Below are 72,089 nucleotides of genomic sequence, written 5' to 3'. Positions count from 1 at the left end.
ACAATCAATGGGGCCATGGGACAATCAGGGTTCTAAAAGAGCACCCAAGGAAGACAAGGTTGTAGCAGAGAAGCTAAATTAATTATTTTAATCTGTCTTCACTGCAGAGGATGTGAGGGAGATTCCCACACTTGAGCCATTCTTTTTAGATGACTAATCTGAGGACCAGTCGCAGATTGAGGTGTCAATAGAGGAAGTTTTGGAATAATTTGATAAATTAAACAGTAATGTCACCAGCGCCAGATGATGTTCATCCGAGAGTTCTGAAGGAGCTGAACTATGAAATTGCAGACTTAACTTGTATGTAACCTATCTCTATCATCAGCCTCTATACCAGATGACTGGAGGCTAAAGACCCCAAAGGCAATCCTGGCAATTATAGGCCAGTCGGCCTAACTTCAGTACCAGGCAAATTGTCTGAAACTATAGTAAAGGACAAAATTATCAGACACACAGATGAACACTTTATGTTGGGCAAGAGTCAACATGGCATTTGCAAAGAGGAAATATGCATCACCAATCTATTATAATTCTTTAAGGGTGTCAACAGCATGTGGAAAAGCGTGATCCAGTTTTATACAGTGTACTTGGACTTTGACAAGCTCCCATACCAATGGTTCTTAAGAAAACTAAACAGTCATGGGGTAAGAGGGAAGGTTCTCTCACGGATCAAAAGCTGGTTAAAAGATAGGAAACAAAAGGGTCAGAATCAACGATCAGTTTTCACAATGTAGAAATTTAGATAATGGGGTCCTCAAGGATCTGTACTGGGATCAGTGCTGTTGAACATATTAATAAATAAGGCTACAATTTAGTCACAGAGATCGTGGACGTCACAGAATCCGTGACCTCCAGTTACCTCCGTGACTGCAGCCTGTGGCGGTCAGGAGCTGCAGGGTCCCCCGCCACCCAGTGGATCAGGGAGCTGCGGGGTACCCCCACCCACTCTGGCAGCCCCTGCAGCTCCAAGTCTCTGTGGGGGTATTCCGCAGCTTCCGGCTGCCACAGGCATTGAGGAAAACCCCGCAGCTTCCAGACACTGTAGGCATCAGAGGAACCCCCGCAGCTTCTGGCTGCTGTGGGTGTCGAGGGAACTCCAAGCTCCTGGCTGTGGTGGGCGGTGGGAGCCCCTGGAACTGCGGGCAGTGGGAGACCCCCCTCATCTCCCGGCTGCCATGGGCAGTGGGGGAACCCCCGAGCTCCCAGCTCCTGCAGGAGTGGGGGAACCCCCGAGTTGCAGGTGGACGGGGAACCCCTGCAAGTCCTGGGTTCTGTGAGTGGTGGGTGACCCCGGAGCTGCAGGCAGCAGGAGAACCCCCAGCTTCCAGCTGCTGTGGATGGTGGAGACCTCTGGAGTTGTGTACAGTGGGAGAAGCCCCGCAGTTCCCGGCCACCACAGGAGGGGGGACCCTACAGCTCCCAGCCACCATGGGAGGTGGGGGCACCCCACATCTCCCAGCCACCATGTGACCTTTGAGCTGCAGGCGGTAGGGGTACCCCACAGACCTCAGCTGCTGCAGACGGGGTGGGGGCCCCCTGCAGCTCCCAGCCATGGGTGGAGGGGGACCCTGGAGCTCCAACACCCAACCCACAGTGGGGGCCCCCAGAGCACTTAGCCACTGCGCAGCTGCCCCGCTGCAGGCAGTGTGTGGACCTGTAGATCCCCATTGTGTCAAAAGATATTTTTAGTAAAGGTCAGGGACAGGTCACAGCTTCCATGAATTTTCTTTATTCCCTGTGACTTGTCCATGACTTTTACTAAAATATCCATGACAAAATCTTTGCCATCTCACTGTTTATCCCCTTTTCCAGATCATTTATGTATAAGGTTAAGTCTGCAGGCGATACAAATTTACTCAGGATAGTTAAGTTCAAAACCGACTGTGAACAGTGACAAAGGGTTCTTACACAACTGAGTGACTGAGCAACAAAATGGCAGATGAAATTCAATGTTGATAAGTGCAAAGAAACACACATTAGAAAACATAATCCCAACCATACATGCAAAATAATGGGAACTAAAATTAGCGGTTACCACTCAAGAAAGAGATCTTGGGATCATTGCAGACAGTTCTCTGAAAAATCCACTCGATGTAAAGCGGCAGTCGAAAAAGCTAACAATGTTAGGAAGGTTTCAGAGTGGTAGCCGTGTTAGTCTGTATCAGCAAAAAGAACAAGGAGTCCTTGTGGCACCTTAGAGACTAACAAATTTATTTGGACATAAGCTTTCGTGGGCTAAAACCCACTTCATCAGATGCATGCAGTGGAAAATACAGTATGAAGATATATATATATACACACACAGAGAACATGAAAAAATGGGTGTTGCCATACCCACTATAAAGAGAGTGATCAGTTAAGGTGAGCTATTATCAGCAGGAGAACAAACAAACAAAACAAAACAAAAACCTTTTGTAGTGATCATCAGGATGGCCCATTTCCAACAAGTTGACAAGAAGGTGTGAGTAATAGTAGGGGGGAAAATAAGCATAGGGAAATAGTTTTACTTTCTGTAATGACTCATCCACTCCCAGCTGGATCCACAGGCCAGTAAAGAACACAGGGCTTCTGGACCCTCTCCACTATTTTTGGAGAAGCTAAAGCAGTATCGGACAGCAATTGCCTTGCTCAGTCCTTGCAGCCTCTTTTTCCTCCTGTTCACCAATGAAAGGATGGGCACAATCTTGTCCCTAGTTTATAAATCAGTTTATAATGTTTGTAGAGCACTTTGAGCTCTGTGAATAGCAGGAGGTAGGTCAGTAATCAACTTCATCATCATCAAAAGGAAACAATGACAAATGACAACGGAACCTCTTTTGATTAAAACTTCATACACTAAGCATTTATGATGTAAGAAAGCCTATTGTATTGGCCTCTTTTTGCTGTGATTCATTCCATTTCGTGCTTTCCCTGTATCTTTTTTCTCCTGGGGCCTGCTCCATCAGTCCTAATGCAGGCAAAACTCTGACCTGAGTGAAAGGGGTTTTTGCCTGCTTAAGAAATAAAGAAGAGAGTGTCCCTGAGTAAGAAACTCATCTCATGAGCATTGATCTACATGAAGTTTCAATGGCCTGATAAATGAACTTGTGTAGTTATGATTTCTACTAGGTCAAAAAGGTTTGCCTTAACTAGTTCATGCCTTTCTCCCCTCAGTTTCTGAACTGAATACTATGACTTCCTGCTCTGTGTTCTTTTCCCTTGGAAAAGATTTAATCAATCAGTTTTAGCAATAATCTTCATAATTTATAAAAGTCAGGTCACTGCAAAATATCATATTTTCCTTATGAGAATAAACTCATCCTCATCAGCCTTTTGCTCAGAACTTATATCACTGAGATTAGTGCTTCTACTCTTCTGAACCCCAAAGAGCAATTACAACTCCTCTTTTTGAAAGTATAACCAGTACCAAATACTAGATCTTTCCTGTGCCTTTATAGGAAATCCATCTCTCTGTATTTTAGGCATTTATAGAACATATATCTAGGCACTGAAAATAATACTTAGCAGTAGGAGGGAGTGTTGCCTAGTGGACAGAGTGCTTGAGTGAAAGCTGGAGGAGCTGGGTTTTATTCACTGGCCTGCTAGGTGACTTTGGAAAATCATGTCACCACCCTGTACTTCAGTTTCCCCATTCACAAAATGTTAAGTGCTTTGAAATTTACTAATGAAGGTGCTCTATCAGAGTTAGGTATTATTTGTAGTAGTATTTCAAAGCAAGTTGCAGACATTCAATCACACTCACATTCATAACTCCCCCATGAGGAAGGCCATTATTATTATCCCCGTTTTATGGTGGAATGAATGAGACACAGCAATTTACGCTGGGTTCTCCAAAAATCACATAACAAATTAGCAATGAGCCTAGATTGAAAATCTGGATTTCCTCACTCCGAACTCCCTGCTTATTCCTCCAGACCTTCCATTTTCTAACAAAACCATCACCTTTGACTTATATTTCATTAGAATAGAACCAGAACTTTGGCTTTCTGCATCTATCTGTACATGATTTTGAACTTTGAAGGCTTTGAAACTTGACACCAGTAACAAATAAATCTTTCTTGCTACAGTACTTTGCACTTGAGCATGTATTTACTTAATTTTTGTTCTCCAGGAGGCAAGATATAACATTTATCTTCATTGACTTGTATTCATCACCCACGAGCACAGATATGGGAACCAAATATCTTGTATTAGACTTCATTGTTCCTCATGAGTTGCTCTTCTTCACAGTAAGGTATCATCCAAGTAATCAGTGAAAAATATCCAGAAGCTGTTAGGAAGTATTAAACAAAATATTGGGTTCCAGTACAAAGTCTTGTACACTGACGAGTAGCCTCATTCAAGCTCAGAAAGAATTCATCTACTATTTCTTGTCCATTAGCCGCTTTCCAGAACTTCAGCTCAACCTGCAAACTTTCCTCTCCTTATAAATTCTTTGAAATCCAGACATTGCTCTCTAAGTGACATATCAGATACTCCTTCAAAACCAAAGCTTAACTATAGCCATTGCAGCCTTCTCTTCTGCCATGGGATAACTACACAAGATTTATATTTACAATAATTATTCATTTTCATTGTGAAACACCCATTCCCTGCAAAAAAAGTCTGTTTCAATTGTAAATCAAAGTAAAAACAAAACAATTAAAAATACTAGCTAAACCCTCTATATGTTTAAAGAAAAACAGGTAAATGAATTCAAATAAAAGGTCAAACAAAGGAACTAAATAAATTTAGTCAAATAAATATAGTAGTCAACATAAACAAAATTGTTTTGAAAGGAAAAGTTTTAATAATATTTGTTTAAATTTGTGAGAGCTGAAATGTAGCCTCAGATGGCCCAAGTTTCCCGCCCCCCGGAACTTGCCAGAGGATAGTCACGATCACTTACTGATTTAAGGCTATCCATATTCTTCTACAGGGTGAAATCCAAATCTACTGAAGTCAATGGCCAGAGTCCCAACCCTTTCAACCCCGGAGTAGTACCTTGATGCCAATGAAATAAGTGCATAGTTAAGAGGAAACAATGGCAGTTGGGCCCTTAAGACATGGTGCTAGCATCCTTAACCAGTGAGTGGTATCTGGGTGCATTTACTCATCAGCCTAGCTCAGAAGAAGCAGGTTGAAGCTTAGATGATAATTGTACAGCCTATCTGCGCAAAGAGGTAGTTTCTTTAGGTGGCAGACCTCTGTATACTGTAATTAAGGAAAGCTGGCACCCTTCCTCTCATTACGTGAGGCATTGCTAATGTCTGTAGCACAACAGCCAAACCACTTACCGTGCTTCCTTTATGCACTATTTGTATTCTAATAAATTGTATCACCGATATGCGGTCTTAAATGTAATGAGAAAATATGAAGCAGGAAGAATGGGATTGTTACCCAGGTTAATTACAACACACCTAATGCCCAAACGCTTTCCATTCTTACTCTGAGCAAACTTGCTTGCATCTAGTCCTAGTTATTATTAGAGAAATGGATTTTGTATGTGGTATCTTGAAGCCACTTTCACTACAAGCAAAAGTTTGAGTTTGAGGCCAATTCAGGGCTAAGATTTGCTTTTGGATTTGGCAATGTAAGGGGTTTGAAGTGAAATCCATCCAAGACTTAAGGGACAGTCTCAAAGGTGGGAGGCTGTCTGTGAATGCTGAATCCCCCCTAGGGCTAGGAGGTATGCTGGGAAACTGTTGAAAGGCAACAGTAACTTCTGTTAGAAAAAGAGAATGCATGTAATACAGAAGTGTTAAGCCTAAGGTTTCGTCTTTACTTGTGTAACTTGTATGTGTATTTTCTGTGTAACTTGTACGTGTTTGCTTTCCCTTTGTATTTCATCTTTGAATCTGTGGGTTTTTTCTGTTAAATAAACCTTCCGTTTGTTTTTACCCCAAGCAGGTCTCTGTTGTGCAAACTATGTGAAGTATGGGTGGTAAAGTAAACTTATAACTGGCAGGCTGGTTTCTTGCTTTCAGGGGTGACAAATCAGAAGGGAATGGTCGAGTGTCTGATACTTAAGAAATCAAGGACTACAAATCTGGGCAGAATTAAGGGCATGATTCTGCTTTCACTTACACCAGTTTTATCAAGTAACTCGTTTGACTTCAGTGTAGTTACTCATGATTTACACTAATGTGAGGGATAGGAGATTAAGGCTATGAATTTCTAAGCCCATTTAACTCCCTATAGGCAGCAGACATTCTAAAAAAAATACATTTACAGACCCAAATCTACCATCCTTAATCATGCGGTACTAGGTATCCGTAGGTCCCATTGATTCTTGTTGAGTTAGGTTCCTATCTGAATAAAGGTGAAATAATACGACCCTCAAGTTTTTGGAAAGTCTTAATAAATATTAGTTTTCTTAACTTCACTCCTCCATCTTTTTATACAGATACTGTGGTTTCTGCTGTTGCATTACCATACACTTAAGTTTTGCAATCTGTTCTCGCAAATCAATTTGATACAGCTTGAGAAGGTGGACAAGTTTGTATTTGTGCTATAAAGATGTTTCAGTGGGAAAAAAAGAATGAGAACAGAATTGTAGCTGCAAACAAATCAATCGGACTGTATTAAAACTAAACACATGATGTCAAAGATGAATGTAGAGACAGAAACAGGGACAGAGATTACCAAGGGGTCTAGACACATACAATGATTAATCATCACACACATCCTGAATAGAAAAGCACAAAGAAAAACAGTTTTTCCTTCTTGGGTTGGACAGTCTAGAGAAAAAGAAAATCATATTATGCTCTCCATGGATGAAGAAAAAGGGGAAATAGAAATTAACTGTCCCTCTTTTGTGTGGTACTAAAAATCTGTCATTCAGCTACCCTGTGTTCTTATATATAGTGACAAAGCTCTGTCCTTGCCTCCGTGGGTCCCGCGTTTCCTGGTGGATTTCGCTAGCCTCAGAGGCTCACTGTGACCCTCCACGTAACCCTTCTCTCTCTAGAGACAAGGGTCACAGTCTCCTGAGCCGTTTTCATCCTAAGACAGCGAGGGAGGTGAGGAGAAGTTATCCTTCCTTGCACAATTTCTGTTGTCTTCCAGTCTCAGTGATTAATCAGGGGGCAAAGGGGGGCGGGGAGGGAGCCCGGGCCCACTCTCTATTCCTGGCTCCAGCCCTGGGACCCTAATAGTAACAGCTATGGTAGCTGACCTTTTAGAAACATGACACGTACAATTCCCTGGGCTACTTCCCCCACAGCAGCCCTCACTTCCTCAAGCTCCACTTCACCCTTACCTCACGGCCTCCTTCCTTGTGCCTGATATGGTGTGTACTACTCAGCCTCTCCAACAGCACAACTTCCTCCCACAGCTCTTGACATGCACACCCACCTGACTAAATGGGAGGCTTTTAACAAGTTTCAGCCAGCCCCTGATTGGCTTCAGGTGTCCCAATCAACCTAGCATTCTCCCTGTCTTCTGGAAAGTTCTTAATTGGCCCCAGGTGTCTTAATTGCCCTGGAGTAGCTGCCATTTCACTTATCCTGGAGCTAATATAGCTATCTCCCACTACTTTTCCATAGCCATCTGGCCTTGCCCCATCACAAAATATTTTATATTATATATATATATATAAAAAAGTATTACCATAGCATATATCTTAAGTTTGGACATAAGAAGAGTTTGTTTATTTTTATTACAGAAGAGTGGCTATACGGAATTCAATGAAAGTTCTACCATAAAAAATCTGTTTCATTAGTTTTAGCAAATAAGAAGACAGCCTAGTACTGCAACATTGTATAATGTATGAAAAAGAAACAATTACAGTATATCAATATTGAGACCTAAGGATTCTGTAGTAGGGTTCTAATTACTTTGTGCATCACTCTCTGGCTCCCCAGCATATGTTAAAATGGCAAAAGGCTATTTATATGCATTACTCTAACATATAGAACTGAAACAGCACTATGCTACTCAAACTGATGAATTTCTAGATTCAGAGATAAATTCCACCATCAGACTGAGGCTGCTAAAACAAATTTGCTTGTAATATAATATGATAAAAGAGGCTATTAGTATAAAAAATTCATTCTGCAGAAATAGCTGTGAGGACTAGGTCACAGGAGCATTAGCATGCCTGCTGGGGGCAATATATTATTTTATTTAAGATTATTTGTTAGTTACTAGGTTCATGGGATAAGAAAATAGATATCTATTTATTTTTTAAATTTTTTTGGCATCCAGTGACTCATTGTATGAACTCTCTCAACCTCATTTTAAGCTGGTATTGTAAGGGACAACATATTTTGTTTAAGACATCAGATGCTCCTTTTCCTTTCTGAAGAGCACATGGAATCTTTTGCAGTCAGAATAAAATGCAGAGCAATTTATTCATCTTCTTGCCAATGGGGTACAACAATTGCAGTAATAGAGATCTATTATTGAAGTCTGCACGAGCTGTGAATACTCAGTACCTTTCAGAAAGTGCTCAGCACCTCAGAGATTGTGTCCTTAATTCACTGCCCTTGTGCCCTTAATTCACTACAAATCTTCCAGCAACCAGCTCTAGCTTCAGAGAAGGATTAGCTGTTGCATAGGATACAAATACTGATGCAGGTTCTGTTCTCCCCCTGATATTTATATATACCAACTAGAAGACAGGAGCTCTTTTATTTAAGATTGTGTTTTAATTTTTTTTTTTTACTTTTTTTCTTGCTTTTTCCCCCACCCTCCCCAGGTAGCTAATATCCTATTAAAGAAGAATATAATTTAAGGCTTATCTTAAAATGTCTCCAGAATGACATGGATATTGAAAAAAGTGGCCATATAGGCCAGGTGGAAAAAATAGATGGTAGAATGAAATACCTCAGAGGACAGTTTTGTTGTACAACATTTGGCCTTAAATAAATGTATGGGCCTGCTCCTGAAAATATATTACACCTGTCAGAGGAACAGTAATTAAACTGATCCCTCTAAGCCTTTTTGATAGGCCATTTTCAGAATGAATGGATGAAGCTGAGAAAGGGCACTTGGCATGTAAGAACCCTGCCTTCAGGGTATTATTCTCCTTGCTTTCTCCTGTTCATGTATTTTCTTTTCTTTTTTCCACCAATTTACAGCACTGTTAACATCTGCTATTTTAGGTAAAGATAACCTAAGACACAGATGTAAAATAAGAAAAAAATATTTGTAACATAAATGTAATTATTTTTGTCATTGAATAAAAATGATTAATAAGAAGGCTCCCATATAAATCCTGGGGAAGGATGACAGATTTCATGGGTTGATCATGATGGAAATGGCAAATTTTGCAGTTTTTCATTGATTAATGAAAATGGATATAAACCAAAGTCACTTGTACTAAGTTGTTAAAAATAATTATTACCTGCTTAAAATGGTTTTTATGGTGAACAGATATAAAAATGAATGTCAGTCTCTGACCAGGACTTATAATCTGTTCCTTAGAATGAAACAAACATGTAATGCTATTGATTCAAGCTCTTAATCTTCAAGGCAACTGGCAGCTCCCTGAGTCTTGGTGCTAAAAAATTGATTTGACACCATTGTAGAAAAATGAATTATTTTTCACAACTGACTAAACATCTTTTGTGTGTGTGTGTGTGTGACTTGTGTTTACTTTGAACATGGGCAAGTTCTTATCTGTTACTAATTTGTGAGGTATTTGAAAAGTATTCAGTTGCAGAAATAAAATAATGCATTTGAGATGGAATCTATAGTATTTTTTTCTACATTTCCTTTTGATCCTAAAATTCCAAGAAAGCTCTATCCAAATGAATCAGCTAAAACCTTCTGTTATCTCTGGGAAGACTTCAAAATGTGGCAACATCAGTTGACAGAAAAGTCTTACCTCTTTATATTGTGTTACAGGACATATTTTATATGAATTCACACAGTCTCATTTCTATTGATATGGTTTTATACTTTTATACCATTTCTTTTTTGATCTATGTATAAAATAGTGGCAATTCATTTCCATGGACTATAAAATCGTGTATTTTCAGCCTAACAACTGATATTTATAGGTCTTATCTATTCACTGCTAGCAAAGTTTTTGGTTCTTTAACTTTTCTCAGTTTTCAGAATATGTACTGAGATCAGCAGTGATATAAGAATTTTTTCATATTGGAAAAGTTTTTTCTAAAATACTCCATATCATTTTATTAATCTCGGTTTTCTTAACATGTCATTCTCAAGGTATCCAGTTTTCTCCATTCCCCTTAGTGCTTACATGCCTCAACTGCAATGGTAATGGAATGTCACAATTCTTGCATAGATAGTGCTCTGTTTATAGCAGTATTAGAAACTTTTGAGGTTCTGTGTTTGTGTTGACAATTGTATGTTTTTGTGTATACCAGATTTGTTTTGCATTTGGATTATCTCTCATCAAACTGTGTGATCCCAAAAATAATAAAAGGCATAAGATAGGAACCGTAAACATTCCAAATCTACAATGTTCAGGAATATGCCATAGTAAAGAATCAACACAATCTTCATTTCCCAATTAAAACAAAGAATATCTGAAGCAAACATATAAGCACTTAGAGACATGATAGAAATAACCAAAATGGAAAGTCATGTATGAAAGTAATGGGAGGGATATCACTCAAGGAATCAAGAAAAAAGGTATGGAGGCTATTCAAAATCCTTTTAAAATTGAGCGCAATATAAGGTATTTAACACTTAATGGAGATCAGTATGACAGTGGAATTACAATACTATTGATGCTATTGAGCAATTGAAGTTTATGCCTTTTGATAGAATATGAACATTCTTCCAGTTGAAACACAAGCCTAATGATCTTCGATTTTTCTCCCTCTCTTCCCACCCCCGTACCCGCACCAACTACTTTTTTTTTTAAAAGCAATCTTAAGTACATTACTGCTTTGCTTTAAAGGGGTCAGTTTACATCTCCCACATATACCAGTTCAGCTCTGCAAGTAGGTGTATTAGAAGGATGTTCAAGCCATGGCTCTTGTGACTTCCAACCCCCTACCTATATGATTACTTGTGGGAGGAATTTATGGAACAAAGAGGTTATGTTTTGCACCTGATCCAAGGCTAAAATCCAGCTCCTAAAAAATTGTGCAGCGGGGGGATTAAAAGGAGGGGCCTTCCTCCCCCTTCTTTCTTTTTGCAGCTGCATAAACCAAGGGCACAATCTAGCCAAAAGCTAGAAATGTCTGTTCTCTACAACACAATAAAGTGCAACATGTCTCTTTGGTTATTTTACTGATCAGTAAATAAAAAAGCATTCTGGATTTTGCTGTATTAATCTTCTGACTGGATATATGCTGGTTGGCAAAAAGTCTCTTAATTTGAGGTATTATTAATTACATTAATTTTGTAGTGCTTATTGCTCTGTAAAACATGTGCCCACTGATATTCTCTGGTCTTATTCCTAATATTAAAAATAATAAAACAGCAAAATCTTACATAAATCCACTAAAAATAGAGGTGGTCTCTTCACAAAAGAATCTGACCACATTCACACCATTCACTTACACCCTAAATCAACAAAGTGCTTAAGCATATGTTTAACAGTAGACACCAGCTTAAGTCTCCCTGTGACTTCAATTTAATGATAAGCATAGAAATTCAGGCTTCATTAGACCTATAGGAGATGTGAATTCTAGAACCAAAGTGGACACATGAGCTAGAGTTTCCCAGCTAATCTCAACTAATGGATGGGCTCTAACACTGCCAAGATCCAAACTATATAGGAATTTGTTGAATAAAATATCAAGACCTTGAAATGTGTCAAAACCAAACTGGTAGTGCAGTCTGTGGATCGCACTGTCACATGTGGATCACTGAGAAACAAGGGTGATGAATTCACAGGGTCTGGCTGAGGAAAGAAATAGCCCTATTTGTGAGGAGTGGACTGGAGGACACATTTCATTTGCCCATAAAGAATTCTCAGGCTCCTTTCATAATAAAAAAATCATCAATGTTCAGGCTCAGGATAGATGTTTTCATCATCTCTCGTTCACTAATATTGTTAATCCTGAATATATTCAAATTTCCTTTGATATCCAATTATAATTTTTAATGTCTTCATTCTCAAAGAAAATATACTGTATGACATTTTCCCAGAGAATTCATATCAGGGGAATGTATGCTGCTTTTAATATTCATTTCACCATAGAAGGTACTCCTTTCTTTCAAAATTATACTGTTTTGTTGAACTGATTTTAGAGATTGAAGCAACTGGGTTTGATATTACTTAATAATTTTAAAAAGAAAATGTGATTAAATGGAGTTCTTTATGAAAGTGCGTGCCAGGAGGATATTGATTTATATTTGCTAATTATGTCCCATGAGACTACATGGCCTTGGCCTCTCATTCTCTGAACAAAAAACAAAACAGAAAAAAAAATTAAGCCACACTACAACCTATTGTTATGAATATTTTTAAATAATACCTGTATTTTTTCTAATCCAAATCAGACCTTGTTATTTCAGCACATAGGACAAATTTTATTTTTTTTAATAATCTTTAGAAAGTAATTTTAATGCACAATTCTTAATTTTCTGGAGTAATTTCAATTGTTATGGTATTAGCTTAATATTCAAGAGGTTATTTTGGGAGTATGTTTCATTACAACACACAGATTTTGAAATTGTAAAAAAGAAAAATAATTGATGGGAATTAAGAACTTAGTGTAAATTCACAAAAGCCAAGAAATTCACAGTTTAAGCTTTTCATAGTATCCTTCAGGGACAAAACCATGCCTATACTTTGCAGCATGTTATGTGAAGCATGTAGTAATGCCTATATTAAATTGCCTAAACATTTTCACTCAAAATGGTAATTGTCAGAAATTTTAAAACTTTGACAAATTCTTACCTTTGCAATGAAAATTTGGAATTTTTTTCAGTCCAAAAATGATTTTAGTAGGCAGTTTTGAGCAGCAACAGCTCTGTTGCTTTTGCAAATAAGAAGTTTTGCTGCTATATAAAAAATGCTTCAGAAGAAGAGGTTGAAAAAAATGAAGTTTGATAGGGGCATAGAACTGCCTTTTGGTGGACCAGTGAAAACTGGCAGTGGGCTAGCCGATTTATAAAGGCTAAAAGGCGACCTTCAAAAGAAAAGAAACTGATACTGTTGCCTTTTTTGTTGTTGTTGCTTTTTTGTGATGCTGAAGAAAGCCCTGAATATATTTTCCTTTTACTGTTTTTTTGTATCACAAATTCACATCATCTGTGTGCTCAAAGACTAAGATGGCTGGAGAACTAGTGAACTGGTGACATCACAAGAGTATAGTACATGACCCTTTAAGTAAGGAAAAGTTGGGGGGGAGGGGCGTTGGTCAGACTGTTTAAAACTTTGGATTTTTGTTTTTCAGACCTACTGAACTTCAATTATTAATTACAATTTTGGATGAAGGGAGACTTTGTTAAAGGTTCTACTTCCTCACCCTGAATACTAAACGTGGGGTCAGGAAGTATTCGGGTATATCTCATGTGATCATTTCCCTGCTATTGTGGGGGCCTAAAGCACTTGTGCACCTTGGTCCCTTCTATTCTCTGCCTGTGACACATTAAGCTTAGTTTCCTTAGGGTTGTAATACTTTGTTCTCATTTCAGTTGTTGGGTTTAGTGTTTGGTTGCTGGTTGGTGTTGGTGGCCTGTGATATACAGAAGGTCAGACTTAAAGATTCAGTGGTCCCTTATTGCCTTAAATTCAATGACTATGACCCTTCAATGAAAGTATTAAGAATTCACAACAAACATCCCTCATATATCCTACTTGCTCTTCAATGAAACCAGAAACAAAAAATCAGATTTTACATTCCTGACATTTCTAAGGTAAAAATAGCCAGACAAAATAAATCTGTCAGTCCTTCTTTATATAGCAAAGAGGCCAAACAAAATAAAAAAAACAACATCAAGACCATTTTTCTATGCCTCATTTGCAGGTCACCTTTAAATACTTTAGGTTGTGCATTCACATTGGATTTGGCTATACAATAAAACTAACTGACTGCTAATGTGCCATTGGTCCCAAATATTCATGCGTATATGCTATACAGTGGAAATTTCCATATCTCATTGTTCCAATGGGTTTGGGCACATGTTCACCAAAAAAAAAAAAAAAAACGTGGAATTTCAATTTTAATATGTAAACTCTCATGGAACAGGGTCTGTGAGGGTGCATTTCTAGTGAGGCAGGTCTTGTATTTGATATCTGAAGGTGCACAGGAAACAGGACCTGACTCTGACATAGCCCTGGCTCATTACACTGGAGGACTTGTCTCGTTGCGGATGTATATGTGTTTGATTGCTGTCTAGTAACTGTTGCACTAAGTTGTTTCTTTATTATGTCATTATTCTTTTAAGAAACCAAGAAAATTCTATTCAAACTCTATTTTAGAAGAATGCTTAAGATTGCAAAGTGAAATTTTCAAAGATCTGAAATCGCTAAAGCTTTGGTTGCCTGTGCAAACTTAACTCTGCACTACACTATTCTCTTTAATTCCATAACCAGATACTGCTTTTTCTCAGGACTCTTCCTGAGCACGAAAGAGACTGTATTCTATAGCCAATGAGGCTAGGGTCCAAAGGAGTGCTTCCTCATTCATTGTAGTGTTTGGATACTGTGTAGCAAATGAACCAGAGGTGCCAAGAAGTAGGATATAATTACTAGTCTTTGACCTCTGTAACTGAGGCTTTTAGAATTGTGTCTTTCTGTAGTTTGGTGTCTGCACAGAGAATCAAATTAATAACCTTTTTTTAAAATCTTTTTTCTCCTCTCTCTGGCTCAAATTCTGTTCTCAAATGAACTTGAATATCTGGTTATTTACACAGATGTAAATAACTGCAGAAGGTACAAGGCAGCAGAGAACCAGACCTAAATGCAGCTTTGCTCTGGCTTTAGACTGTTGATTTAGGGCGTACAGCTGCTGTTTGCACATTCTTGAAAAGGGAGTATCTGCTCTCAAGGGAGGAAGAGGAACCCATTGTATTAACTGACCTTCAAGCACCCAAACTGCAGTTAAAAAAAAAAAAAAAGAGAGAGAGAGAGTATGTATAATGGTGCCATAGCAAGTAGACTGAGGGGCTGGATTGACAAAAAATGACTGCCTCGTCCTTGGCATAATAATCCCCATAACATGGGAATATAGTTGTAACCAGGAGTGATGATTTGGGTAAATTTGTTTATTTACAACTTCTGAATTCTGTTTCATATCGGGGACTATTTATGTGTATCTGTGTCACACTGCAAACTTCATTTTGAAAGTGGGGCTTGACTGTCTTCTCTGTCCTTTTAATGTCATGTTGGACTGAAATTCGAATTGGTTGTGATGCAAAGTTAATGATGGGGGCTGTGCAGGGCGGGGAATATTAAACTTTGTTGGTCCTCTATTTAAATTGAAGCCCCCTTGAGTTATTAACTGGGCAAACCAGTTTTTCAAGTCTGAACTAAGCAAAGGCATGTTACCTGGTGGGAGATTTTGACCACCTGACAAGCTTGATCAGGGTCACATGAAAAAGAGGACTGGAGGTTATAAAAGAAAGGCCCTCTCACTAGACATAGAGAGAGACCAGAAGCAGAAAACTGGCTGCAGGAGTGAGAGGAGATTACTCGTTCTGGAGGAGAAGCCATGTGGCAGAAGAGAAGGGGTAGAGAAATGATCTGGACTCTTTAAAATACTCTGAGCTGAGCCCAAAGAATGCTCAAGAGTGGTGAGGAAACCAAGTCTGGGAAGGGAATATAGGTCATTTATTGTGTTGTTTGAATCATTATATATCTTGTGCTATCTAAGGTAAAGAGTAATGGTGGTAGAAACCTTTGCAAAGTCTGTGTGTTATGGAGAGGCAAATGGTAACTGAGAACACCTACAGAGGCAGAGCTCTGGGAAAGGGTGTGCTTAAGAAACTGGAGTGTCCTCTGGGGGCAGGGGGGCGGGGGTGTCAGCACTGGTCCTGGAGGCCTCGCCAGCTCAATTGCCAGGTCCCCCTTCGAAGAAGAGGTCACAGACAAAATCTGTTCCCAGGAAATGTACTAGAGAAGCCAAAAAAAGAGACAGTGATGGAGCCTAGTCAGACCAAGGGAAGCTTAAAAGTACCTGAATCCAGTGTGGGACCCCAACGCAGGAGCCTGGTCAGTGTCCAGCAGAGAAAGCATTACTAAGGTTGTATGACACTAGGCATAAAGTTATAATTAGAGAGCTAACTATTCTAGTTAAGAAAATACTCGTATGTTTTATTTTATATTATTGGCTGAAAAAAATCACTTAAAACAACATTGGAGGAACACTAACAAACTTTTGAAACCAAAATCTTCAGTAACTGAAATATAGTGAAAGCAATTTTCCCCCGAAATTTAAAAATAGAACTGCACCTTCAGGCTGAGAACTTTGATGGCAATTTGAACCTGGAGTGATATTTTTGATGCTTGAGTTATAAACTTTTAAAAAAGAGGATTCTAAAATAGAAAGGCTCAGAAAACCAGCCTTAGCTGCAGTGGTGTAAATAGTGCTGCTATAAAACGTATGCAATGATATAGCCCCAGATCTCTGCCATCTGGCTTTGCAGCATGAAGGGGCTGCCGAACTGCACAGTATTGCAGCGGCTGGGATAGAATTTGACTGTTATATTATCAACAATTTACAGATTAAATGCATGTACAACCCTTAATATCTAACTTGCTATCTTGTTAATTTAATCGTAATTTTTGTATTACATTTCTAATATTGTGATAGTGATTGTAAATAGAAAGTAGATAAAAAGTCAATCCTTTTAATAATTCATGAAGAAGTAAATAATCTCCTCTAAACCCAATTAGCTGAGTCTGGGGAGGAGTTCAAAGGGCTGGAGAGAGGAGGATATAAGGTATCCAAATACCAGCAAAACTGCTCCACGAGAAATACTGAAGACACAGGGTCAAGTCTGTATCCCATAAGTTCTCTTCTTACAAGAAGGGAGGAGTATGGCTAATGGCTCAAGATATTTGCCAACCCTGAACCTCATATAACCACCAACCACATTGCTGCTCCAACCTTCCCCTACTAATTCGGCACAGGAAGAGGAGACATGCACACCTTTAGCATGGTCTCCAGGAATTCTGCCCCTTCAATAGTGGGAAGATTGGTTCCATTCCAGACAAAGAGCCACAAAGCTGCACAAATGGATGTAATGTCCCCTGTATATTTTGAAAATTATGGAATGTTTTGCTGCATTACAGAAATAAGACTCAACTCTGTAAGTTATATTCAAAAAAGGGCAAAATTATGGCCCTACAGAAGTCTACGGATATTTTGCCATTAATTTCAGTGGAGTCTGGATAATATTTACATGGGAGAAAGCACAAAGCTGCTTATTTGAAAATTTAACAAGTGGGCAATGGACCAATTGGAGGTGGGAGTTCACATTTCAAAAGTGAATGGGAGATAATAGGTAGGGTGGGGATCGACTGTGAAGGACCTCGAAAGTAAAGACAAGCAGTATATGTGATATAGAAGGGGGAGCCAGTGGAGGAATTCAAAGATGGAATGACATGTTAAAGTGACCGTGTCCAAGTTACAGGCCTGAATAACAGGCAGAACCGTGGTATTGTCCACAGTGATTAAGAAAGAAAATAGTGGGGAGGGCTAGGCATAAGAGCTCTGTTTTAACTATTTGGCTTGAGGTGGCTAGATATCCATGAGGAGATGAATGAGACGCCAGCTGAGATTTTAGTTTGGACAGATGGAGATGGATCTGGAGGAGGGAGAGAGAGAGAGAGAGAGAGATCAGAGCAAAGTGATGGTAAATGAATTTGTATTTGCAGATTACCCAGAGATAAGGTTCTTTCTACAGAATTTTTAAATCAAACTGTAGATCTTTACAATTTAATAGATTTTCCTTCTTTTAACAGAACAATTTTTAAAACCAGATTTTGCTTTTTGCTTTAAAAAATAAAGAAAACCCTAGTTGGAACATGATGAGGGATTGAACAGATATCAATAGGTAGGAATTTTGGCTCTACTTCTGCTTTGGTTGTATTTCCACAATTCCCCTTGAAGTGCAAGGAATGTAGGATGTGATCAGTTGCTATTATGTAAATCATTGGGATATACCTTCCCTAAAATACTTTGGCCACCATACCAGGGCACTTCCGGTCACAACATTTCAGTCTGGAACAGCCCCAGACAGACAGACATCATTAGCTATTACTGCAGCAATGAAGATGACTAGCTTCATGGAAGTGAATCACCATGGACTGCCATGAACCAGGACCATGGTGTGCAGAGCAGGGGGCCAGGTAGGTGAATGAAGCAGCAAATAGACAAACAGCATTAAGACAAATGACACAAATAGGTGGAGAAAAAACTACAACAACTCAGCTGTCAGAATGAGGCACAACAAACAAAGTAGTAGCCATCCTGTGCCTTCTCAAGGGCTAGATAGGCAAATCTATCCAGCATATTGCATGAAGGGTTTCAATATAGAGGCTTCTGTAGATTTGTCCCAACTTTTATAGTGCAACTGATAGATGAACTTCTTAAATAAATCCATCCATTAGGAGGCTATGAAATAAAACAAACAAAAATTAATCTGCAAAATTAATAGTAGAAAGTATCTAGGGAGACCATCAATAAGTTGGTGCTGCTCATAAAATATATCTCCAATTTTTTTTAAAGTAACTATTTCACTGTAATTCTATGGCACCAGCTCTCCCTTCTTCTCTCATGGTATCCAGTGCAAAATAAACACAGAACCCTAATGTGTTTGTACCAAGAGTGTGAGCAGGTGTCTGTGGGGAAGTTGTATTAGAAGCCCTCTACACCAACATTCCACACAAAGTTGGACTACAAGCCGTCAGGAACAGTATCCCCGATAATGTCACGGCAAACCTGGTGGCTGAACTTTGTGACTTTGTCCTCACTCATAACTATTTCACATTTGGGGACAATGTATACCTTCAAATCAGCGGCACTGCTATGGATGCCCGCATGGCCCCACAGTATGCCAACATTTTTATGGCTGACTTAGAACAATGCTTCCTCAGCTCTCGTCCCCTAATGCCCCTACTCTACTTGCGCTATATTGATGACATCTTCATCATCTGGACCAATGGAAAAGAAGTCCTTGAGGAATTCCACCATGATTTCAACAACTTCCATCCCACCATCAACCTCAGCCTGGACCAGTCCACACAAGAGATCCACTTCCTGGACACTACGGTGCTAATAAGTGATGGTCACATAAACACCACCCTATACCGGAAACCTACTGACAGCTATTCCTACCTACATGCCTCCAGCTTTCACCCAGACCACATGATCCATTGTCTACAGCCAAGCTCTACGATACAACCGCATTTGCTCCAACCCCTCAGACAGAGACAAACGCCTACAAGATCTCTATCAAGCATTCTTACAACTACAATACCCACCTGCTGAAGTGAAGAAACAGATTGAGAGAGCCAGAAGAGTTCCCAGAAGTCACCTACTACAGGACAGGCCCAACAAAGAAAATAACAGAACGCCACTAGCTGTCACCTTCAGCCCCCAACTAAAACCTCTCCAACGCATCATCAAGGATCTACAACCTATCCTGAAGGACAACCCATCACTCTCACAGATCTTGGGAGACAGGCCAGTCCTTGCCTACAGACAGCCCCCCCAACCTGAAGCAAATACTCACTAGCAACCACACAACAGAACCACTAACCCAGGAACCTTTCCTTGCAACAAAGCCCATTGCCAACTGTGTCCACATATCTATTCAGGCGACACCATCATAGGGCCTAATCACATCAGCCACACTATCAGAGGCTCATTCACCTGCACATCTACCAATGTGATATATGCCATCATGTGCCAGCAATGTCCCTCTGCCATGTACATTGGTCAAACTGGACAGTCTCTACGTAAAAGAATAAATGGACACAAATCAGATGTCAAGAATTATAACATTCATAAACCAGTCGGAGAACACTTCAATCTCTCTGGTCACTTGATTTCTGACCTAAAAGTGGCTATTCTTCAACAAAAAAGACTTCAAAAACAGACTCCAAAGAGAGACTGCTGAATTGGAATTAATTTGAAAATTGGATACAATTAACTTAGGCTTGAATAGAGACTGGGAGTGGTTGAGTCATTACACAAAGTAAAACTATTTCCCCTTGTTTATTCCCCCCCTCCCCCCCACACACACACTGTTCCTCTGACTCTCTTGTTAACTGCTGGAAGTGGCCCACCTTGATTATCACTACAAAAGGTTTTCTCCCCCCTCCCCCCCACCGCCACTCTCCTGCTGGTAATAGCTCATCTTAAGTGATCACTCTCCTTACAGTGTGCATGATAAACACCGATTTTTTCATGTTCTGTGTGTATATAAATGTCCTCACTGTATTTTCCACTGAATGCATCTGATGAAGTGAGCTGTAGCTCATGAAAGCTTATGCTCAAATAAATTGGTTAGTCTCTAAGCCCTGGTCTACACTAGGACTTTAGGTCGAATTTAGCAGCTTTAAATCAATGTAAATCTGCACCTGTCCACATGATGAAGCCCTTTATTTCGACTTAAAGGGCTCTTAAAATCGATTTCCTTACTCCACCCCGACAAGTGGATTAGCGCTTAAATCGGCCTTGCCGGGTCGAATTTGGGGTACTGTGGACACAATTCGACAGTATTGGCCTCCGGGAGCTATCCCAGAGTGCTCCATTGTGACTGCTCTGGACAGCACTCTCAACTCAGATGCATGATTGTTTGCCATTGCTCTGACGCAGGGAGGGGCGACTGACGACACGGCTTACAGGGTTGGCTTACAGGGAGCTAAAATCAACAAAGGGGATGGCTTTACATCAAGGAATATTTCAGGCAGGACTTCACGGAGGGTTCCAATAAGAAATGGTGCACCTAAGTTATTGTTCTTATTGGAACAAGGAGGTTAGTCTGGCCTCTGATTGATACATGGCTAGATTTACCTCGCTGTACCTTCTCTGTGAGTGACTGCAGTGTGACCTAGAGGAATGAGTCCCCTAGACGGGGGGCAGAGTGGGGGGGGGTTTGCAAATGAGTACAAAACAAATCTGGTCTATTCTTGATTTGATACACTCCATCTATCTTTTACATCTTTGGCTGGCAGCAGATGGCGCAGAAGGACTGCATGCCATCTATCTTTTACATCTTTGGCTGGCAGCAGACAGTGCAGAAGGACTGCATGCCATCCACATCTCATGGCTGCCCGGCAGAAGATGGTACAATAGGACTGCTAGCCATCCTCATCTCTTGCCTGCCCGACAGAAGATGATGCAATAGGACTGCTAGCAATCCGTATCACCTGCCTGCTCACCATAAGATGGTTCAATAGGACTGACTGCAGGACTAAAGAAAATGACTTGATCAAGTCACTCCAAATTTAGTCCCTGCGCCCATGTCTGCCCAGGCGCTCCTGATCGACCTCACACAGGCGACCAGGAGCACCTCGGACATGACGATGATGGCTACCAGTCCTATTGCACCATCTGCTGCCACAAGGCAATGGGTTGCTGCTGCTGTGTAGCAATGCAGTACCGCATCTACCAGCACCCAGGAGACATACGGTGACAGTGAGCTAAGCAGGCTCCATGCTTGCCGTGGTATGGCATCTGCACAGGTAACTCAGGAAAAAAGGCGCGAAACGATTGTCTGCCCTTGCTTTCACGGAGGGAGGGAGGGAACGGGGGCCTGACGATATGTACCCAGAACCACCCGCGACAATGTTTTAGCCCCATCAGGCATTGGGATTTCAACCCAGAATTCCAGTGGGCAGCGGAGACTGCGGGAACTGTGGGATAGCTACCCACAGTGCAACGCTCCAGAAGTCAACTCTAGCCGCGGTACTGTGGAAGCACTCCGCCGAGTTAATGCACTTAGAGCATTTTCTGTGGGGACACACACACTCGAATATATAAAACCAATTTTTAAAAAAACGACTTCTATAAATTCAACCTAATTTCGTAGTGTAGACATACCCTAAGGTGCCACAAGTACTCCTTTTCTTTTTGTATTAGCATGGTGGCCACTAATTCTTTTTTTACTTTTTTTTTCAAAACTAGTTAACAGTAGATGGGGCTGATCTCCTCTTTGTGTATAACCATAGGGAAGCAGGAGCCAGTTTACAGGGGTAAGATGTATCAAGAGTGGAACCATGATACTAACACAGAGCTAACATCACAGACCCATAGAGATAAGAGATGCTTCCAAAAATATGCAACACAGAAAGGGTTTCATTTCCTGATTTACACTTGTGTGTAGTGGGAGAACTAGTCCACTGAACAGATAAGTAAAGGATGAGGAATGAAAGACATTGAGCTTGAATGTTTGATTATGTACTTTGTAGGCTAAATTTTACCCTTTGGAGTTGTGCACAGCTCAATGTGAAGTCAATAGGAGAACTTGGCTCTACATTTGGAATCTGGTGCAGGTGGCAGCTTTACTAAGCACTTTGATAGATACCCAATCTGGAGCAGTTTCAAAGCGCTGCTCAGGATTTCAGCCCTACAATTCCCATTAAAATCAATGGGAATCTGATGGATAAGCTCTCACATAAATGTTTTAAAATGTCCCCTTGGTTGATAAATCAGGAAAGAGCGTATTAATACAAATAAATGCTAATTAACAACAATTTACTTCTAACTTAAAATAAAATCACTGCTAACACTTTTGACTTTTAAGATTTAGTTGAAAGTATGTGTATATGAGGCTGAGAAAATGAAAGACAAAGAACAAAGTATAGTACGAATCAGAAAGATGATAGAGGAACAGTAAATAATGAAGGAGAATGTAGCTAGATAAAATAGACTGAGAACATTTAAAAGAGTAATAAATGACAAAGGAAGTTCAATGCAGATAAATGCAGAACAGTGGTGACTTTCATGAGTCTTAATTACACAACTGTGCATGCATTATAAAATAGGAGGAACAAAAATGTGCAAGAGTCAAAAGAAAAGTCTGTGTGTCACTGATGAAAAACAGAAATCCCACAGACCAGTCTTAACACACAGAAGAATTATGACTTTGAGTGAATCCTGATGACCAAAGTCTATTTTTTCATAAAGTAGGGGAATGAAAGAATAACAGCTAGAAAAGAAAAGAAAAAAAGAAAAGAAAAGAAATAAATTCTACATGTACCATAAAGTATAAAAGAAACAATATTTTGTCAAGAAGAGAAAGTGAGCCAGATGAATTGTTCACTCTATTTCTGGCAGTGATATGACCATGGCTGCTACACAAAAGTAACATTTACAGAAAGGATTGCCTTCTGTTTGATCCTTTTTCAAGTGTTGATTTTTCATGAGAAGGGAAAAATGCAGCTGAAGAGATAACTTTGAAAAAAAAAAGGAGGAAAATATATATGATTTAAAAAAATGAAGGAGGGGAAGAAAAAAGAGAAAGTGGGACACACAGAACAGAAAGTAAGAGGAGCAAAGAGAAGAGGTAAATAGCATGGATATAGCAGAGACACGATGAAGGCATACAGATTCTTCTTATTTGTACTAAGAAAGAAAAAAAGATTGGAAGAAGCAGAGGGTCCACACAGATAATCTAGTCTGTGTTGGATTGCACCATTTTGTCACAAACAGGGCCATATTAAGGTAAACCAGGATGCCTTATGTGTATTGCAATATGGGGCCTCTGTGGCTATGCCCCTGCACTGTGAACACACCTCTGATTGGCATGATTCATGCAAGGGCCATTCACATAGGTGTCCTCTGCTGGATTGGTGGAGGCCCATTAACACTCCTTGTTGAGAAGGCTTTTGCCTCCCCTGTCCTTGAACCACTGCTCCCTCTCTTTATGGGTCCTGGGATCTGTACTGGAGGAGTGAGGACTAAAGCAGTTCCTGTCTCAGAGAGCTATTATTTCAGGCTCTCTGCTGACTCAGGGAGACTTCACTGTCAGTTCACATCCAAGTTCACGTTGTCAAACTTTTTCTTGCAACCATAAAAGCAGAAAACATTTTAATGAAAGATGAGCTTCTGGCACCATTATGTGAGACAGATGTGAGGGTCATGGGCACCAACCTGTAATGCCTGTGCCTGAATCTAGCTCTGCTTGAGAAACAAAGCAAATTACTTTCATAAACTTTCCAGAAAGCAGCCTAAAATATTGGTCCATTTAACTCTGTTCTGTGTGTTCAGACTGGCTCAGTGGTGTTAAAAATTTTGGTGCCCTCTGTGTGTATTTTTCTAGGTTCTAAAAAATTTACTAGGAGCTCTGTGTGTTTAACTTGCTCTGGGGTATTGCTGGTATATGTTAGTGCCAATTTTTTAATGGTACCACTATTTGTGCCAGTAATTTTTATACCAGCTGCACTGGACTAATTATCTGGTGCTCTCACATGTCTATTTTTGAAATAATTATGGCCTTTGAGCATATAATAGACAGTATGCTTAGGATAGACAGGAGTATGGAACCTTCTGTTTGAGTAGCTGGGATAAAAAAGTTGGCATCTCTTTGTTATATCCTCATTTTGGATGCATCAGCCGCTATATCACCTCAAGGTATCTGTATGGTAGAGAACCATTGTCACATACTTATGTCCCCGTTCTCTTAGTAATGTTTCTGGATAGCCTCCTGATTTATTTGTCACTAATTCCATTGTAAAAGCTTCTTAGTGACAAAGAAACCCAATTCTAACTTTTAAAATAGTGGTTAGTACTTTAAAATGATGTTTCAATGGCTTCCCCTCTTTCTCCTACCTTATGTATAATTAATGAAAGGCTGTAACTTTTGGCCATGTCTAACTATACTTGAGGTAATGTCCTATGCTCAAGAAGAGGGCTCTCTATTGTTCTAATAAAGTGTGTTAGGATAATCTGCTTAGTTGGTGGTTTCAGCTCTTTCAGGAAAGTGAAATGAAACTGAGAAAAATATATTATGGTATTTAGCAAGATTTGTTCTAAGACATTTATTGGGGTAAGTTTTCAAAGATGTAAGCTGGTCTGAGCTCTTTGAAGTTAATGGCAAAGTCACAGCTAGAATGGTACGTGATAATTTGAAAATTTACCCTTTAATGCCTATTTAGATTTTTCTGTCTTATATGTTATGGTAATAAATGGTTCTCAGCATGAGGTTGATTACATAGGGTATTGCTTGAAACAAAAATGTATTGTTTCTCCCCATGATCTCTCTCTGTAAAATAATCTCTGAATAATTTCATTACTATACTTAGGGTTAATCCTCAGCATCTGCAAGCCCTGTGACCAGAGAACCCTGAATTACCAAGGGACTATCACAAGAAGCTGATCTTAGATGTATGTTCATAGTTCCTCTTTTTGATTAGTGGCTGTGGAAAAGAACTGGGCAAATATTTGCTCATTCTTTTGCAATACTAATTTTAATGTGGTAGTGCCACAAGGCTACCTCATCCGTGGGATTCCTATCATGAAAAGTATGGTGGTAACCCATGGGTAGATACAGTCTCTTGCCTTGTAGATTCTGCAGTCTAATTTCAAACAAGATACAACTAGCAAATATAACAAACAATAGGTGGGAAGGGAAGAAGTAAGGCAATAGTTGGGAATTTTTATTACATATGGTATTAGTGGTGCCACATGGTTACTGTTACCTCTGTTATTTCCTAGGACCGTGATCGTACAAGTCCGATATCCATGTTTGTCAGATAAAGGTGTAATCCAAAGATTAATTTACATAACCTGTTGTATCAAAGGGTTATACAGTTTAAACAAGAGTATAGAAATTGCTGTTCTTTTAAAGAGGTATAATGTTGATACTTTCCCCGCCCCTACAGGAGTTGCACTTAACTGATAAGGAGCATACTAAATTAATGAGGGAATGTTTTGATCACTTCTTTCATTTCCAGTTTAAGAAGGGTCCACTATTCTAATCTATGGGAGGGAAGAGAAGAAATAATAGCAGGGAAATTGTGAGATGCATTCTGGTTAAATAGCTGTGCTTCTAGTTCAAGGGATTTTAAAACATTCTAGAAAATCTGGTAAACAAAATACCACAGATCACTAGTAATATACACAACTCTCTGATTCTTTGAAGTCGTCTGTTTAGTGCACAGTTATATGTAAACAGCACAAGTGTACTCTGCAGTATATTCAATATACAGAATAATCTGAGAGTTAAGAACAACAGAGTTTCAGAACTTACTAGTCAACCACACACATTTGAAACGAAGTAAACAGTCAGTCAGCGCAGAGACAAAAAAATCAAAAACAAATGCAGTACAGTTCTGTGTTAAATGTAAACTACTAAAAAAAGGGGAAAGTTTTAAAAAAAAAAAGATTTGACAATGTAAGGAAACTTTCTTTGCTTGTTTCATTTAAATTAAGACTGTTAAAAGAAACATTTTTCTTCTGCATAGTAAAGTTTCAAAGCTGTATTAAGTCAATATTCAGTTGTAAACTTCTGAAGGAACAACCATAACATTTTGTTCAGAATTATTAACATTTCAGAGTTACAAACAATCTCTATTCCTGAGGTGTTTGTAACTCTGAGGTTCTACTGTATCCATTTTCTTTCATTTTCTTTCAAATTAGAGGATTGGGCCAAAAGAAATCTGATGAGGTTGAACAAGAACAAGTGCGGAGTCCTGCACTTAAGACGGAAGAATCCCATGCACTGCTACAGACTAGGGACCGAGTGGCTAGGCAGCAGTTCTGCAGAAAAGGACCTAGTGGATGAGAAGCTGGATATAAGTCAACAGTGTGCCCTTGTTGCCAAGAAGGCTAACGGCATTTGGAGCTGTATAAATAGGAGCATTGCCATCAGATTGAGGAATGTGATCATTCCCCTCAATTCAGTATTGGTGAGGCCTCCTCTGGAGTACTGTGTCCAGTTTTGGGCCCCACACTACAAGAAGGATGTGGAAAAACTGGAAAGGGTCCAGCGGAGGGCAACAAAAATGATTAGGGGGCTGGAGCACATGACCTATGAGGAAAGCCTGAGGGAACTAGGATTATTTAGTCTGCAGAAGAGATGAATGAGGGGGGATTTGATAGCTGCTTTCAACTACCTGAAAGGGGGTTCCAAAGAGGATGGATCTAGACCAGTGGTTCTGAAACTTATTCCACCGCTTGTGCAGGGAAAGCCCCTGCTGGGCCGGGCCGGTTTGTTTACCTGCCGTGTCGGCAGGTTCGTGGCTCCCACTGGCCACGGTTCGCTGCTCCAGGCCAACGGGAGCCGCTGGAAGCAGCGGCCAGTACGTCCCTCAGCCCACGCCGCTTCCAGAAGCTCCTATTGTCCTGGAGCAGTGAACCGCAGCCAGTGGGAGCCACGATCAGCCGAACCTGCCGACGCGGCAGGTAAACAATTCAGCCCGGCCCAGCAGGGGCTTTCCCTGCACAAGCGGCGGAACAAGTTTGGGAACCACTCATCTAGACTGTTCTCAGTGGTAGCAGATGACAGAAAAAGGAGTAATGGTCTCAAGTTGCAGTGGGGCAGGTTTAGGTTGGATATTAGGAAAAACTTTCACTAGGAGGGTGGTGAAACACTGGAATGGGTTACTTAGGGAGGTGGTGGAATCTACTTCCTTAGAGATTTTTAAGGTCAGGCTGATTTGGTTGGGGATTGGTCCTGCTTTGAGCAGGGGGTTGGACTAGATGACCTCCTGAGGTCCCTTCCAACCCTGATATTCTGTGATTCTATGATTTTACTTAAATCCATCTGGAGTCTCCAGCTGGTGCAGAATTTTGTAGTCCATTTGTGAACTGGTATTTCTTTTCATGATCACATTAAATTGGTACTCTGTTATCTTTTCTATTTATCTATTGATTTATGAGTGGATTTTAAGGTGTTGTTTTGACTTATAAAGTCATAAATGGCCTGTGACACCTGTTCAAAAGACCACCTCTCTCTCTCTGTGAGATACTGCAACAGCTGTGGTGAGAGGATCCCCCTGTGCTGGAACCCCATTGATATAAAAAAGCAGGCTGGTGACAAGTTGCTTTCTGTTAAGGTCCTGTGCCTTTGGAACTCATTTCCCTATCTGGTCCATCACAACCTGAGTTTCTTAGCTCTTAGGGATATGCATCTTTTCTCCCTGTCCACAAGGAGGTATGTGAGGTTGGATAGTGGTATGGGGAGAACTTACGTGTGGATTTAGTCCGGGGAACTAATTAAATTTAATTACATTTATGCTGTTTTAAGATGTTTGATCTCTAATATTTGTCCAAGACTCTTTACTGTAATAGTGTATTTTTATGAAATTGTCAAGTAAGCTTACAACCTGGGCACCAGGGCTCTGAGTTTTAGAGTAGCACACACCTAAATAAATATTAATGCATTATAACAAATACATTTAGAGCTAGATTCTAGTCTCTGATCTTAAATTTATACTATAAGTTATTGAAAGAATAAAACTGGTAGCGGCTGTCTGTTTCCAAGGGTATTTCTTGTAGCTATTGTTAGGGTTTCTCAGCATTTCCAGTATGAACTTATTTTCAAGGATGCATTTCATAAAAAATCTGTCTGATACCCAAAAATGTGAATCCAGAGGAATTATCAGACAGGGAATGCCTGGAGCTAGACCAAATATTGTCTCATCAGCAATCAACACTAGTAGTGTGATTAAGAGGAGAAATACTACAAAAATATGAGAGATTAACCACAGAGCACCTAAAGCAAAACCAAGCCTTTACTGATTCATAGATTATAAAGCCAAAAGGGACCACTATGATTATCTAGTCTGATCTAAAATAGCCCATAGGACTTCTCTGAATTAATTATTGTTTAAATTAGAGCATATCTTTAGAAAAGCACCCAGCCTTAGTAGATCTGGTCAAAACGTAGCATTTCTGTTCAATGGAAAATTTGTTTTCATTCCAAGTTGAAACAAAAAGCAAACAACCAAAAATCAAAATTCCCCTTGAAATGGAATTCTGAAAAAAAAAATCATTGTGGATTGATTGAAACATTCATTCCCAGTTGACCAAACATTATATTCCAATTTCAACTTTTATTTTATATGACATTATAATTGAGCATATAAAATAAATTTTAAAAACAAAAAGTTGTTTTGGAACAACAAAAATATCAAAGCAGTTATTTCCAATAAGGTTTAAATGTTTTTTTAAAAGCAAAATTTTGTCCAAATTGACATATTCCCAAGAAAAAAAATTTCAGTGAAATGGCATTTTCTCACAGAAAACATTGCATCAGAAAATGTTCAAGTAGTTTCTAATTCTCGATAAGAATTGTGAATTCTCCATCTTGTGCTCTCTTTCTGTCTTAAATTTAAGTAAATGACATGGATCAAGTTCAGGGTTTCTTTCCTTCAGAGACACTTCCAACTGCTAGGGCAGTGGTTTTCAGACTCTTGTACTGGTGATCCCTTTCACACAGCAAGCCTCTGAGTGCAACGATCCCCGTCCCCCACCCCTCCTTATAAATTAAAAAATAACTTTTTTATATATTTAACATCTATATAAATGCTGGAGGCAAAGCAGGGTTTGGGGTGGAGTCTGACAGCTCACTACCCCCTGAGGTTCCTGACCCCCAGTTTGAGAACCCTGTCTCTATCCCCCTGATCCTTTCCCACTAACAGTCTGGCTTTCCTTTTTGTCTGGTTGTGAAGAAGCAGTTGGCTCCTAGCCTCATAATCACATGAGGATAGGTTCAAAGCCTTATTCACAAACTTCAGCATCAGTTTGAGTAGTAAGACATTGTGCTAATCATGACTCAACAGACTATATTGCTTACTATAAATATGTAAAGGGGATACATAAATAACAATTGTGCATTACTTTAGTACCTTTCATCCAAGGCTTTAAAAGCTGTTAACAGACATTTACTAATTAATCACAACATTCCTACGAGGCCAGTAATGATACTACAAGGGATATCCAGTCAATATCCAGATGCAGCCATAGCTGAGATAGAAAGTGGCAGTTGTTTAAGAACCCAAAAAGTGCTGATAGATATTTGGAAGGGTAATTTAATTAGGTGGTATCAACACACTTGAACAAGAACTTGGTCTTGACAACTGAGATTACTATACTTTTAAGAAAACTGGCATGCTTTCAAAAAAGGATAAAATAATTAAAAAAAAATAAAAATTGCTTTATAAGTTATGACGCAAATACTTTGCAGTAGCAAAATGCCACAAAATCAATATCACCATATGATACAAGGAATTTTTTTTAAACGATTGTCATGATTGCTCACTTTCCTGTTACTAAATTTGTTAGTACCCCCAGAGATCTACGTATGGGAGCTGCTGCTTAGATGAATAGGTCAATATGATTTGCTGAATGGAAAAAATACCCAGATTTACTACATTTTTTTATAGCAACTGCAGATATGTGTCCAAAAAACTGTGCCTATCAGAGTTAGCAGCAGCGGCTAGGAGAATTTCAAGGCCATGGGGACATTTGAAAGTCAGAGTTGACTTACCACATGATTTTCCATAAACCCACCTTTTTTATGCAAACTATAACCATGGAATTTTCTAGGGTTTTATGACATACACTTATTTCTTATTCAAATAAAGAAATCAAAGGACAGTTGCTTTTCATGCTGAAGAATGATGATTGCAGAACAATCAGAAGCTGAAATGTCTACTTTAGTAAATTCATTGTTTTCACAACTTCATCTAATTCATATATTATATTTCACTGAAATTTAACTCTCAACTATATAAATTCATGTAAACCTGTAAAAATACCAAAACTATGTAGTACAGACTTGGAGTTACACTGTGTGGGAACACAAGGTACTACAGAAACCTGTGGAGGAAACCTACACCTTAACAAGTGTTATGATAGATTCTCTGTCACAGAAAAATTTTAGATTAAGATCAGATTTTAATCTAAAGATATATTCCAGTTCCATTAGGAATTTGCCACTGACAGCCTGGCCAGCGGATGGTTGAAGGACTGGTTATAACAACACGAATGACGTGTTGTGATTGGTGCTCTCTCTGTGAGGGCTGGAGGACTGATTGCTCAAGGTGACATTAGGAAAGTCCTGTGGCCTGTATTCTATAGGTCAGACAAGATGATCATCACAGTGGCCATTCTGGCTTTAAAATCTATGAGTCTAGTTGCACAGACCAGTTTTCATTTGAGTTTGGTAATCAACATCATTTTACATGTCGTGTATTGTTTGTGTTATTAACAAGCAGCCAACATTTCCAAGCTGTGAGCGATGAAATAGTACTGCTTTGGTGGCTCTCTTTTTGGTAACATGATGCCCAGGTAATGGTTACAGACACAGGTCTGTCCCGCCGCAGTAAATGATATAGGTTTCACCTTTTCAAAATCATTTTTTCAGTTAATTCACACTACATGTGGGATATGTTTTAACAATTCCTTATATATTGTCTTGAACTTGATACAGACCACATTAAGCGTGTCTGTAAACTGATGACTTGGAAACTTTCCATGTTGTATTATTTAGGAAGAAGGAGAGTAAGCTTGTGATTTACAGCACTAAACAAGGAACAAAAAACATTCTTAATGTCAAGGTTGTACTTAATGTTAATATCTTCAACCCCCCATCAGTACCTCTGCAGCTGCAAAAGTTGCTATGGGGGTAAATCTTGGAATGACCTTGTTAATTTGTTTGTATAAAATCTGCTGAGAATCACAGTAACTACTGTCAATTTTTATAAGGATTGCAAAACAAAATGAGAACAACAACTGGTTTCTAATGCTGCTTTATGACTCTGTAGCTAAATTTGTTTTAGAGCATATTAGTTTCTGATGATTTATTATTGTTCAGTTTATCTAGAGGAGGATATAGTTCAGCAGTCTTGTACATAGATAGCCCTGATCCAGCAACTTGTTTCATGGAGGTGGACTCTTGACAGCAAGTTGTAGAACTGGGAATAAAAAGCACTGTCAAAAAGTTTCTAAAGCAACATCAGATCCTTCAGGAAAAAAAAAAAATTCATTTAAATTTTATTATAATGATCAAGTGATTTTAAATGCAATCATCATTTCATAAGGATTGTTAGCTCATAGATTTTAGTGAGCCTCCATGACTGCTGAATTAGCAATTCAAATCAAGAGTTTAATCAGAGCCATGATAGTATACAATAATGGGCTTAAAAAAATACTTTTTTTAAATGGTTCCTAATTTTTAGGCTTTTTGATGCTGAATGTGCTAATCAAAAATTTATTTTTAAAATTCATTTAGGTACAGAAATGATATTTATCATATATTTGGTAGACTAATATGCCAAACAGTTTCAAAATTATTGCAATTAGCAAAATATGTACCTATTTACCTGGGATCTTTAGAGAGACACATGCCTCCCTGGAAAACAATATACATTTTCTAGCCTTCTAATTTTTAATTATAATTTTTAAAGAAAGTTCACAGACAAAGAGTTTCAGTACAATTTCATTAAATTTTTTTAATCCAAATTCAAGATTACAGTTTTTATCTCAAAAGTTATGCCTCTCTTTTGGTTTGTTTTAATGATGCATTGTTAGCATTAACTTTAATTAACATTTGGCTCTTTGCACTGTCCCAAAGTTTTGTTTGGAGATAACAGTGCATTTCTCTCCAAACAGTATACAGCATCCACTACTCAGTGCAACTCAGAATGAGATAAAATATTGTCCAAAAGGTTCAGGAAAATAGGACATAACTTAATGACTTTTCTCCTGCCTTCTCTGATTGGCATAGGAAGAATAGAGAAACTGCCATTTTAAATTGCTGTCTCGTTTGGGAGGGAAATCAAATCACATTTATTGTTCCCATCTTCAAGTCAACTTTAACTCCAACTAGAACAGTTATAGAAAGGTATAATTATTTCACCAAGTACAGTAGAACCTCAGAGTTATGAACACCTCGGGAATGGAGGTTGTTGGTAACTGAAATGTTTGTAACACTGAACAAAACGTTATGCTTGTTCTTTCCAAAGTTTACAACTGAACATTGACTTCATGCAGCTTTGAAACTTCACTATGCAGAAGAAAAATGCTGCTTTTAACTATCTTAATTTAAATGAAACAAGCAAAGAAACAGTTTCCTTACATTGTCCAACTTTTTAAACTTTTCCTGTATATTGTTAGCAGTTTACATTTAACAAAGTACTGTACAGTATTTGTTTTTGCTGTTGTTGTTGTCTCTGCTGCCTGATTGCCTACTTCCGGTTTCAAATGAGGTGTACGGTTGACTAGTCAGTTGATAACTCTGGTGTTCATAACTCTGAGGTTCTATTGTAGCAGACTTAATGGTTGAGCCCTTTTTGTGTTGTATCCTTCTGTGTCCTTCATCTAGCAAGGGGGGGCATGGATTCGCGTTCACATTGCACTCCCCGTAAGTACATGGTCCGAGCTGGGGAAGCTAATGATTGAACCAGCGAACCAAATTTGGTGATGAATCCTGGCCATATCCTGCCTAAGGCATGTCACGCGTACGCTCAGAAGATCTAGCAAGAGGCCTTGAAGAACTCTTAAATGAAAACCTCTAAAGTTTCTTCTGCCCTCATCTTTGCATTTTTCTGGTCCCCTTCTCACTCAAAGCTGTGAAACTGTAAAGTGGAGAGTGATTATGCACACTATATTTAGCCCATTTGCTGTCTTAATATAGCCTGTGAACCCAGCTTCCCCTACGCAGAGTCCCAGTCCCTACTGTGTCTCCATTTATTGATCAGAACCCTGGTCCATCCTTTCTTTACATCCTCCCATGACCTGGACCCCAAACCTGGGATTGAACCTGACTGCTTGGTGGAGGAGTATGATTCATGAGAATCATGGCTTGGCTTCTGCTCACCTGCTCAGGGTTTGGTGGGAAATAGGACAGGTATTACCGTACCTTCCAAAAACTCACTTTTTATACAGTTGAGTTACTTCCTTCTCCATTGGATAGGGGGACTTAAATCCAGAAAGACCTACAAGGTTGATGGGTTATTCTGAAGACTGTTTTTCCTGTAGGCTTTAGCTAGCATGTACTCCCTTGTGTCTGGAGTCCGACAGCTTCAATGACACTTTGTATCCTAGACCAATTGCCCTTTATTTGCTTTTCTGGAGGATTTAGTGACACTACTCACTACACAAAGATCAGACAATCTTTGGTTGTCTCACTCAACATGGTCATGATTTTATTCCCAATCATGTTCTTCAGGACAGGCACTTCCTTACCTGCTGATATTTCAGTAATCTAGATGCTTCTTGCATTAAATTAGTCATTTTGAAGACCACTGCTTCTGCCCAATTTATTAAAAAAAAATGTCACTGACTTTTTGTCTCATGTCTGTTTTCCTTCTTCCTTAAGCTTTTCCATCTTTCAGTCTAATGAGCTGACAAGTAAGTGTCCATAGCTTTGTTTTGACTGTGTCAGGTTGCACATTTAACATACATAAGTACTGTGTCCAATTATGAGGAAAAATCTCCCCAAAACTGCAAATGGAGTCATAATCTCAGTTCCATTTTCTGATTACAATTTCATCCTTAAATCTGTACCTTACATTATCCAGATACACTTGGATATGCTAATGTTTTCTCTACTTAAAAGTTTTATATTAAGGCATTTTTTTTTAACTTCACAGAATCAGATTATTTTCCACTTCCTTTTCTGGTTGCATTGTAGCACCCCAATACATCCTTTGTTTTGAAATAAAGTTGTAACATTTCCTATATATTTCTTTAAACCGATAAATCATCTGAAGCGTTAATCTTTATTAAAAAAAACTATTCTAATCATTAGCCTTTTTTCTCAAGTTCTTTTCTACAACTAAATCCTTTTCATTATCTGACAACCATTGTCTGTTTGCTAGTTCAGCAAATCAGTTCTTTTGTCCTTGTTCACACATCAGCTGTGTTCCACCTACCTGCTCCCCGTTACTTTAGAACTTCAGATGTGTGAGCACTAAAATACGTTTGAATCAAAAATAGATCATTCAAATCAGAAAACCCATTTTCCAGAAGTTAAACAATACAAGTGGACACCGGATTTCTGTCTAAAAGATATTTAAAGGGGGAAAATGTAATAAAGCAATAATAGGAATCTGAGGTAGACCTAAAAAAGCAAGAAAAATCAGAGTTAAAGTTTTTACTACTTGCTCAACTTTACTATTCTGTCCACAAACTCCTACTCATACAGGCCTATGCATGGAGACACTTAGGTTCTGATCCTGCAATTGGATCTATGTGGATGGACCTTAAGCCCATACTGAAGGTCCACTCACATGGATCCAGTTGCAAGATCAGGGTGTAAGATCAAAAGAAGTGATCTACATCCAGAGCTGAATTACTAATTAAAATAAATAACTTATCCAATTAATTTAACCTCTTTTTGCTCATATAATGTTCATGAGCAGAAGAGTTTCCTTGAATTATTCAGAACATTCTTTTTGCCCTTTTTTTTTTTTTGGTCAATTCTATGGACTCGTTGCAAATAGTTCTGAGAGTATTCAATACTCACTTCTTGAGCTGAATAGATTAGATACACTTGGTCAGGTAAGTGCTATGGCATTGCTTCTCTCCCGGAGGATGAGCATGCAAGCTGGGCTGAAGCAAATATTCACACAATGCGCATTTTACAAGTACTCTCACATATAAATTTGAAATTCATGTTCTTCAAACCTTCATGCCAGCAAAACTCAAATCACTCAAATCCTTGCAAAAAACAAATACAAAAGAAAAGAAGTGCAGCCCAAACAAATACATCTGAAAACATTTTGCAGGGTTTTCCCCCTGTCTCAGCTATTTACAACTCAAGAAGCTTAGAACTTATATTGTTTTAGCCAGAGGAAGTTTATCTTTTTGGCTCAGCTGGCACAGTTGTTACCTCCAAACTATGAGGGTCCTGGCTGAAAGTTTCAGCAGTGGTAAAGCTCATACAGAACACTCAAATCAATGTCAGAATCTCTGGGCAGCTGGCTGCGGCAAGAACAGATGCAGGCTGGAGCAGGTAGAGCAGGAGCGAGATTTGGCTGGAGAAGCAGTAGGGGCAAGGGCAGTCCTATTTAAACTACTGGCAATGGGTGTGTTCCCAGCAAGGTAGTGATGCTGACCAGACTAGAGAGATTGCTTCACTTAGGAGCTTATATACCTGCCTTGTGATCACCTAGGTGTGTCCTTATCTGTGGATTGGCTGAACCCATGTTGAATGTGTGGGGCCTATTACAAGATCTGCACCTCTGAATCATCTCACACTCTGCCTCAGGGATGATTCATCAGGCTTAAGCAGGCTCAGAGGTAACTCATTACAGTCAAGCCACCAGATAGAGTTCAACTTGCTGAGTAATTGTGCATGAGGATTCAGCCATGACTATCACCCAGGGATGAGACCGCTACAAATTAAGCCATACTGCTTGACAATGATGATGAGAAAATGAGTCTCTTTTGTCTAATATTGAACAAGGAACTTTATTTAAATAAGTAAAATATTGTTATTCTTAAAGCTACTCTTTCTCTCAGGGTTACTGTAAACCTTCTAGGTAAGTTTTTAAAAAGTGCCTAAGTCACTTAGGCACCTAAGCCTCAGTGACTTTCGATGAGATATAGGGTATGGTACACTGCATTTAAACACCCATGGCTGACCCATGTCAGCTGACTTGGGCTCTTGAGACTCAGACTACGGGCTCTTTAATTGTTGTGTAGATGTCCGGGCTTGGGCTGGAGGCCGGGCTCTGGAACCCTCCTCCCTTGCGAGATTTTAAAAGGTACTTTAGTGCCTTAAGATACAGATAGGTGCCTAATCAGATTTGAAAATCCCAATTGATGTGTACAGGTATGTCTACATTTCAAGCTGGGGTGTGTTTCCCAACTCAAGGAGACATACTTGCATGAGCTCCGATTGTGCTAGTGGACTAAAAATAGTGCACAAGAAGCAAGAGTATTTAGCTGCCCCAGGTACGTACCCATCTGAGACCACAGGCATATAGTCAGGGTGGTTAGCCCCTCTCACCACTTGTGCTGCTGTGGCTACACTCTATTCTTAGCAAGCTATCTGAACAAGAAGTAACATGAGTAAGTCTTCCTGAGTTGGGAATCACACCTCCAGGTCAAAGTGCAGATGTTCCCTACTTTCACTGAACTTTTGAAAATTTCACTAAGTACCTATCAGCATCTTTAGGAACCTGAATAACTTTAAAAATATGGCCCTAAGTCATTTTTCCACTTCTCTAGCATCTTGCCCAGCCCACTTAATTTGCCTAGCCTCCTGCTTCAGATTTCAAGAAACAGTATACATATCCTCAAACTATATGGGAAAAAATATACCCACAAAATCCTTTCACTTATAATATGATATATTATGTAAGACTAAATGTGTGAATGAGAATGTCATACATATAAAGGGAAGGCTAACCACATTTAAATCCCTCCTGGCCAGAGGAAAAACCCTTTCACCTGTAAAGGGTTAAGAAGCTAAAGATAACCTCGCTGGCACCTGACCAAAATGACCAATGAGGAGACAAGATACTTTTAAAGCTGGGGGCGAGGGGGAACAAAGGGTTCTCTCTGTCTGTGTCTTTTGCCGGGACCAGAGCAGGAATGCAGGTCAGAACTCCTGTAAAGGGTTAATAAGCAATCTAGTTCGATATGCGTTAGATACTGTTTTGTTTAAATGGCTGATAAAATAAGCTGTGCTGAATGGAATGTATATTCCTGTTTTTGTGTCTTTTTGTAACTTCAGATTTTGCCTAGAGCGATTCTCTATGTTTTGAATCTGATTACCCTGTAAGGTATTTACCATCCTGATTTTACAGAGGTGATTCTTTTACTTTTTCTTTAATTAAAATTCTTCATTTTAAGAACCTGATTGCTTTTTCATTGTTCTTAAGATCCAAGGGTTTGGGTCTGTGTTCACCTATGCAAATTAGTGAGCATTTTTATCAAGCCTTCCCCAGGAAAGGGGGTGTAGGGCTTGGGGGGGATTTTGGGGGGAACGACATTTCCAAGTGGGCTCTTTCCCTGTTATATTTGTTAGACACTTGGTGGCAGCAGCAATAAGGTCCAGGGACAAAAGGTAAAATAGTTTGTAGCTTGGGGAAGTTTTAACCTAAGCTGGTAAAAAAAGCTTAGGGGGTTTTTCATGCAGGTCCCCACATCTGTACCCTAGAGTTCAGAGTGGGGAAGGAACCATGACAGAGAATAAAAGCAGATTAAGTATAGGTATGCATAACTGTGGGTGACACACATGGGAACAGGTCAGTGGAAAAAGGAGAGGGAGGTGTTATGTATTTTATGTGGTATAAGCCATTAGATTCTCAGGTCAGGGAAGAGAAACACAGAAGAGGACACAAAAGAATCAATAAAGTATCTCAAAATGTTTGTTCAGAACAAAAGTCATAGTATCCCAAGTCTGGGACGAGAGGAAAATCTATATAGGGAAATAGAGATAGTGTCTGGGTTCACACAAGACTATGCCAGAACGTAATCCAGTTGTTTAACATGTAGAATGCATCAGCACCTAGAGGCCACAACCTGGTTCAACCTGTTAGGGTTTTTTTGGCTCTTTTTTAACTGAAGCATGAAAATAATAGTCATCATAAGCCCAAGTCAAAGCCTTTGATATTTCATCGTATTTAATTCACTTCCAGAAAAAGTTGACATTTATGCATCCACCAAATTAACCTAACCCACTTTTCAGAGTTGTAGCCATGTAGTCTGTATCAGCAAAAACAACCAGGAGTACTTGTGGCACCTGAGAGACTAACAAATTTATTTGGGCATAAGCTTACATGGGCTAAGACCCACTTCATCAGATGCATGGAGTGGAATATACAGTAGGAAGATATATATACATAGTACATGAAAAGATGGGAGTTGCTTTACCAATTCTAACGGGACAATTCAATTAAAGTGGGCTATTATCAACGGGAGGAAAAATCACTTTTGTAGTGCTAATCAGGGTGGCCCATTTCAAACAGTTGGCAATAAGGTGTGAGTAACAGGAGTGGGAAAATTAGCATGGGGAAATTAGTTTTTATAGTGACCCATCCACTCCGAGTCTTTATTCAGGCCTAATCTGATGGTGTCCAGTTTGCAAATTAATTCCAGTTCTGCAGTTTCTCATTGGAGTCTGTTTCTGAAGTTTTTTGTTGAAGAATTGCTACTTTTAAGTCTGTTGTTGATTGTCCAGGGAGATTGAAGTGTTCTCCTTGTTGCTTTTGCTCACCCACTTTGTGTTTTATTACCATTCTTGTCACTTCTGCCTTTTTCCTCCAAGACCCCGAGGCTGAAACACCCTCCCCAACTTGCCATGTCTGCACCCTTTCCTTCTTCAAGTCTCTTTTTAATGAGCAAATCTTCCAAAGCACTTTTTAACCCTAATTCTAACCTAGAGGAGTGCTAACAAACAGAACACTTTAAAATGTTTTCCTAAAACCAACTGCAATAGAAACCATAGAATTAACAAGATACACGTGTAACTTCACTATTCACTCACTCCGCCCCGGTCTACACTATTAGGTTAGATCGAATTTAGCCATGTTAGGTCGATTTTATAAGCAATACGTCCACACAACCAACCCTGTTCCGTCGACCTAAAGGGCTCTTAAAATCGACTGCTGTACTTATCGCCGGTGAGGGGAGTAGCACTAAAATCGACTGTGCTGGGTCGAATTTGGGGTCGTGCAGACGCAATTCGACGGTATTGGCCTCAGGGAGCTATACCAGAGTGCTCCAATGTGACCGCTGTGGACAGCACTTTCAACTCCGATGCACTAACCAGGTACATAGGAAAAGCCCCGGGAACTTATGAATTTCATTTACTGTTTGGTCAGCGTAGTGAGCTCAGCAGCACAGGTGACCATGCAGTCCCAGAATAGCAAACAGGCTCCAGCATGGAGTGAATGGGAGACACTGGATTTGATTGCTATATGGGGAGAAGAATCTGTGCAGGCCGAACTTTGATCAAAAAGAAGAAATGCTAATATATATGCCAAAATCGCACCGGGCATGGTGGAGAGAGGCTACAACAAGGACACATAGCAGTGCAGCGTGAAAGTCAAGGAGTTCAGGCAAGCCTACCAAAAGACAAAGTAGGCAAACGGTCACGCCGAGTCAGAGCCCCATACATGCCACTTATATGATCAGCTGCATGGCATTCTAAGGGGGGGACCCTACCACTACCCCACCACTGTCCGTGGACACCTCGCAAGGGGGGAGTCTCATCGCAACAGGAAGGAGGATTTTGTGGAGGAGGAGGAGAATGCACAGTAGGCAAGCAGAGAATCCGTTCCCCCCGGCAGCCAGGACCTTTTCATCATCCTGGAGCCAATACCCTCCCAAGGTAGGTTCCTGGACCCTGAAGCCGGAGAGGGCACCTCTGGTGAGTGCACATTTGTAACTATAGTACAGCGTTTAAAAGCAATTGTGTTTAATGTTTTGTGGCTGGCTGCTCAAAATCGGCCGACAGGTGATTTGACTCAACCTCCCACCCTGCCATAAACATCTTGCCCCTTACTCTCACAGATATTGTGGAGCACACAGCAAGCAGCAATAACAAGGGAATATTGGTTGCGCTGAGGTCTAACCTAGTCAGCAAACAGCACCAGTGAGCTTTTAAACGTCCAAAGGCATATTCTACCACCATTCTGCACTTGCTCAGCCTATAGTTGAACTGCTCCTTACTACTGTCCAGGCTTCCTGTGTATGGCTTCATGAGCCAGGGGGAGCAAAGGGTAGGCTGGGTCCCCAAGGATAACTATGGGCATTTCAACATCCCCAACAGTAATTTTCTGGTCTGGGAAGTAAGTCCCTTCTTGCAGCTGTTCGAACAGCCCAGAGTTCCTAAAGATGTGAGCGTCATGCACCTTTCCCGGCCATCCCACGCTGATGTTGGTGAAACATCCCTTGTGATCCACCAGTGCTTGCGGCATCACTGAGAAGTACCCCTTGCAGTTTATGTACTGGTTGGCAAGGTGGTCCAGTGCCAAGATAGGGATATGCGTTCTGTCTATCACCCCACCACAGTTAGGGAACCCCATTGCAGCAAAGCCATCCACTATGACCTGCACATTTCCCAGAGTCACTACCCTTGTTAGCAGAAGGTCAGTGATTGCACTGGCAACTTCGATCACAGCAGTCCCCGCAGTAGATTTGTCCACTCCAAATTGATTCCCGACTGACCGGTAGCAGTCAGGCATTGCAAGCTTCCACAGGGCTACCGCCACTTGCTTCTCAACTGTCAGGGCAGCTCTCATCTTGGTATTCCTGCGCTTTGGGGTGGGGGAAAGCAACTCACAAAGTTCCAGGAAAGTGGCCTTACGCATGCAAAAGTTTTGCAGCCACAGAGAATCATCTCTTACCTGCAACACTACGCGGTCCCACCAGTCTGGGCTTGTTTGCCGGGCCCAGAATCGGCGTTCCACTGTATCAACCTGCCTCAATGCCACCATGATGTCCCAATTGACACATCCCATGCTTTCAGGAAAGTCTGTGTCTATGTCCTTCTCACAGTTGTCCTTGTGCTGGCATCTCCTAGCCAGGTTCTGCACATACTGCAGGATAATGTGGGAGGTGTTTACAATGCTCACAACAGCAGCGGTGAGCTGTGCGGATTCCATGCTTGCCATGCTATGGCGTCTGCACAGGCAACCCAGGAAAAAAGGGGCAAAACGATTGCCTGCTGTTGCTTTCACGGAGGGAGGGAGGAAGGAAGGGGAGAGTGATGACATGTGCCCAAAACCACCCGCGACAATGTTTTTGCCCCATCAGACATTGGGAGCTTAACCCAGAATTCCAATGGGCAGAGGAGACTGCGCGGACTTTGGGATAGCTACCCATAGTGCACCGCTCTGTGAGTCAATGCTAGCCATGGTATTGAGGACGCACTCCAGCGACTTAATTCACTTAGTGGGGACGTACACAACTGACTGTATAAAATCGCTTTCTAAAGATTGACTTCCATAATATCGACCTAATTTTGTAGTGTAGGCATACTTGTTTTGTTCCTTACTAGCAACCCTGCCATTAATATTTCCATTATAGCACAGGCCCCCTATACAGCTATTCATATTATTAGGGTATAGTCTGAAACACCCACTCCAAATGCAAAGAGTACTGATCTTTAAGGATGTTTAAGTCTTTAGTCAGAGTTAGGAAAATATGGAAAAATAATTTCAAGGTAAATTTCACCACAATATAACCACAGTAAATGAGTGAACTTATACCCTAGATTTTTTTTTAAGAAGATGCTTTTAATTGCATTTCTCCAATGCTGCAGTTTCTGCTCCGTTTTCTTAATTGTCTGGTAAATGAAACTCGCTACCGCAAAACAGTATAAAAGCGCCTACATTATTAATGATTTTTTAAATTGATACTTGGGAATATATCACTGGTTACACATAACAATACGTGCTGCTTTAGAAAGATCTTTCTATCTGTTTTCCTTAAAGATTTAGAAAATCTTTTAAATGTATTTATTACTTAATGATTGGCGTAAAGCCACTTATTTGTACAGCTGGGATAATGTCTGCTCACATGGTCCCAGAGTGAAATGTGTTGCAATTGCAACTAATCTATTTTGTCTAAATGTTTGTTCTCAGAGGCCAGTGTCTGTCTGGAAGGTTCCTGTGTGTTAGAATGAACGTTATTTCTTTCACTGATTTCTATTTATCACTGAGCTGTGGGACACTACTGGCAATTTAGAAAAGAATAATGCCCCGCAGGTTAGAGACCAACAGCGGGAGCTGCTCCCAGAAAGACAAATGTACTAAAGATTTATCTGTTTACCTATGTAATTTTTTCCTCTTTAAGATACCTAGGGATTTTTGTGCATCATTTGCTACTGATTTGTAAGAGGTTGTTGTCTAAAGTGAAGAAACATAGCACTGTAGACTTCTCTCACTAAAAAATTCTTCATTTTCTGGACAGCTAAATATAACAGAAATTATTTTGTAGTGAAATATATTTGTGGGGCTCTTAATGAAGCTGCTAAAAAACTTAATTATCATGGTTAGCCAAAGTACAGTGATGGCTTCATTCTGAGTAGAATCGGGGGGTGGGAAGGGTGGGGAGCCAAAACCAGCTATCATGATTCTGGTAACTATTCCCAATTATGAAACAGTTTACACATTTAGATCTTCCTTTAATGGAAAGTAACTATAAAATTGAGAAAACTGATTTCATGCTGAATGAATAAATCAATTATTGGTTTAATTTGCTTTTGTACACCATATTGAATTCTCATGAAAATCCATGGCAGATAGACCATTGTACACCATATTCAACATTCAAAAATAAAAATTTTACCCTTTCTTTAAGGAAAAAATATTAAAAGTAAATTTTAAGATTCACAATTCCAGAATGGCCTCAAAGACACTGTCTAGGGGGAAAAAAAGGTTTAAAGAAACAGTATAATCTTTTAATTATAAACTTGCAGTTCTAGGTTTATATATAATAATAGTAATCAAGGGTTATTGTTGGAATTTCTTAAACTGGGGTATTTGAGCCAAAAATATTCCTAGCTGATGTCTGTAACCCCAAAATTGCAGCCATGCATATGTTTCATGACAAGCAATGTTGCATGCAGTTTCCTTAGAAAAATAACTTGAATACACACTCAGTGAGACCTGGGGTTAGACTCTTGATCCTGCTTCTGGCTGCTCAAGCAGTGCAAAGAACCTGAAAACTGCCTCAAAGGGGTAGCAGTAAATTCGCCCTACACAGATGAATTTGGGGTTGTATGGAGCCATGAATGGATCATGGATGGGGATAATATTGTTGCTTAGTGCCGTTTTTCTAGTGTCTGAGTGAAGAACATGGGACATGCCCTTTCTTCCAAAAGTCTGCTTGTGATAGGAGATGAAACACCTTAGATTATCCCTTCCAAAGTCAGGTGAAAAGCTGGTGAACCACCTGTCAGGGTTCCCTCCCCGCTCTGAACTCTAGGGTACAGATGTGGGGACCCACATGAAAGCCCCCTAAGCTTGTTTCTACCAGCTTAGGTTAAAAACTTCCCCAAGGCACAAATCCTTTGTCCTTGGATGGTACGCTGCCACCATCAAGTGATTTAGACAAAGAATCAGGGAAAGGACCACTTGGAATTCCTATTCCCCCAAAATATCCCCCCAAGCCCAACTCCGCCTTCTTGGGAAGGCTTGAGAATAATATACCAACCAAAGATGTAAACCAGATTCTTAAAAAACAGAACTTTATTATAAGGGGAAAAAAATTAAAAGATGTGGGGAGGAAGAATGTGTGTCCAAAAATAGTGCATGCATTTACAGACAGTTAAGTGAAATAGAAAGTTTCCTATTCATAAGGTAAAGGATGGAATCTTTGATGTGCCCCAACCAGGGCTGTGATATAAGGGGAAGACATCTTAATTTTCCTGAGGACTTTCCTTCTGAAGTAAGACAGGGAAAGGAGGATACTCCCTGTTCAGTCAGTCCTCTTTCATAGGCCTGGGATTCCCAAAAGAAGAGCTTCCCTTTGCTGCCCTTCCCTAGGTTTATCAAGGTTGGGGCTGTTTAGAATAAAATTGGTGGGAGGCTCTTTGCAGGGGATGTAGGAAGGAGTTTTTGATTGAAGTTAGATTGGAGCAGAGTTTAGATATTAAGAATTAGACTGATTCTGGGTTGGGAGTGTTTCAAAATTTAGTAATTTTGGAGACGGGAGGACATGTCATCAAATGTTCTTTTAGGAAACCAGGTGGTTTAAAAATGAAATTGGAGAAGGTGGTTTTGGAATGAAATTTGTTTGGGGGGGAGAGGGTATAAATTATTTATTAGAGAGGGAAGGGAAGAGAACAAAATGTTAATATTCAGGGCAAGAATCAAAATGTTGGGATCCCTTTACCCCTTCCATCCACCTTGCCTCACTGCATCTTATTGCAGATCTATTTAAATAGATGTAAATGTGTGCAGATTTGCTCAAATCTGCAATCTACCAGTTTTCACTCTGGGGACATTGGCTGCTATGTACATTTGCAAGTCAGTGGGTGAAGTGAAAGGCCTGGCATAGTCTGGAATATATTTTTTTTAAAAAAAATTTGATGGTTGTCGCTGCCTGTAGTGGTGCAGGACTCACCCCTGCAACACCTCCTGCTGGTCATCCAGGGAATTAGCGTTCCAGCCTCCGGAGCGCCCTCTGCAGGCCAGTGTTCCACTTGCTGCTGGGCCCCAGTGTCCCCTTTCACACCAGGGTGCTGCCACATGCAGTACCCCACACAGATCTGGGTTTCCCCTCCACAGGGAACCCCCAATCCTCTACCCTCACCTCGCCTCAGTCTATGGCCACTGCCAGTCCTCAACTAGCCCCCATTCCCTGGGGCCAGCTGCAGTGTAAATGCTGCTCATCATAGGCAAGGGGGGTTTGGACCTGCTGCCTTTGCCCACCTTTGGCTGCCCCCTGCAACCCCAGTACCTATTTGGCCTTACTCTAGGCCTGCAACCTGGGAGGCTTCCAGGCTGGAGCTCCCCAGTTCCTCTGGCCTTCCTCCAGCCCTGCTCCACCTCAGATACTTGCTCAGCTTCCAGGTAGCCAGGCCCTTCTCCCTTAGCAAGCTAGAGGAACAGTCCTCTCAGCTCCTGGCTTCACTGGCCTTTATAGGGCCAGCTGGGTCTGTTTGGGGTGTGGCCCCAGCTGCGGCTGCTCGGCTAATCAGCCCAGCTTTTCCCGTGCCCCAGCCCTCTCTATGCTGGACTGTCTTTACCATAAAGGAACCTCTGCAGGGCCTGGAGTCAGAAGACATGGACCTGGCTGCACACACCCTATCCGTGGCCCCATGAAGTCGCGAGACCTCCTCGTCAACCTCCTCCTGGCCGTGGCTAAAGTTTCCATCTGTAATACCAGGAGGAGGATGTTGGACGAGAGGGTGCTCTGTGACTGTGGGGCCTATTTCCGTTCCTCCCTAGTTTCACGCATCCGGGCAGCGTTCCACTGGGCAGTGTCCGCTGGCTCCCTTGACAGTTTTGAGGAGCAATGGGCACTGTCCGGGGTTCTCTGCTTGGTGTCCCCATCCGGTATCCTTGTTTTGAACCTCTAACCTTCACTCCAACCCCTGTTTTTCATTAGTTGTCCCCCGCATTTACTTGGTCCCTGGGTCCAGTGGTCCCTTCCGCTAGGCTGGGGGAGGGGCCTCCCGGGTTTCCAATAAGACCCCACTACACTGCCTATGAGGCATTTCACAGATGAAAAGCCACCTTATAATATAGCTGTTGTGTCTTTACTGAAAAGGATGGCACAGATCATAAAATACTGCAACTCTACAATATCTGGAAATTTTGAAATACATATTGCTGAGGAACAGAGCAATGCTAAGCTATGTATTTGTGAATACAACTTTTACAAACAGGACAAAAAGGAGAAATCAAACAAATGTAATAAGTATGTTTATGAATTATCAACACTTCAAAATATCTCAAAGGATTCCATTTTTTTTAAAAAAATTCATGTAGAACACCATCCTCCTCCTGGGTAGCTGATTTTTGCTAGTTTCTTAAGTGACTGCTTAAGATAAGCTTTACTTTAGGCTGAGTATCTCTTTCTCAAAAATGTGTGTCATAGAAACATGTTCCGGGAAAATATGGGTTGTTTCTCACATACTTCAGGTCAGTTTAGAATGTTGGTCTATGAGGTCTTGGGTTTAAAAATGTGGCAGGAAGACAGCAAATTTTATGGTGGGAAAATATAAAAATAGAAACTCCTACAGGTACATAAGTTTTTCTTCAAGGTCAGAATTGAGGAATATTGTCAGGATGGAATGAGGAAGCTTGCAATGTCACTGCCTGTCTGTGATTAGCTTCCTTGTAAAGCTGCCAAATACGGCATCTTTCACAGGCTCTACATTTGATTGTAAAACACTAATTCTCTCTCACTAAATAAAACCATGTATTACATTTATAAAGTAATGCCCAGAACACATCTTTAAGGATGTATGTGGCGTGCTTATGTATATTCACATCATGAAATAAGTATTTAAACTACACAGTAATATAGACTCATTTTGGCTAACAATCCTGTACGTTTAAAAATATTTACTACAATACACAGTGTTTGTAAAAGCAAGGGTGGAGGTATTACACTTATGGATGGTTACATTATTAACACTCAGCTATGAGAAAGATGGATGCAGCTTTCCTCAAATGAACAATCATTAGGCCCTCACTCAAGAAGCCATTTCTTGATGATGAGAATTTCACCAGTTATAGCTCTTCCTCTAAACATTCCTTTTGGGAAGATTATCAAATGTGATGAAATCTGGCATTTATGTTTCCCTGATAGCTTTTAATATGGCTTTGGATATGACATGTATACTTCTCCAGATGACCTCCTCCTGGCAGTGGACAATAGGTATCATTTGTTGACTCATATATATAACCAGCCTTTGATACCATTGAACAGGATGTTATGTTAAGTTACCCACTGACCTTCTGGGAGAGGTTGTAAGGGAAGATTAAGACAATTTGTCTACACTGAGGGTTCTTAAAACCACTATTTTGCTGCCCTGCTTATTCAACATAAACATGAGACCAGAGAGAGACTGCAAGATGGCTTGTTAAATTTTGCCCTTTTGTCAATTTTTAATTTCTCTTCCTCCTTCCAGTTCAACTCATTTTATTCATGTGCCTTCATTCTAGTCTTTCATGTTCTTCTTTGACACCTTCATTGCCTTTTTTTATGACTTTAGAATCCAAATCAGATGCCTGGTATCTGGAAGTGGACACATTATGAATGCTAATCAAACTACATTAGGAGAAGGTGAGGTAAAAGGGAACCACCCTCCCAAGACAAATACATTTTTACCTGTGTGAGCTAAGACATTTTTACCTTGAGACCAGCATTTTAAGGTCTGCTGTGAAACAGCAGAGAAGGAAACTAGGGTGACCAGATAGTAAATGTGAAAAATCGGGACAGGGTGTGGGGGGTAATAGGTGCCTGTATAAGAAAAAGTCCCAAATATTGGGACTGTTGCTATTAAATCAGGACATCTGGTCACCCTAAAGGAAACAGACCAGAAGGCTGCTGGCCATTGGTCTGCCATTTAAAGCACCCTTTAAAGTAAAGGGAAGGTTACCTCTAGGGAAGAGCACAGCAGGGTCAGAAGGTGGATCAAAATTTGCTGATTTCATTCTATTTACATAGTTCATAGTGATTCATATAGGTTTACTCTCAAGTTCTGTGTTTCACACAAAGGTGACTATCCAACCATACATGAAGATCTGAAAGCACATCCCACTTATTTTAGTTCATGAAACCCACATGAACTGAAACTTGCAGACTTTTCTCAGTGCTACTAATTATCTAGGGCCTTAGAAAGCCCAAGTTTAGTTGAAACTTTAGTGTTCTGGTGAAAAGAAAATAAGATAAGATTTTTGGGGAGGGAAATAATCCTGACTACAGTTCTGCCAAGCAGCATGTTACCAAGAGCTCTTTAGATAAAGGTAAAATTGCAGTACTTTCTCTGTTTTCAAAGAAGAAAGGAAAACTACTATCCATGGATCATATTCTACTGGAGAATTTCAGCATTATTGTTTGTTTGAAAAAAAAAGTTCATTAATGCTTCCTAACTCCATGAAATTATTTTCCTCAAACATGTCATTTCATTCCAGCACTAGAATTTTTAAAATGACAAAAGAAAGCAGATTAAAAAGTTGATCCAGTTTAATTCCCAAGCAGCTTCAAGTTCACAGAATGTATATTGCTTTGAATGTTTTAAAGAATTCACTTTGACCATCTCTGCACTTTTTTCTGTTCATTCTGTGAACATTTGAGTAATCTTTGTAGAAACTGTATTTCAAAGCCAGGTACATAAAAAATCACAGGAAATGAATTTTATGTTCAGATGTGCAGATATTTGAGTGAGAAATAAATGCTTGTTCACTCATCCTGGCAGGAAAAAGAAACAATACCTCTTTGATACTAGAGTACTGTAGTGATGAAAACTATGTAAGTACCAAGATAGATACTGTTCATCAACTATTTAAGTACCAAGATAGATTTGATAGAATTTTATATCAACTCAAATAACAAATAAAAGAGAGGTAATCTCAATCCAATTGAGCAGAAAGCAAAATTAATTAATTGACTACATTATTTGGAATCAGCTTTATCTATTCAGCTCCATCATGAAGGCCCTCAAAATGGCTATAACCAAAATTAAAGAGACGTATATGAAAATTAGAAACTCCTAAATCAAAATAATAGTCTAAGTCCTTAAAGATGCCTCCAATGTATTAACTTTCAAAATGTTCAATGGTGTAAAATATTGGCCTGTAGAATTTCAGGTACAATTTTGTGCCTATATTATTTTGTACCCACAATTTTTCATCCATAAAACTTTGCACACATCTAAACTTGCATTTCTGTACACAGGCTACATGTGACACTCAATATGCACACACAAACCTGACATTTTGCATGCAAAGAAGCTAGATCATGAAGAATTTCATGTGCAATAACACTGGCAGGAAGCTGTACTCAACACTTTCTATGGAAATGTAAACCATGTCCCATTCTATACTCATCAACAGTTCATGGAGTTGACGGCCTCCAATTTGCTATCCCCTATCACAATTAACTACAGTCACTGTCTCAGATGATTTAGTAGCTGCACGTGTGCTCACTTGGTCCCACCTGCAAAGTGCATGGTCCCATATGTCTCATTTGATTAACCATCTCAACAACAGGCATTGGACATTGAATATGGAAACATTGTTGTGTGAAAAAACAGAGTACCCCATCCCAAATACAATAGTATTCCAATAATACATAACATTAGGTATCAAGTGTATTAATTGAATTTACATGTTTCTGATTTGCTATAACAACGACAGGCTTTAGTCAGTGGTCAGGGCCCTACCATTCTACTCTGTACAGACATATGAATGGAAAAGACGGTCCTCGCCAAAAATGTATAGCAGTCAAATTCTCAGAGGACGCATTGATATAAACAATATCATTACAAACTACTAGCAAAGTGAGGCTGGTGTGATTAGGCTTTGAACATGATTGTGCTTGGAAAATATTGCTATACAAATGCATTGAACTGTGTAAATTGTTACCATGTCAGATGTACATGTCAGAACCTGGTTACATTTAACATGGTTCTATGTGTTCAATGACTGTATCCGTAGAGTTATTTTCCTTCACCAGGAAAGAAGTTTTGGTGTAGTATGCTGGCAGCACCATTAAATTTCAACTTTCTTATTAGCTAAATAGCTAGGAAATCAGATACTATTTAGCATTAGTTGTCTGTCATATAGAAGTACATTACAAACTGCCACCAGTGTGTTGGTAGTAGATTAAGAAAAGTTTTCAATTATAAACACTGCCCCCCCCCCAAGCCCTGCAAATGCTGATATGTTGTATTATAAAGCTTTATGGGTTTGAAGGCTTATGGAGCACATTATTGCCTGACCTTGAAATTTTGTAACCATATTAACTGTCTTTCTCTCTTCTTCCCACTCTCTCCCCACTAACTCTATGGGTGATGACCTCTCATAATCAAGCTTACTTACAAATTGTTCCTGCCATGAACAATTCACTCAGAGGCTGCTCTTTTGAGTTATAAATGCATTTTAGTGTATGCAGTGTTGTTGTAGCTGTGTTGGTCCCAGGATATTAGCGAGAAAAAGTGGGTGAGGTAATGTCTTTTATTGGACCAACTTCTGTGGGTGAAAGAGACAAGCTTTCAAGCTTACACGGATCTGTTCTTCAGGTCTGGGAAACTAATTTAGAGTGTCACTGCTAAATACAAGGTGGAACAGATTGTTTAGCATAAGTAGAGAACACATATTTCAAGGGACCATGCAAGATGAAGTGCCCCTTTAACATGCCTCCAGTCATAGGGAGGAAAGGAGGCAGGCAGGGGGCAGAGCAACTGGGGGAAGGGTTGTTGGGGTTTGCAATAAGCCATAAATCAGTAAATGATTTTAGGTGTCTAGAAAAGTTATGAATTTATGCTACCAGGCTCATCTTTTGAAAGTGTTGTGCAGGTTTCCTTTGAGGATGAGGACTGATAGGTCAGATATAGAGTGATCACTTTGTGAAAAGTGTTCGCCTACAGATGATGTAGGATTTTTGTCTTTTATCATTTTCCTGTGAGAGTTCATTGAGGAGCGTAGTAATTGTCTAGTTTCACCCACAGAGTTGCTATTGAGACATTTACACCACATGTGGTCATAGGCCTGTGTAGGATCCATGAATCTTGAAAGGACTGTTGTAGTTGGAGGGGTGGGGGGTGTCAATCATGGTGAAAGTGGATATATGTCTGCTGGTTTTGCATCTGTGCTGCTTTGAGTTGATATGTTGTGGTGCGTAGGAGCTTGCTTCTGATGATGAGCTTGGAGAAGTTAGGGGTTGCTTGAAGGCCAGAAGAGCGGGTTTATGAATGATTCTTTCAGGATGGGGTCCCCATCAATTTTGGGTTTTAATTGTTTGATGATACCCTGTATGATTCCAGTGTGGGATGGTAATTGACAACTAAGGTCGTGTGACCAAAGGTGGTTTTATTTCTGTACTGAAGCAGGTTCTCTGGGGGTATTTGGGTGGCCCATTCCATGATGTCACCTACTTCTCTGGTGGAAAGAAAAGGAGGACTTGTGGCACCTTAGAGACTAAAAAATTTATTTGAGCATAAGTTTTCGTGAGCTACAGCTCACTTCGTCGGATGCATTCAGTTGAAAATACAGTGGGGAGATTTATATACACAGAGAACACGAAACAATGGATGTTACCATTGGTCACACGACCCTTTGGTCACACGACCTTAGTTGTCAATTACCATCCCACACTGGAATCATACAGGGTATCATCAAACAATTAAAACCCAAAATTGATGGGGAACCCATCCTGAAAGAATCATTCATAAACCCGCTCTTCTGGCCTTCAAGCAACCCCTAACTTCTCCAAGCTCATCATCAGAAGCAAGCTCCTACGCACCACAACATATCAACTCAAAGCAGCACAGATGCAAAACCTGCAGACATATATCCACTTTCACCATGATTGACACCCCCCATCCCTCCATCTACAACAGTCCTTTCAAGATTCATGGATCCTGTAAGGAGAGTGATCAGATAAAGTAAGCTATTACCAGCAGGAGAGCAGGGTGGGGAGGGAACCTTTTGTAGTGATAATCAAGGTGGGCCATTTCCAGCAGTTGACAAGAACGTCTGAGGAACAGCGGGGTGGGTAGGAGGGGGGAATAAACATGGGGAAATAGTTTTACTTTGTGTAAGGACCCATCCACTCCCAGTCTTTATTCAAGCCTAAGTTAATTGTATCCAGTTTGCAAATTAATTCCAATTCAGCAGTCTCTCATTGGAATCTGTTTCTGAAGTTTTTTTGTTGAAGAATTGCCACTTTTAGGTCTGTAATCGAGTGACCAAAGAGATTGAAGTGTTCTCCCTGAAAAAGCACAGGAACAAATCTGCACAGACACACCCTTGGAACCCCGACCAGGGGTATTCTATCTGCTACCCAAGATCCATAAACCTGGAAATCCTGGACGCCCCATCATCTCAGGCATTGGCACCCTGACAGCAGGATTGTCTGGCTATGGAGACTCCTCCTCAGGCCCTACGCTACCAGCACTCCCAGCTATCTTCGAGACACCACTGATTTCCTGAGGAAACTAAAATCCATTGGTCATCTTCCTGAAAACACCATCCCAGCCACTATGGATGTAGAAGCCCTCTACACCAACATTCCACACAAAGATGGACTACAAGCTATCAGGAACAGTATCCCCGATAATGTCACGGCAAACCTGGTGGCTGAACTTTGTGACTTTGTCCTCACACATAACTATTTCACATTTGGGGACAATGTATACCTTCAAATCAGAAGCACTGCTATGGGTACCCGCATGGCCCCACAGTATGCCAACATTTTTATGGCTGACTTAGAACAACACTTCCTCAGCTCTCGTCCCCTAATGCCCCTACTCCACTTGTGCTACATTGATGACACCTTCATCATCTGGACCCTTGGAAAAGAAGCCCTTGAGGAATTCCACCATGATTTCAACAATTTCCATCCCACCATCAACCTCAGCCTGGACCAGTCCACACAAGAGATCCACTTTCTTGATACTGCGGTGCTAATAAGCGATGGTCACATAAACACCAATCTATACCGGAAACCTACTGACCGCTATACTTACCTACATGCCTCCAGCTTTCATCCAGACCCCACCACACGATCCATTGTCTACAGCCAAGCTCTACGATACAACCGCATTTGCTCCAACCCCTCAGACAGAGACAAACACCTACAAGATCTCTATCAAGCATTCTTACAACTACAATACCCACCTGCTGAAGTGAAGAAACAGATTGACAGAGCCAGAAGAGTACCCAGACATCACCTACTACAGGACAGGCCCAACAAAGAAAATAACAGAACACCACTAGCCGTCACCTTCAGCCCCCAACTAAAACCTCTCCAACCCATCATCAAGGATCTACAACCTATCCTGAAGGATGACCCATCACTCTCACAGATCTTGGGAGACATACCAGTCCTTGCCTACAGCCCCCCAACCTGAAACAAATACTCACCAGCAACCACACACCACACAACAGAACCACTAACCCAGGAACCTATCCTTGCAACAAAGCCCATTGCCAACTGTGTCCACATATCTATTCAGGCGACACCATCATAGGCCCTAATCACATCAGCCACACTATCAGAGGCTCGTTCACCTGCACATCTACCAATGTGATATGTGCCAGCAATGCCCCTCTGCCATGTACATTGGTCAAACGGGACAGTCTCTATGTAAAAGAATAAATGGACACAAATCAGACGTCAAGAATTATAACATTCAAAAACCAGTCAGAGAACACTTCAATCTCTTTGGTCACTTGATTACAGACCTAAAAGTGGCAATTCTTCAACAAAAAATCTTCATAAACAGACTCCAATGAGAGACTGCTGAATTGGAAGTAATTTGCAAACTGGATACAATTAACTTAACCTGATCACTCTCCTTACAGTGTGTATGGTAACACCCATTGTTTCATGTTCTCTGTGTATTTAAATCTCCCCACTGTATTTTCCACTGAATGCATCCGATGAAGTGAGCTGTAGCTCATGAAAGCTTATGCTCATATAAATTGGTTAGTCTCTAGGGTGCCACAAGTCCTCATTTTCTTTTTGTGGATACAGACTAACACGGCTGCTACTCTGAAACTTCTCTGGTAGAGTGTCCTTGTTTGGTAAAGGTGGTTTTGAGTGTGTTAAGCTGTATATCCTGGACTTTCTCCTCTGAGCATATTCTGTGCTATCTGAGTGCCTGGTTATAGATAAAAGATTTATGGTGTATTTGGGGTAGATAGTGGATCTATGAGGGTAAGTGTGGTGATTTGTGGTTTCTTCTATATAGTTGTCTGTATTTTTGATGCTGATTGTGATGCCCAGGAAGTTGATGCTTGTGTAAGCTCGAAAGCTATTCTCTTTTACCAACAGAAGTTGGTCCAACAAATGCAATTAATGTAAAATATCTAAGCCTGATTGTTCACTGCCTTGCATCTTGTGTAGTCATGCACATCTGTGCAAACTAGGTGTAAAATGCTATGAAATCAGAATTGGGAATATTTTACACTCATTGGCACAGATGTTCATGACTATACAAGATGCAAGGCAACAGACAATTGGGCCTTACGAGTACCCCTTTCTTGGTATTCACATAGGGCAGTGTCTGCTAAGATCAAAAAGCAAAATGCAATCTTCAGACAGATTATATTTACATTTAATAAAAACTGTAGAATTTTTTATTGAAAAACAATTATAAGAGTTTCAAAGCACTCTGAGAATCTAATGTATGCTCTTGAGAGAAGTTTTCATAGTTGAGTTGCCAGACATGACCTAACCTGTTTTACATTAAAATACAGAAAGAGCTTTAGCTGGTACTTTAAGTGGGTTCTGAAAATACCTGTATGCTTCCATTTTGCTTAGCTACTTTCAGATATAATCTTTTAGTTCTTGCCAAATACCACACAATCTATTTATATTATATTTGGAACCACCTTTGTGAAAGATATTGGGCCATCTTTTTTGTCTTATTGCCATCAAGGTCCAGACTGTAAGCAAAGTCATCAGCCCTGTTGCCACCAAAAGGGAGACTGGTTAGCAACTTCAGCAGTCATATAGGGAATAGGATAACAGGCATAGCAATTACTTGGTGGAAATTTGACCAGGGGAAATTGGATATATGAGAATGTCTACTGGACAACTAAAACATCTAGTTGATCTTTCTCCCTCCCTCAAGCAGGAAGAAACCTATAATCTAGAGTCTACATACATACATACAGTAGACAAATGTGTGTCAATGAGTGTCAGAGCTAAACCTGAACACTGAGAGTACATATCACAGCTACTGGCCAGCATGAAGAGACAGAGTCCACTGGTCCCTAAGTATAGTGAATCAGTGCCACAGCATACCTATAATCCAGTATTTGTTGGACCTTGCCTTTAGAAAGCAACTAGGAGAACTAAAATAGTTGATTAAGTGACCAGTTACTCCCAAATGATAGAGAGTGACCATTCAGACCTTCTGTATAGTTTCTGGCATGCTTGAGGATGATGAATACTCAACAGGGTCTTCAGGTTTGCTACCAGAATACCAGTTTAGCAGGGGACACTGTGGCCCCACCCTCCATTGAACTGTAGAAGAAGAGACTAAAAAGACACTTGGATAGCTCATGCTAGCATGGACGTGGTCAGGAGGTGGGAATCATGATGACATGGCAACTGGCAGCAGAGAAACACAGTGAATTACCTCTGTGTGAGGTGAAGGTCTTGGTTGGCACTGATGCTGATTAATAGGTTTTTATTTATATTCTAATTATAAAAAACAGTTACAATTTACATGCTCTAAAACATTCTAAATTTTCTTTTCTTGTGCTTTATCTGTCTTGATCCTAATTAGCCTCACCCACTCCCTGAGAGATTCAAATGTATCAGTGATTTCTTCTCTTTGGTCATCCAAGCATACAAGAGAAACCATACAGCCTGATATAAGGAATCAGTCGCAGATTTCAGAAGCAAATTCCAAATACTAAATACTTGAATGAGTACTTGCTATGAACATGTATTGATTAATAGGCCCAAGGAGATTTGTAAAATCTACTAAATGAACAATAACAATTTCATAAAAACATGTTAATCTGTTCACAGAAAATTTGCAACAGAAAAAGGGGGCACAGTTCTTATATTGTGAAAAAGTCTAGTTGGATCCTATGTTATTACAAGACCTTTCATGTAGAAAGCAACTGATAGGTAGATCGCATGACAACTCAGTTATACAAATCGGATGGCTCCTTAATCATCAGATACAGTACCAACAATAAACGAAAAGGAATGAGAATTTTGATAGTCTGTCCCTTTAAATATTTGAGCACTACCCCCTTCCCAGCGCAAAGCTTCACTTTTGTGTTGTTTTCATTTTTTCCCTGCAAGAACAATTAAGCAAGAACAGCAGATGGCTGTTTTTCTATCAGTTCCCTCTGTGTCTGTCTCTATCTCCTTCTCTAATGGGTCCAAATATAACATTTGGCAACAGAGGACTTCTATCTCACATGTGTCCAGTGCTCCCATTGCCTGAGCAAGAAGAAGAAAAAGTAAGCAAATACTATAAAAAGGGGAAACAGTTCATCTAGAGGCACATAACCAGACCAAAAGATTAGGCTGCTACCCAGAGCTTTTACAAACAAAGCAGTGAGGAAAAAGAAAACAGCCATATTGACTGATCATGTGAAAGCAGGAAGAGAAACAGCTTAGCCTGTACTGGATGTCTATAGCTAGCACAGGGAGTCCACATGCAGGTAAAGGAAGAATTTTGCATTGTATACATGTCACCGCAAGAGGCAGGTTGAGCACAGATAGTAACAATAAAGAGTTACTTTGTGTTAGAGCAGATATTCAGGAGATGTGAAGTCTAATAAGAGAGCAAAGAAATGGCAATTTTTGTCAGCAGTGCTGGTGAGTTCAATGAAAACTGTGAATCACAGGTGATGTGCCTCAGATGTTTACAGTAATTTATAACAAGCAACACCATTAGAGCTGGAAAATGAGTTCCAAATCTTGTTGATTGTGATGGGTCCAAAGACATAGTGTGTCTGTGTGACCTATTGTCTCCTACTGTGTTCGAAAGTGTCATATAGCTGCAATTACTACAGAAACGCAGGAAAAATTTTCTCTTATCCCACTGATGATAGCAGAATTATATTGGTTCCATCAGTGACATCAGGGAAGTGGAGAGTCACTAGCACAGTACATTGCTGCTCTAAGTTAGTTGTCATAGAATTGTCAGTTTGGACAGACATTAAGTGATTCCCTGCATGACAAATTAGTCTCCGGTTAATGCAATGACCAGATCTGGTAGGAGCTACTTACTGTACAAACACTTACATTCAAGAAGGCTGTTGAAGTTGAAATGGCCATAGGTACCGCAACAAGGATTCTCTGGAATTTAGTATGAGTTGAGAAGTTCATTTCGTGAATTGGCGAGACAGAGGACCATGGCAACAAACTTGTGGATTGTGGACAAACTACACAGTCTGAAAAGGATTGATGGGCACACCAGGTCACTTGCAGAAAGTGCCAAAAAGAAAGGACACATCGTCATGACTCTTTCACAGTTTAACAACCAGCAACACAGAGTAACTGTACATCCACCTATGAAGACTAAACCTAAGAAAGGACAGAAGTTGGAAATTCATAATGTGGAAAAAGACAAGAGCTCTGGTGTCTCTGATCAAGATTTAGCACTACACATGTTATCGGAAGCTAGAGTCAGAGATGGCATCTGGGTCCCACCCTTGATTGAAGGAGATCCTACAAGAGCTTGATATTGGAGGTATTATTTCACTGATCTTTGCTTCTGTCTATCACCAGACTTTGTCACAAGTTTGTCTCAAAGAAATCTTCAGTTTTGAAGACTTATGCCAAAAAAATGTATTTCCAAAATGGACACTCTAAATAAAAGTTCAATTTGATGGACAATCTGTTGTTTTGCTTTGTATGTGATTGAAGGAAAATATCCATCATTATTTGATAGATCTTGGCTTGAGAAACTCAAGGTGAATTGGATCAGAATCAAGGCATCATGAAAATACCTCAACATTATCAGGAAATACTGGGCGGACACTCCAAAGCTTTTGAAAAACAGCTTGAACAGATGAGTAACGTGCCAGTGAAACTCACTGTTAAGTCTGACAGTAAGCCAAAATATTGCATACCCAGAGCCTTATGCTCTGAAGCCTCTGTTGGAAGATTATTTGGAAAAAGCTAGTGAACATTGGAGTTCTTGTCACAGGTTTCACACAGTGAGTGGGCTACACTACTCATACCAGTGATCTAAAAGGATAACGCAAATTGAAATCTGTGGAGATTTTGAAATGACATTGAATCCAGTTTTATGTGGAAACCAGTATTCACTACCTTGTATTGAATATTTATTTGCTACTCCTAGTGGAGAACAGTGTTTTAGTAAATTGGATTTGCTTAGCACATACCTACAAATGGAGATTGATCTGGTGTCTCACAAATAGTTCACAGTCAATGCACAAAAAATGCTCATTTTGTTTCAACAGGTTTCCTTTTGGTATCACATGAGTGTGTGCCATGTTCCAGAAAGCCATGGATGAGATACAGAAGGAATTGAAAAGAGTTTAATATTATTTGGATGACATCATTGTTACAGGAAAGGATCAAGAGGATCATCTTCAAAATTTGGGTGCTGTTTTGCAATGTTTGGGAGACCATGAACTGAGAGTACGTTGACACAAATGTGAGCTTTTCAAACTTTCACGGCTGAATACATTGGACATGTAATTAATGACGGGGACTTAAGGAAATTGCCAGAGAAAGAAGACAGTTATGTTACAGTTATGTTCATTCAAGGGCTGCTTAACTATTATGGTAAATTTCTGCCTGATCTTGTGACATTATTGGCAGCTTCACGTGAACTGTTACAAGCAAAGAAAAAATGGAAATGGACAAAAGAGTGTGAATATGCATTTAAAGAAGCAAAGAACTGCTGACATCAGCAACAGCTCTTATACGCTTTGACGATTCACTAAAATGGTCTTGTGATGCTTCACCATATAGAGTGGGTGCACTTCTTTCCAAAATTTTCCTCATGGCATGGAGAAACCAATTTCCATTGCTTCAAGAACATTCTCCATGCCTGAGAAGAACTATGTGTGAATAGAATGAGAAGGTTTCATCATTATCTTTGGAATGTGTGAAATCCATACCAATCTGTATGGTAAAATTTTACCTTCCTGATGGCTAATTTCACCTGTTAATTTCAATTTTTGGAATTCCATGTTTCAGTCCATCATTAGCTGTTGTTCAAATGCAGTGATGGGTGTTGATACTTTCAGCTTATTTCTACACTATTCAACTCTGTAAAGGGACTCAGCATAGCAATGCTGATGGGCTGTCATGCTCGCCATGCCCTAACTCTTCTCAACTCTTCGTACCCATCACTAGCACAGACATCAGCAAAAGAAACTGCTAAGGATGATGTGCTTTCTCTTGTGAAAAGAATGGTATTACAAGGTGTCAAGGTTCCTCCCCCACTCTGAACTCTAGGGTACAGATGTGGGGACCTGCATGAAAAACCTCCTAAGCTTATCTTTACCAGCTTAGGTCAAAACTTCCCCAAGGTACAAAATATTCCACCCTTTGTCCTTGGATTGGCCGCTACCACCACCAAACAAATACTGGTTACTGGGGAAGAGCTGTTTGGACACGTCTTTCCCCCCAAAATACTTCCCAAAACCTTGCACCCCACTTCCTGGACAAGGTTTGGTAAAAAAGCCTCACCAATTTGCCTAGGTGACTACAGACCCAGACCCTTGGATCTTAAGAACAATGAACAATCCTCCCAACACTTGCACCCCCCTTTCCTGGAAAATGTTGGATAACAAGCCTCACCAATTTGCATAGGTGATCACAGACCCAAACCCTTGGATCTGAGAACAATGAAAAAGCATTCAGAAATAGAAGTAAATAGAGATAAAGAAATCCCCCCTGTAAAATCAGGATGGTAGATACCTTACAGGGTAATTAGATTCAAGACATAGAGAACCCCTCTAGGCAAAACCTTAAGTTACAAAAAGATACACAGACAGAAATAGTTATTCTATTCAGCACAATTATTTTCTCAGCCATTTAAAGAAATCATAATCTAACACGTACCTAGCTAGATTACTTACTAAAAGTTCTAAGACTCCATTCCTGGTCTATCCCCGGCAAAGACAGAATATAGACAGACACACAGACCCTTTGTTTCTCTCCCTCCTCCCAGCTTTTGAAAGTATCTTGTCTCCTCATTGGTCATTTTGGTCAGGTGCCAGCAAGGTTACCTTTAGCTTCTTAACCCTTTACAGGTGAGAGGAGATTTCCTCTGGCCAGGAGGGATTTTAAAGGGGTTTACCCTTCCCTTTATATTTATGACACAAGGTATAGTGCTGGATTATAAAACTCCCCAATTTACACAATTCGTGTGGCATCAGGTCAGGTGCCAGCAAGGTTACCTTTAGCTTCTTAACCCTTTACAGGTGAGAGGAGATTTCCTCTGGCCAGGAGGGATTTTAAAGGGGTTTACCCTTCCCTTTATATTTATGACACAAGGTATAGTGCTGGATTATAAAACTCCCCAATTTACACAATTCGTGTGGCATCAATATGAATTATCTGTGAATCACAGTTGTATCTTATGGGGACTACCAGTAATCATTCCAAAATTACTTCAATCTCAGGTTTTGGAAGTTCTTAATGAAGGTCATTTTAGGATTATATGGATGAAGTCCATTGCCTGGAGTCATGTCTGGTGACTGGGGATCAACAAAGACACTGAGGGGAAGATAAAGTGCTGTACTATGTGTCAGCAAATTCAGCATGATTCTGGCCCAGCTCATCTATATCCTTGATCATGGACTCAGACTCCTTTGACACATGTTCACATAGATTTTGCTAGACCAAGTTTGTGTTTTTGATCATAGTCAACACCCATTCAAAATGGCCAGAATTTTTCAGAATGATTTTTACTGTAGCTGCCAAGAACGTTGGACATCTTCACTCCTTGTTTAGCCAATTTGGTTTACTGTTACAGTTGATGACAATGGACTTCAATTCTGTTCTTAAGAATTTCAGAGGTTCCTATGCTTCAAATGGAATTCAGCACATACACTCTGCTCCATGCCATTCTGCTACAAATTAACTAACGGAACACTTTGTACAACCACTTAAGCAGGCCGTAAAAGAAGCTAACAAGTCTCTTTTTAGTCACCAGCAGAAATTGGACAAGTACATGCTTGTGTACTGGAACACATCACATGCTACTACCAAGGAGTAACAGGCAACTCTTTTCTTAAAGTGATCTCTGCCTACTTGTTGGGACCTGTTACGTCCTGATATACTCATGTATAAGCAAATCACAAGCTATGCAAATTGACTGACAACATGAAACTCGTCATCAATCTTTTCAAGTAGAAGACTTAGTGTGGACTCATAACTATCATTATGGAATGAAATGGGTACCTGGAGAACCTGTAAAATGCACAAGACTGGATTCATTTGTGCTAAAACTATCAAATGGTATTTTATGGAGATAACATGGACAGGTTGCAGCCTTGAGAAATAACAGCGTCTGGGGATGTTCCAGTAGGACTTAATGTTCCTCTGATTGAACCTCCTTCTATTACAACTCCTAATTTCAACTACTTGTTGGGAGAAACTTTGGTACCAGATTCAGCTAATTCTTTACCACCAACAACTGTTTCTGTTGTTCAGGACACTGCTGCACCACCATCACCACATTATCCCCAAAAAATGTGAAAACCAGTTGTGCACCTGAATTTATAAGTTGTTTAGTTAGTGAGTTACTATTCCAGGGCAGAATAATCCCTTGCAATTTGAGAGTCTGTGGTAGCCCATCCACAACTTTCAGTTAGGTTAGCTAGTGTTTTATGTTAGCTGTGTAAACAGTAATGCATATACATGTATTTGGGAAGCTTTTTAAGTAGGTGGAGGAATGTGATGCCTTGTCTTTTAAATGTTTGAGCTCTCCCCCATACCCTGCACCCAGTCCAAAGCCTCACCTTTCTGCTGTTTTCAGTTTTGCTACAAGAACAAAAAAGCTACCAACACAGCTGTGTTTCTGTCAGTTCCCTCTGTGTCTTGTTTCCTTCTCTGTTGGGTCCAAATACAACAAATTTGGTCACACTTTATATTAAAGTGCAATTTATAAACAGTTCTCAAAGGATTAATAAATTAATAGATGCTTTAATAAACAGTTAAATTGTTATAGACTGTTAGAGTCCAACAGGTTGCTTATAACAGTGACCTGTAAACATCTAGAATGCCTTCTAATGGTTTGCTTATAATTATCTATTACACACACTATCTATATGTGCAGCATGCTTATAATATCTATCATTCATGTATTAGCCCTTTATTCCATTATTCCACTGAACCTTAATATAAAGTGCGACAGACTAGGGTTTTCAGGGTAAAGCAATAGTTTCCTGTGTGTTACACAGAGTGGCCCTTGTTATTATAGTGTTGTGTTGACTATTGACTGTCAAATTCAAAATAAGTGAAGGGTGGTTCAAGAGTGTCTATACCACAGGAGGGCCTTATAGGCAGGGCTGGTACCAATGGGGTGATTGTTCAGGGGGATCTCTGCATCCACTGTTTGCTGTGGAAAGTCCTTGATAGTCCCACATAAAGTGGTGTGGCAGGTACATTAGGGAAGACCAAGGACAGACAGCACACAGGAAGGGTGCCACAGGATATGTGATTATGCATATCTAATGACCCTAACACTCTATATAAAATAGGTGGAGGTTCTCCTACACTATTCCAACAACAGACAAAAGAAGCAGCTGAGAGGGGACCATGCCACAGCCTCAATTCCTAGCTAGAGTTTAGTCAGATTTCAAACAACTCTAGAATTTCACTCCCATAAACCCCATTTCTTTGGCAGGTGAAATGGATTTACTCCAACATAAGCAGCAATAAGTGAGTCTTTTCCTAAAAAGTATTTAACAAATAACTTGGAAAGCAAACAGCTTACTATTGCTTCCTTTTTAAGTTACGACTGTTACTTCAATATTAGAGCTGGTGAACATAGAAAAATAAAATTACAACTTGAGTTTTCCAACCAGCTTTATGCAACATGATCTAAGAAATATGAAGGGTAGAGACAGGATACAGTATGGTTACTTTTTTCAGAGTAGCAGCCGTGTTAGTCTGTATTCTCAAAAAGAAAAGGAGTACTTGTGGCACCTTAGAGACTAACAAATTTATTTGAGCATAAGCTTTTGTAAGCTACAGCTCACTTCATCGGATGCATTCAGAGGAAAATACAGTGGGGAGATTTATATACACAGAGAACATGAAACAATGGGTGTTACCATACACACTGTAACCAGAGTGATCACTTAACGTGAGCTATTAAGAGCAGGAGAGCGGGGCGTGGCAGGGGGAACTTTTGTAGTGATAATCAAGGTGGGCCATTTCCAGCAGTTGACAAGAACATCTGAGGAACAGTGCGGGGTGGGGGATACACATGGGGAAATAGTTTTACTTTGTGTAATGACCCATCCACTCCCAGTCTCTATTCAAGCCTAAATTAATTGTATCCAGTTTGCAAATTAATTCCAATTCAGCAGTCTCTCGTTGGAGTCTGTTTTTGAAGTTTTTTTTTTGTTGAAGTATTGCCACTTTCAGGTCTGTAATCGAGTGACCAGAGAGATTGAAATGTTCTCCAACTGGTTTTTGAATGTTATAATTCTTGACATCTGATTTGTGTCCATTTATTCTTTTACATAGAGACTGTCCAGTTTGACCAATGTGCATGACAGAGGGGCATTGCTGGCACATGATGGCATATATCACATTGGTAGATGTGGAGACAAACGAGCCTCTGATATTGTGGCTGATGTGATTAGGGCCTATGATGGTGTCCCCTGAATAGATATGTGGGCACAGTTGGCAACGGGCTTTGTTGCAAGGATAGGTTCCTGGGTTAGTGGTTCTGTTGTGTGGTGTGTGGTTGCTGGTGAGTATTTGCTTCAGGTTGGGGGGTTGTCTGTAGGCAAGGACTGGCCTGTCTCCCAAGATCTGTGAGAGTGATGGGTCGTCCTTCAGGATAGGTTGTAGATCCTTGATGATGCGTTGGAGAGGTTTTAGTTGGGGGCTGAAGGTGACGGCTAGTGGCATTCTGTTATTTTCTTTGTTGGGCCTGTCCTGTAGTAGGTGACTTCTGGGTACTCTTCTGGCTCTGTCAATCTGTTTCTTCACTTCAGCAGGTGGGTATTGTAGTTGTAAGAATGCTTGATAGAGATCTTGTAGGTGTTTGTCTCTGTCTGAGGGGTTGGAGCAAATGCGGTTGTATCGTAGAGCTTGGCTGTAGACAAGTATGGTTACTGTAGACATGCCCGCACAAGTCACACTTAAATCCATTGCAATGATATGTGAGCTACAGATTTTTTATTTTCTACTGAAAATATATATTGCTTTCATTCTTTAAGGATATATAATTCTGTAAATATATGTACACATTTTCCATTGGAGAAATACTATGCAACAGCATGATTGATTTATTATATTTAGAACCTATATTCTTTTAGTAAATTGGCACCATTTAAAAGGCTCAAAATAAATGCTTGAGAAAATGAATATATATACATATAATTAGCAGCTAATAAAATACTTTTACCTCCTGGAGCACTTGTAGTCACTAAACTCGTGATGTGTAGGGAATGAGCAACACAAATAAGTTCTATTGCTCACTGCATTCCTGGCAGTAACAAAAGCTCTTAGTGATAATGTACTTCTTTGGGTGCAATTTGGCATTAGATAAGGACTTCAGTAATTACAGTTCAGAGCAGTTTATCAACATGAGAAAAAAATGCAAGTGCCTCCCCTCCCCCCTGCTCAACAAAGGACAGGAAACATGAACTTTCATTATTTTAAAATATAAGTACATACTAAAGCAACCAAGTATTGTAACAATAGAAGACAATAATGATGATGGACGGTGCATTTGTGGAGATTATTGGAAGTTGTGTTTGCATTCTGAGGCTTGAGGCCAAAGGGATTGGGACTTCAATCACCTGAAAAGCTCAATATATAGTGGAGTGTCCTGTTGAAATGGAAAATATATTAAAAATAAGAATAAAAGGCCATACCCATGCATTTATTAGATATTATTGGCAAAGCCTGGGCATCGGTCACTGGTAATCAAAAGCTCCACTGATGTCCACCAGAGTCTGAAAGCCATTTCATACTTTATTTTATGCTTTAAACTCATCTTTTTTTCATAGCATGCTGGCATTAAGGTACCATGAAAAGTAAATATCAAAAGGCAAGGCTGTAGTGTCCCAATGGTGTAACCCTATTATTGTTGGAAGTTATTTTAAAACTGCAAAACTTCTTGTTTATCAATTAAAAGTTTAGAAAGTCTGGAAGAAAATTTCTTCAGGCTAGCATTTATTTATAATGTTAGCCTGGTCACCTGAGGCAAGGGATTTGCATAGCTAGCTGTTTAAAATTAAAATGAGGAATAGGTCATAAAACCTATTTTCCTGACACTTACTGGAAAAAGAATTGAAAAATGTTTTAAAACAAAAGCATGTTGTGTTATTGCAGACTACACAGTAGATTAAGTATGAATTATACACCTTAGCATTCCTACGGTGGTATTCAGGGTATAACATGTATATATTGTACATTGGTAACACCTAAAGGAATTAGAATCAGTTGAGAGTTCTTGGGAGAAACCTGCTTTTTCCATATTTTGTGAGATTTGCATGAGAGGAAAAATGAACAAGAGTCATTCCCTAACCTTTTAAAGGCTCCAAATGTATGTTTTATACTTACTAGAATTCTCACCACTTTTAGTCATGTCACTTCCAAGTTTTTTGTGAACTTTTGCTCTTATGTTCATTGGGTATAAATGCTGAGCTGCCTCAAGACCTCTGAAATTATGAGTAAAAATGCTTAAAAATAGAAGTGCTTCTAGGGACAAGACTGTCATCTCTGTAATTCCTTTAAACATTTGTATGTTCCTTCTAAAATGGATGGAGACCTCACCTTTGCGGAGGTGTTCATTCAGGCAAGGAGCCAATTCAAACTGAAGATTTTTGTAACAGATGTGCTGAGAGAGAGAGAGACTAGGAAATTAGCAGCACAATGTATAGATTTTGGGGGGAAAGATTATGAATGATTTCCCTTGCTATAGATTGTGGATATCTTTAAATGGAGAGCTTTACTTGTATCACTTAGTTTAGGAAAGAAAAAACTCACATTTTCCATTGTGGATATTTATAGGATGATCAGGTGACTCAATTAAAGAGAAAACAGAATAATATGCAGATAGGCCTCCAATGTGCCTTTTGTGGAAAAATAGAAAACATAGTGTTTTTATTTTTGAGTGTGGTTATTTGAGTAGGCAAGAGTATCTTCCCTTGACCCTTTAGTTTGGTCTTTTCTCAAGGTGAAGAAAGGGAAGTAAGGGCTCTGAATCTTCTGCTCCCTGAAAAGAAAGAGACCAATACTGAGTATGAAAACAAGAACAACTGGAGCTGATATTGGACTTATAAATAGCATTTTTTTTTGTTGAGTGGTTCAGAAAATTAGGTCCACATTTTCAAAGGTCAGTCATCTCCCAAGCACATAAACTGTATGTACACCCACTTGCAAATATGAGGCATGTTACTGGGCACATAAATAATCTAATACATACATGGAAAATGCATATTTGTGCACACTATTGTAGTTTTGACTCATCTAATGAGGTTCACACACATTGTATGCTCATAAAGCAGAAGCAGTTTGAAAATTAGGTCCTTGCTGATCTACTATACCTCTATGATTCATTTTACTGAAATACTTTTTCAGTCGTGCACTAAATGCACACTTTGAATATTATGGACAGTCTGTCTGTCTGTCCTGCATATACCTCTACACCTAAGACCTTGTCTACTCTAGAACTTATTTCAGTATAACTTACATTGCTCAGGTGTGTGAATAATTCACACCCCTAAGTAACGTAAATTATACCAACCTAAGCACAGGCATAGACAGTGTAGTGCTATGTCGGTGGAAGATCTTCTCCCACTGATATAGCTACTGTCTTTCATGGGAGGTGGGGTAATTAAGGCAATGGGTGAGCTCTCTCCCGTCTGCTTGAAGTGTCTTTACCAGAAGTGTTGTGTAGATGTAACCTAACAGTTATGGCAGTGTCCTCTCTAATGTTAAAACTATACATTACATCTTGATGACAGGGTTATTTTATTAGCAATTCTCAGTCTTGTAAGCAAGTTTGTAAGATAAGCAGGGAATTGGTATTTTCCTCTATCTCAAGAGGTCTAATTTTGTTACAATAGCCCACTGAGTCCAGTTGTGCTTCTCAAATCATGTATCAAATGTTAGAAACTGCATCAGCTATGATGATTACAAATATTTTAATAATATAAAAAAGCTATTCTTATAGTAACCGTAGGGCACAGGTAAATAAAACACATCCAAAGATAAATGGCTACAGTTTAATAGAGCTATAGTATAGGCTAAACTGTTGGAAATTAATGTGCAAATTGTACAATTATTGAACAATTAACTTTTTGGACTACATTGTGATCTACCCTCAGGGTAAAATAGACCAAAACACCTGTTAAATAGAATACAATCTAATTTTAGCAAATGGTCTTTATTTCCCTAATTTACTTAGTTCATGGGAAAAGCTGTGATCAGGAAAAATATTTTACTCCCACAGTGCAATGAACTTCCAATTTGTTTTGGTCCTCCCCAGACTACATATTGTACTTCCTATCGAAATCATGAAATGCATGTACAAATGAACTGTCCAGTTACAGGAACTTATTACAAACGCGTGTATATGGCAAAAGGACCCTGGTGTGCCTCTTCTAAAAAGGGGAATTGGAAAGCACCCTTTATTTTTCTAGGCTAGATTCTAATTTCAGTTAGACCAATGAAATTCAAGATTCATTACAGTGAAATGATTGAAGTTATTCTACGTATTCACTGAGGTAACTCAAATCACTGCTAGACCCACTTTGTTTAAAAATGCACAGCATGCCACAAAATGTGGAGTGTATGGGCACTCACATAAGGACTGATTCCATTTGCCTTGTAAATTTGATTCAGCCCACAATATGAACAAGTTGAATACAGATTCATTCTCAAAACTCCCACATTTTCCAGGGTACTTGGGCCCATATGCAATCAGGCAAAACTCTCATCATGGTCACTCTGAATAATCCCTGAGTAAGCCCTTCAGGATTTGGATATATTATGTATTTAAACATGTAATACTGCATTGTCAAGTCTGTGCATGCTTCCTGCACAAGAACACTATGAGCTTGCGCAATCTTTGGAACATCTACTTGTCCTGCAGTTGTCCAGCAAATCATGGTTGTGTCCTTAAAAATAATATGGTATTAAGGAGAGAGAGAGAGAGAGAGTGAGTGAATACACTTCGGTTTTGAAAATGGTAAAGTATTTCATAGTGTGTTACTCTTTGTTGCAGAAAACTTTAGGAAGACCCTGGAAAATACAAACCACCCCAAAAAGCGGGGGGGGGGAGGGGGTGAAGCCTACTGTGTATTAAAAAACAGAAATGAACTGATGACGCAAAGGATCTTTTGTAAACTCCAAAAAGTTCTGTGGATGAGAAATTATATGCAAGTGACAGGCTCTTGAAAGGAACATTGCCCCAGGGTAAAGTTTCTAAATGACAAAAAAAGAGTAGGTGAACATTATTACATAGCTTTGGGAGCCCACTAGTTACAGGGACATTTGGCAACCATCTATTTAATGGGAATAAGGAAGGGATGGGCAGCATGCAAATGAAGTCATAACACCTGGACTCAAACACATAAGACAGGGGGTAATACATAACTAATAAAACAACACAAATGTAAATTAATCCCAAATTATTCATCTGTAATAACAATTAAGTTCAATTCAAGTTTTATGTTTCCCCACCCACCCCAAAAACTGACAAAATTATGTTTATGGTTTTTCCTCACAAATAATAAAATGCTATATTAGAGGAATTACATTGTCACACAGAAACAAACACTTATGCTCCCTAGTGATGAGAATACCAGGAAACAACAGTATTTTTTGTAAAAAAAAGTATCTTTGTTCATAATAATCAGTAATTAGTTCTGGCAATGTCCCTGCTGCTCCCCTGCCAGCTGGAAGGAGTAACAATTATCTAGCTGGCACTTCTTCCTGGACAGCACCTTAGGAGGCTATATACATGAAACAATCTTCATGATGGTTCATTCTTCAGTTCTAAAGAGCTAGGACTGTCTTCCCAAGTTTGCCTCAGGAAATTGTTGTCAGCCTTCATCATTTGATTGGGACGCTCTAAGAAGAAAAGCTTGAGTGACACTCATTCAATATTAAAAAGATAAAGTTATGTTTTTACCAGAAAGTAAGATAAAAGTTTGGAAGAGAGGTTTTTTCAGGATTACTTAAGGAATTCACAAAAAAACTGGAAAGTGATATACAAGAGAAGTCGGTGGAAAGTGGAATCCTCAGAAGTTATATATTCTAGAACTTGAACTTGGTCTATAAATCTGAATGGTGTGGAAGGAACTGGAGCTTTTGTCAACAAATAAACAGAAAAATAAAATGGCAGAGTTGTACAAGTCAGGGATCTCACATTCAGAGTGGCTAGGCAAAGCTTTATTTCTCTTCCTGAAACACCTACACAATGCAACCAACCCTCTTCTGTGTCAAACTTTCCTTGTGTTTGTTATGCATAAACTCTGCCCTCAGTATCTCTTTATAGCATTGATGTTTGGCTGATTTAACAAACAAATGTCTGCTATGAATATGAAAAACACACACAAGGTTTTTTCAAGAAAAATTATGCTTTATTATTTCTTTGCCAGTAGCATTTACAATGTGCTAGGCAACATACTTTAAGACAGGTGAATGAAAAATGATTCTTGCAGGAGAAGGGTCTACAAGCTTTATGGAAGAGTTCAGGCAAGGCATTGCAGGCAATGGCCTGGAATGAAAGAAGGCATGAAGTTGATTGCTCGAGATGCTGAAAATGAGAGGTCAAGGCTGGCATCTCTGGCAAAACAAAGAGGTGGGAGGTAACACACTACGAAACAAAGGATATTAAGTAATAGGCCAGAGCAGAGTTGTGAAGGCCTTGAATATGAAGTCAAGAATGGTTATGCAGTAGAGACTAAGAAGCCAGTGGAGGAATTCAAATGGGGCCTGCTCCATCCCATGCCTCCACAGCCCTGGCAGGTTAGTGAGGGAACCATCCATCGGCTCCCTTGCAATTCTGCCTGGCCTTTTTGAAACCTGCTCTAGAGGCTCCTGGAAACCTCTCCCCACACTATGCCTCTGTATATAGACCATGCACAATATGGCACAGAGTGTTTTGTTTTCAGAGTACTGTGCAAATATCAATTAATAGTTTTTCAATCAATAGAGCATGTTTTTCCCACACAGTCCCAGACAAGTCAAAATTAGTAGTGGGATTCTCAAAATGTTGAAGATTCGGTTCATTTTCAGTACCACTTAAAAGTCTGAAAGCTTATCCACACATACTTAACAAAATCTCTTGGGTCTATAAAATTGAACCAAAGATTATATGGGAGAAGGCTTTCCTGTACTTTTGTTTACAGTCCTGTCTGTAATCAGGTTGCAGAGACTCAGCTAAACAATTTTTTTCTTCTGATAGCTGAACAAATGATTGTCAGATCTCAAATTTAAAACTTAAGTTCAATGCAGTACATCCACCTGTTATCTGAGTTTTGCCCTCATTCTATCTTCACCATCATACACTCATCCCCCCCACCCCACTTATTCTCTTTCTTCATTCATTCATTCATTCATTCATTATTATTTCTTCTTTACCCCTCATCCTTCTTTTAATTTTCTTTCCCACTCCTCCTCTACTCAGGTCAGATGCCATCACCCTTATTTTCACTGTGTATGTATGTGAAAGGGACAAACTGAATTTTTAATCCATCTTAATTATCAAATCAGTAAGGAAATGCAACAGCAAAAAAAAATTCTCCATCCATAGCATAAAAGTGCATTACCAGCCCATTTCACAATACATTTATTGTGATCATGAATTATTGTAAAATATCTAAATTTCAAACACATTTTTAAAACCACTAAAAATGGAAGAAATTAAGAAACTACAAAACTATACTTACTGCTTTTTAAACTAGTTAGTTTTGCCTGACTCAGTGAAAAATAGCAATGCATATTGCACACCTTCTTCCAAACTGTTATCTAATAGGAAAGAGGAGTAGAATTATTATATTGCCTTCATCATCATCATAGTATCTCAACACATTCCCGTAGTGCATTAAACAATGCACAGTGAGAGAAAAATCAATAGAAAGTACATTAACATCTTTCTTAACCACTTTGAGAAGAGGCTGCAATCTAGGACGGTAGTAAAACATATGAAAATAAGAGTTTATTTTACTGGATAGAAAAAGAGTAGGAGGACATTGATATCTCAGCAGTTAGATTGGCGGCAACATTAGTAGGTTAAGGCTCAGTGAAGATCACCCGGCTGCTTTTGGATTAGAGGTTTATATAAAGTTCTCTGTGCTAGCCTTTTAGAATCTTCCACCTCATAATATCAAGAAAATCCTTGAGCACATGAAAATGACTAACTTCCATAGTAATCATGTATAATGTCTTCTGACTTGGTGTATCAAAAATAAATGTATAAAGATCACTGAAAATAAGTAAATTATGAGGTTTGTCCTGTAATCTGATCAACAGCAGGAGCTAATGCAAGGGAAAGAACCCCAGAGTTTTTCAGGGGACATTTTTGTCCAAGAAAGAATATTCCAATTATCTTTTGTCAAAGGAGACAACAGGTATTACCATTAACCAAATGTTGGCTGCACAATGAACAGAATTAATCTGAAGCCTGACAGCGAGGGTATCTGCTGAGATTGACGCAAAACTTTTAAAGCCTAAATGTGGTACCAATTAATTATACCTGACTCAATAAAACAGAAAACTAGTGTATTGGCATAAAAATGGTTAGTAAGAAGAACAGCATTATGAAAAAAAGAGGTTCTGCAAGAAGCCCTGGTAAAATCAAAAGACTACCTTATTTCCTAATCTTCAAAAGTTTCTAAGTAATTAAAACACGTACGAAATGCGGGTAACACAATTCCATCAGTTCAGTCAAGTTTTAACAAAAGCAGCACACAACCAAAACATAAATCCCTAACCCTAGAAAGGTAAAAGTCAATTGTGTCCAAGATAAAA

The sequence above is a fragment of the Chelonia mydas genome, chromosome 4, assembly GCF_015237465.2.
Source record: "Chelonia mydas isolate rCheMyd1 chromosome 4, rCheMyd1.pri.v2, whole genome shotgun sequence".
Lineage (NCBI taxonomy): Eukaryota > Metazoa > Chordata > Testudines > Cheloniidae > Chelonia > Chelonia mydas.
Note: the sequence above shows the minus strand (reverse complement) of the source record.